We start from the raw sequence: 72,089 nt of genomic DNA, 5'->3' as shown, positions 1-72,089 counted from the left end.
CAGGCCCTGGCACACATAGTGCACTCTTCTAAAGACTTACAGATAAATGAAATATCCTAATGTTGGTTAAGTCAACCAAACCATGTTTAGGGGAGACACACATATATATTACCACTATATCGCAGTGGTTGCTCACTTTCCTGAGGCGAATTGGGTGTCTCTAATTTGACTGGATGTCTAAAGGCCAAATTACGAGATTTTGGCGGAGCAGTGGCGTGGCAGTGCTAGCCACAGTGCCACCGCTCTGCCAAAGCTTGCGCTGCCCGCCCGATTACAATTTATTCATAGTCTGGCGGGCGGGCAATATGGCGATTCCCCCTGCGGTGCCTATTAAAAGACAGAAAAGGGCACCACAATGGGAACGCCTCACAAGGTTTCTGCACGGCATACACTCATAAGTCCATGCCGTGCAGGAACCTACATGCATATGCTTGAGTCACAGGGGAGCCCTGTATGCTCCCCTTTGTTTCCTCTCCACCATGCTTTTCATAGTGGTGGAACTGCCATGAAAAGTCTGGCTGGGAGGAAACTCCTAATATGCTTGGTGGGACTGTGGCAGTGTCGACAAGCATATTGCGGCCTTTGGCTGCTGCTCCTACTCCAGGGATTGTCAGTTCCCTAGTGGAGCTGGTGGTCCTAGAGCGGCTCGAGTGGCCGAGTTGTAATCGGGACGTCAGACCGCGGGTGCAGCGGTGGCTGGATCCACCACCACCGTGCCACCACGTTTCTGGGGTTCTGAAGACCGCCAGACTCGTAATCTGGTCCTTAGTGACTGTATGAGTGTTAAAATGTGTATGTAAGTAACTGCATGGATCGGTAACTGACTATGGTAGTGGGTGTTTGGGTGTGTAACTGTGTGTGCAATTGGCTCTATTAGTAGTGGACACAGAAGTACTGTGTGAGTATGTACATGGATGTGTGAGTGATTTTGTCCCTTACTGGATGTGACAGTAGCTGTAAGGTTTTCTAAATAGGTATGTTTGTGGCTATATAGGTGGGTGACTGGTTGCAAAACTGGTGTATGGGTCTGTAAGTGCTTGTGTAAGTGACTGAAACTTACAAGTACTTTCTTGTAAACTAGGGAGCACCCTGACCATTGGGCTACTTAGGGCGTACCTTTTTGTATGACTTATGTATAAAAAAAGGAGAGCTTAAACATTGGTAAGGGGCATTAAATGCCAAGTCAAGTGGCAGCCACACATGCTCAGCAGTGGCAGGCCTCAGTCAGGTTTAAAGGACTACTTGTATAGATACCTCAATTAGTGCGGCAGGCCCACTACTAGCATTTAATTTATAGGCCTTGGGCATAGGTAGTTCACACTATTAGGGACTTACAGACCAATTAAATATAACAATTGTGGATAAGTCAATGAAACCATGTTTAGGTGCGAAGCACATGCACTTTACCACTATCTAGCAATGGTAAACTGCACAGATTTCTAAGGTGAACTCGGTGTTTGCCAAATGTGTTTCTTTTGTCAGCTTTTATGGTCATATATCTGACAGAATAAAGATCGATTTGATTTGATTTGATTTGACTGTGTGTGTTAGTGACTGTACGGGTGTCTAAATAGACATATAAGTGTCTGTATGGATTAGTAACTGGCTGTGTTAGTCAGCGTTTGGCATTGTTACTTTGTGTGCAGGTGGTTCTATTAGTAGTGGATAAGTAAGCACTATGTGAATGTGTGAGGTGAAGTGTAAGTGATTCTGTCATTTTCTGACTGGATGTGACAGTGGCGGAATGGTTTTCTAAATGGCTATGTTTGTGGCTGTGTGATTGAGTAACTGGCTATATAACTGTGTGTATGGGTCTGTAAGTGTGTGTTTAAGTGACTGAAACTTAAAAGAACGTCTTACCTTTTAACTACAGTGCACCCAGCCAATTCGGCTACCTAGGGCATACCTTGGGGTAACTTATGTGTAAAAAAAAGGAGAATTTAAACATTGCCAAGGGGTATTAAATGCCAAGTCGGCCTGGCAGTAAACCTGCACACACAGGCTCTGCAGTAGCAGTCTCAAGACATGTTTAAAGGGTTTCTTGTCTGGATGAGTGACTAGGAGTGTCAGTTCTTGAGCACACATCTGAATGACTGTATCAGATCCTCTGTGGTTGTGTCACTGGATGTGTAAGTAATTATGTCGCTATATGACTGACTCTCTGGGTCTGCAAATGTGTATAGATGTGGTTGTATCGATTGTTTGCTGGCTGTCTTAGTGAATATTGCGGTATGTAACTGTGTGTGACTGGCTCTGTTAATGCTGGATAAATAAGTGCTATGTACGTGTGAATGTGTAATTTCCTCTGTCACTGTCTGACTGGGTATTTTAGTGGCTCCATAGTTTTCTAAATAGGTATGTGAGTCAGGGTATGGGTGGAAGATTGGATTTATAACTAGGTATATGGGTCTCTAAGTGCTCATGTAACTCCATGAGATTTCAAAATATATATCTTACCTTTTAAGCGCACAGCACCCTGACATGCGGCCTTCCTATGGTTTAGCTTAGGGGTGACCAATATGTAGCAGAAAGGGAGCTTAAGGCTTGGCTGGGGGTTTTAAAAGCCAAACAAACTTGGCCGTAAACTGCACACACAGGCTCTGCCGTGGCAGACCTAAGACTTGTTTAAAGGGCTTCTTGTCTGGATGGGTGACTAGGTGAGCCAGTAACTGAGTATGTATCGAAATAAATGTATCAGTCTATCTGTGAGTGTGTCACTGGAAATGTAAATAACTATGTCAGCATATGACTGGCTCTCAGTAACTCTATGGGTCTGTAAATGTGTATGTAAGTGGCTGTGTGGTTTGCTTACTGGCTGTGTTAGTGGGTTTTGGGGTATGTAATTATGTGTGCAACTAGCTTAGTTACTTTTTGATGCATAAGTCCTGTGTGGGTGTGTGGGTGTGTGAATGTATGTGTAAATGCCTCTGTCACTTTCTCACTGGGTTTGTGAGTGGCTCTATGGTTTTGCAAATAGGTATCTGAGTAGCTGTATGGGTGGGTGAATTAGTGTATAACTGGGTGTATAAGTGCACGTGTAACTGACTGTCCGAGTGCTGGGTAGCTGAATGGCTGTACAGTGTGTGTGAGTGAGTGTGCCAGCGCCTTTATGAGTATGTAAATACTTGGGTATGAGTATGTAGGTGAGTAAATGACTTCTGTGAATGGTTTTATGGGTGTGTGACTGAGTGTGGCAGTAACTGTCTGGCTTTTTGAGTGGTAGGTATATTGGTGCTTTTATGAGAGTGTAACTGGGTGTGTAAGTGCCTGTTTGACTCTGTGAATGGGTAAAAATTACATACCATTAAATGACATACTATAAGCAAACACCCACATCTAATGTCAAACAAATTTATTCATACTGTCTTAATAAAATTATTAGATTTTCAGTATACCAATTCCTCTTTCTTCTGTCCTGCTCACTATATTTGTAGTTAATGTTCTCACCTAAGCTACCTTCTATTTTACCTTCTAGTATAATTTCTAGAAGCTACACATTTTCTTTCATCTTATATATGCTCACACTTTTATTTATCTAAATATAATTTTTGTACTACAACCTAATTAACATACCTGTAAAAGCTCTTTGGTGTTCTCCAACGTTAATGTCTATTTCTGTTAACATCTAATTTCATAGGAAATCTCAAGGCAGAACTATAGCAATCCTTCTCCAGTCTTAGTACAAAAGCGGCTAAAATTACTACCCTTCTCCATGTGCTCTTACTTGTACTCCTGTAGTGAACAAATCACAGACTTCCTTTCCTCTTTTTTTATTAGTTATACAACTTCTTAATGGTCAGTATTTTTTTTTAATCTTTTCCATATTTTATGGAAACAATCCCAATTAGGTTGTTTTTTTCCAAGAATCTGCTTATCTATCATGACGTTCAGCTCTGGCCCATGTAACTTTGCGGTTGATACGCTGATGCACACGGAAGCCCGTAGAAGCATTTAACAACCTGCTATTAATAGTTTTCATTTATGTTTTGATTTGTGAAAACTACTCAATTAAAAGCCAAACACTCCTTAATTACAATGTTTCCACACTATTCTTTTTCAGTTCCAAAGAGGAGTCAATTTTTTGTTCCCTCCCCCATATTATTTTAGCTCTGTGTCCATGATGACCATGTTAGCCGCACCCTCTACCTACCACAATGTCAAAAGTACACATTACTTTGTGTAAGCAGCATACTGGCTTCAAATTAAACAGTAGCAGGTGTGGTCAGTATCTTTTTTTTTTTCAAAAACCAATCACTGAAGTTGCACTTTTTTTCTCCAAATCACTACCTAACAAAACAAATATATTTTACATTCTACTTGCTGTCCTCCATTTTAGCTCCCTTTCATCTTTAAAACTGCCTCATTGTACTGCAGCCTTCTCTTCTGTACTACTCCTCCTTCCGCCAAAATTCTTATAGTGCGAATTGTGGGTCATAGTTTAGTGTTTTAAGCATTGTGGATCCCAAACCAATAGCACACATTCAAAAACATTATAGCAACAGGTTTTCCTCAACCAAAACCATTTATCTAAAATAACAACACATTTAATACAGTAGGCTTCTAACTGGCTATATGGTTATCTAAGAGAGTGTGGGAGTGCCTCTATAGGTCTGTGAGCAGGCATGTCAGTGGTTTTGATGTTGTATGAGTGGGTATATAAGAGGATGTATGGGTCTCTATTTAGGTGTGTGTGTGGTGGTATGGTCGCTGAATGAGTTTGTAAGTGTGTGCTTGGTCGAATGAATAGGTGTTTGACTGGCTGCATGGGTCTATGAGTAGGTGTGTCACAGACTAGATAGGTGTGTGAGTAGGTGTGTGACTGGGTGACTGGGTGTACCAATCACTGTAATAGTGGTAATATGGGTTGCTGTGTGAGTGGTTGTATGGGTGCGTGAGTGGGTGTGTAGTGGTTGTATGGGTGTGAGTGATTGTGCCAGTGGTTGTATGCATGTGTGTGTGAGTAGCTCTGTGGATATATGAGTGGAAGTGTGACTGGTTGTATTGGTGTGGTAGTAGCTGTGTGAGTAACTATGTAGGTGTTTGAGTAGCTCTGTGGATGTTTGAGTGCTCCTGTCAGTGTGTCATTGGCTATGTGAGTTCCTGTGTGGGCTTGCAAATAGTTGTACAGGTTTGTGAGTTGGTGTTTGAGTGTCTACATGCATCTGTGAGTGGGTGAGCGTGTCTCTTTGTGGATCTGTGAGTAGGTGTGTGAGTGAATGCATGGGTATCTAAGTGGGTATGTGAGTGGGTCTGTGTGTATGTGTGTGTGTCTCTATGGATCTGTGAGTGAGTGTGAATGTGCCTCTGTGGGACTTTGAGTGATTCTGTGAGAACCTGCATAGCTCTTTGAATGGGTATGTGAGTACCTGTGCGAGTCTTTGAGTGGGTGTGTGAATTGATACATGGGTCTGTGAGTGCCTGTGTGGGTCTCTGAATGGACGTGTGAGTGGATGTGTGGATCTGTGAGTGCATGCAATAATGCCTGTGTGGGACAGTGAGTGGGTGTGAAAGTGCCTCTGTGGGACTCTGAGTGGTTCTGTGAGTACCTGCCTAGGTCTGTGAGTGGGTGAGTGAGTACCTGCACAGGTCTGTGAGTGGGTGTAGGAGTGTGTGTGCCTGTGGGTATGTGAGTGGGTATGTGATTGGATGCATGGGTTCTCTGAGAGTGCCTGCATGGCTCTGTGAGTAGGTGTGTGAATACCTCCATAGTTATGTGAGTGGATGTGTGACTGCATGTATGGGTCTGTAAATAGGTATGAGAGTACACGTGTGGGTTTCTGAAAGTGTTTTCTTTTTTGCAAAGTGCTCCAAGTTTCACAAATTTGTTGTAGATTTACATGGGGGCCGTGCTAAGCCTTGCGAGGTTCTGCAAATTCACAAAGTGGGAAAAACCCTGCTATAGCTCAGTTTTGTACCCAACATAGGTCCCTCTGACACTCCTCCAACACACCCTATTAATCATTTTTAAGATACATTTTAAGGCCCCTGGACCATTCCCTGATACATAAAATAGCATCCGCAACCATTTAATTAGGTTGTGGTCAGCCAATCATGGCGTTGCTGGTGGCACACTATTTTGCGTCTCTACCGCAGGGAATCCGCAGAGTGTCTGCATCCCTAGATATACAATCTTGTTTTCACGTTAATGACTTTGCAACTACTCAACGGATTTACATCAAATTACAAAAAGGCCTTTTTCTGGACAAAGAGCTACCTCTCTGTCAAATTTGGTGTAATTCCATCATCAGTTTGCGCTCTAGTCATGTTCAAAATCTCTATGAGCAATTGCATGAGGAGAAAACATTTTTTGATCCCCTTTTTTCTGAGCCTTTGACTTATGGATCACTCCAAAACTTTCCATGCAGAACAAGACAAACAGTGCCACATATTTGGGGGGAAATTGATTTATTTTAACATTTGTGGAAAAAACATTTTTTTAAAGAAAGTATTTATACTTTTAACATTTTTTAAATAATGTCTTCATTCACTTCAATGTAAAAAGGTATCTTTTTATACCAGTTGCACCGCCATTTTTTGTTATAGCTAATTGTATTTTGTTACCTTTTTTTCCATAGCCAAGAAATTGGCTACAAGAGCAACCCTTAAACCTGTGGAAGCCTTGGTATACAACAGTATCATGCTAAAATGGTTCACAGAGGTATCATAATTATAATAATGTTAAGATGGACAAAGAAGTCTTCAGGATATTAATAATACCTGCCAGGCCTAAGTAGTTCTTGCACTTTCATAGAACCAAATAACAGATTATTATTTTATTAGGATTATTATATTATTATTGTAGTTCACTACAGTGCGGTAACATAAAGCATAGGTTTGTATTATATATGTGGTATCTTAGAACTTTCATTGTGATTTAACTTTAATAAATGCAAAAATGTATTGTTTTATTTTAATTTGTTCCATGGGTATAGTTATGAATTATGGAAAATAATACTTTTATAATGAATAAAAGTTTGGTTTGTGGAATTATATTTTTTAAGTGTTTCAGAACGATATAAAAAATGTACAATCTTACTTACTTGGGCAAAACATTGATTAGTTATAGAGATATGTGGTATGGATTGGTTAATTGTTTTAGTGTTGTTTTCTTATAAGTTTATGGTGAAGTAGGTTATAGTAATATTTGAGCTGTGAGTTGTATGTTGTGTAGTCCTTTGTGATTCGAAAAGAGTATGACTTTGGCTAACATTACATACATTTGGAGAGCTTGAGTTATGGGTGTAATTATTGTGCTATGGTTTTTCTTCTTGAAGTAAGTAGGTTCTACAACTATGTTCTTCTTTAAAATTTCTATTAATGTATAAAGGGTAAGGCTGCTTTTTCCTTCTGCCTATCTTTCTCTGTATCTTTAGTTTTGGCTTCCTGTGTTAGGATACCATTGTATACATTCCACCAGGGTATGTGAAACTTGGGTTGGGTTCGGAATGGTGCATGTGTTCAACCTAAGTGTCTTCAAGTTGTCTAAAGGTCATACTTCTGAGTCAGGTGGAGGGGAATTACTGCATTGAATTCCACTCCACCAAATCATGACTAGACTGAGTGCAGCAGCATCGGACCTAAATTTGCTGGTGAGTAATACTAGCAGATAAAACCACATGAGGCTTTGAATGGAACAGCAGTCAAGCCTTATTACCCAGTCCCTAACAAATAATATTTTTGCCATGGGGAAGAATGCAACGCTCCCCATTAAAATGATCGTCCTTATCCTTTACTACCTTCCTTACCCTCCTCCTCATCTCCTGCCCTGTGGGGAAGTAACAGCTTCCAATTACCTGTTACTCAAAGTAGGTTGTAAATGGGAGCATTACATCTCTTAGAATAAGGCATACTGTGCAGATTACTGCATGGTAGTACTGGGTCCATTGTTATTCCCATTCTTAGGGTCTAACTTGCAATAGGTGAAATTGCATGCAGAGATACTGGCTGGTAATGTTAATTCTTGCTGCTGAGAATCTCCGCATGGAACTCAGATTAAGTCATAATCAAGGCCTAGCACAGGGTAGTTTGTCTTAATTTTTTCAGTAAATGGAGATTCAAGAAGTAAGTCGTAATGCTTTGCAACTTCAGTTGGTATGATGAACGCAGGGTCTAACATTTTTGTGGTTAAAAGATCCAAGTTAGTATTGGTAGAGTAGTGCTTACTTGAGATGTTTGTATAAAATTTGATTATAATTGAATAGCATTGTTGTGTTTCTGCAAGGCTATATTTTGAGAACTGTTTGAACCATTGCATATTCGAAATACATAACAATTTATTAGGGGTAGTAACTGTTAGTTTGTTCTTTAACAATTGACAGTAATTTGTGATATTTGATGCTTTGTTTATTTGACAACAGTGTATAAATTAATGAAATGTTAGCGTTTGGTGCTGGGTGTTGATAGTGTATATTTGGGTAAAGGGTGGTAGGCAGGATTATAAAAAGCAAACACAAGGAAAGGATGGATCAGCTGTCCATGAGACAGCAAGCTGTAAAAGTGGCAGTCACCTTCTTCACTATATTAAAGTGGTTAAAAAAGTGGTTTGGATGCTTCCTTGTTCCACCCAGAAAACGGTGGTCCAAGTACTTGTGACCTCAAGAATGGACTATGGCTACGTCCTCTATCTAGGGGCCAATAAAAACATAGTGCGGAAGCTACAAGTAGTGCAAAAGGCGGCAGCGAGACTATTATGCCGGATTCCCAAATTCCCTTCCATCACTTGCCACTTACACGACCTCCACTGGCTGAAGGTGGAAAGCCGTATTAAGTTTAAAGCACTGAGTTTTTTATTCAAGATCAAGTCTGGCACTGCTCCCCAGTATCTGCAGTCCTTGGCCCAACCCTACTATCCTTCACGACAACTGCGGTCCACTACTCCGGAAAAATTTGTGGTGCCCAGGATTAGACTCTCACGGATGGGAGGTTGTTCTTTTTCCTTTCTCGGTCCTACTATGTGGAACACTTTACCTGCATCTCTTCGGCTTGAAACAAATTTCGCAAGAACCTAAAAACATGGCTATTTAACCAATAATTTTAACGCTTACCCCTGCCTGGCTGGTGCCGGGAAACCCTTGTTGGGTAGCTGCGGGCCTTACAAAAGCAATTTAACATAACATAACATGGATGGAGCGTTGACATTTTCAGAGACTCACCCCCAGTCACAGTTCTGGGTCGAATCCATCATTATTCTTTAGCTCATTTCCCCACCCCAGTTCAGACCCAGCTCTATGCAAATCAGTCTTGACCCTGTGCCTCATGGGAACAGTCCAGCCCAAACTGCCAAGCTAGGTCTTCCCAGGACCGGAAACAAACATCCTAGGACTGGTTTCGGAATATCACCCCTCATCAGCCAGGCTAGCTTGAAACTAGTGACAAAGTGAGCAAGGGACCCACGTCTAAGCATACCCATATGTGGATGATTATATTATTTCACATTTCACATTTATTTATTTTTTCTTATGCTTAGCACATTGTTTATTGTATTTTTTGTAGTATAAAAACGTTCTATCTGGAAGCATGTAAAATGTGATTCCATGGTGCTGGATGACTTGCAGTCTGGTTTCTTTTGCTAATGGTTAGCTGTGCAGTGGTATGTGTGTTTGGTGTGTTCTGTAGTTCTGCTGGTTAAAGTTTTAATTAGGAAGTATTTTTATGAAGATAACCTTATATGGAAGACACTAATTAAATTGTTGCTTGTGTTTAATGCTGCATTTAATATATATGTTTATATATTTACTTTTTATTTTGTGTTTAAATGTATTATGTTTTACATTTTTTGTTGAACTTGGCCCCCCACCCTGGGTGGATTTTGGCCCCAGAGACCCCTAACCGTGGGTCCCTAAAACTTTAAAGGTGTGTGCTGTGGTGCTCACCCAGGGCACTCTCCATACTGTTGGGGTCGTACAGGGAGCCTAAAGGCCCTGTGACCCCAGCGAGCTCCCCATATGCAGCAGGAGCCAGCATTGCTACTGCTAACAGAGAGCAGCTCCTAATGTTGCGCCTGTCTGGTGGGAGCCATATGTTCATCTGTTTCCCTACCCCTTCCAGTGCAGGTAGAGAAACAGATGAAAAGTACGATTTTTGAAGCTTCCATCTTTAGGGAACAGACTTGGTGTTTGCCTACCCATGCTGCTGTGAGCAGGGAAACCGCTATGTCACTGTGAGTCGGCCCCGGGAGATGGGGTCCTTGGAGCTTTTAGAGGCTCAGCGAGGGGACCTGTGTGTCTCTACTCCCTATAAATATTGGTTTTGCCCCTTTGGGTGGGCTCCACGGCATCTGGGGACTCAGGGAGGAGGGCCACGCAGCTCCTACTCCGTTATGAACACACCTCCATGGGAAGGCTCCCCGGGACTTATAATTCCAAAATGCAGCCCAGCACCAAATATGTTTTAAAACTTTGATCCCACTAGAGTCTTGCCGGATCACAGCACAGTCACCAATAGGTAGTTATAGTTAGGTCTGCTTTTCTATAGAAAGCACATTTTTTGGTTTGCTAATAACTTTGGCCCCGTTTGATGAATCTTCACAAAATGTTCCCCAAAAAATGTCATCCACCTCCTTCCTGGAAAGTTTTGGGGTGATCCATCAAGTCGGAGGCTGAGAAAAGGGGAGTCTCAAAACTCAAAATCCCCATGCATTTTATTGACTTCTTTAAGAAGGGCTACAGAAAAAAAGTGCTGAACAGAATTGCACCAAATGTGGTAGAAAGCTAGATCTTGGTTGGCAGATTGTGCTTGTTGTGATTTTGAGTAAATCCTTTCAGTAGTGTAAAAAAAATTAAGGTTCAAAGATAATTGCATATCTCGATGGTTGGATCTGCAAGAGGCTAGAGACTCTTGCGGAGTACCAATTCAAAAATATAGTGTTCTGATTGGCCCAGGGAGTTTTATGTCCCTTGGGCTATCTGGCTGCTGTGGAGGTCAGACTCCCGTGGGAGCCTGTGCTCGATTTGGCTGTCTGCAATATCAGAAAAGTTTGCTGGCAGGCATTACTGGACTCAGGGACTTAGTCCCCAGTCCTGAAGTAAAACATGAAAAGTAATATAAGGTAAATGAATTGGCACCAATTATTGAGATCTCATGAGATTTAAAAAGAAAATGGTGGCTGGACCACAGCTGTTAATTATGGGCCGTGGGGCGGAAATCATAAAAAAGAAAAGGGTGGGCACTTACCCAAGCCAATGAAGGCCACAGGGCCTGAAATTTAAAGTTAAGGAGATGAGGGACACATGGCCACCCTCCCTGAGCCTCCAGAGACCCCGGAGACCCTATTCCCAGGGTACGATTTCAATAAGAAAGGGGAGTGGGGCCCCCCTATCCAAGCCATGACATGCCCAGGGAGCCTACCCTCGGGCAGAGATTTTTCAAAATAGGGAGGGGGGCTGCATGGCACACCGGAGAGCCCATCCTTGAGACCACAATTATTCAAAATAGAGTGGGGGATGCACAGCTTGTTTCCGGTCCAGGGAAGACATGGCTTGGCAGTCCAGGCTGGACTGTTCCCATGAGGGACAGGATCAGGCTGATTTGCATATGGCCATGTCTAAACTGGGGTGATGGAGTGAGCTAAAGCATGATGATGAATTATACCCAGATCAGTTGACTGGGGGTGAGTCTTTGATTTGCTCAAACGCTCCGTCCATCAACCCCCTTTGGTATCGCTTTGTTCGCCCTGACTTGGCAGGGTATGCCCAGACGTGGGTCCCTTGCTCACTCTGCTACTGGATTCAAGATAGCCTGGCTGATGAGGGTTATAAACCCGAAACCGGTCCCAGGATGCTTGTTTCCGGTCCAGGGAAGACATGGCTTGGCAGTTCGGGCTGGACTGTTCCCATGAGGGACAGGGTCAGACTGATTTGCATATGGCCATGTCTGAACTGGGGTGATGGAGTGAGCTAAAGCATGATGATGAATTATACCCAGATTAGTTGACTGGGGGTGAGTCTTTGATTTGCTCAAACGCTCCGTCCATCATCCCCCTTTGGTATCGCTTTGTTTGCCCTGACTTCGCAGGGTATGCCCAGACGTGGGTCCCTTGCTCACTCTGCCACTGGATTCAAGATAGCCTGGCTGATGAGGGTTATGAACCCAAAACCGGTCCCAGGATGCTTGTTTCTGGTCCAGGGAAGACATGGCTTGGCAGTTCGGACTGGACTGTTCCCTTGAGGCACAGAGTCAGACTGATTTGCATATGGCAATGTCTGAACAGGGGTGGTGGAGTGATCTAAAGAATGATGATGGATTAAACCCAGATCAGTTGACTGGGGGTGAGTGTTTGATTTGCTCAAACGTTCCGTCCATCAACCCCCTATGGTACCGTCCTGCTTGTTGGGAGCATTTATTTATCTCCCGCCAAGTGGGAGCAAATAAATAGCATGCTCCCAGTGGGCAGGAGCTTTGAAAATGCCCCCACAGGTTGGGGCAGACTTGTGATTTGTTTCTCTACCCGCACTGATGGGGGCATATTGCTTTCACCTGGAAGAAGCAGGATTAGTAGTTGCTCCCTCAGGGTGGAACCAATGCAGTCTCTTGCTGCATGCAGGGAGCTCGCTGGGGCTTCAGGGGCTGTGGAGCTCCCCCAGAGGCCCCCAATGAGTATACGGTGAGTGCCTTGGGGTCGCACAGGCCCCCTCCCCTTTAATTGTTGTACTGGACCTGAGGTATGGGGTCACAGATATAATTAAAATAAAACGGCCACTGGGATGGGGTTCCCAGGGGCTAATTAGGCTCAGGGAGGGGGCCACGCAACCCATCCCCCTTTCATTAAAAAGGCATTGGCAGATGGGATCCCCAGGGTCAGAAAAAGCTTGGGGAGGGGAGGCACATGTCCCCCTCCCCCTTAATTAGAAACAAACCGCTGTGGGGGATAGGGTCCCCAGTACCTAATGAGGTTCGAAGATGGGAGCCATGCGGCTCTACCCCCTTTAATGCTCGAGAAGGGAAGCTACACGGCTCCACTCCCCTTTAATAAAAAAAAGGCCCTAGTGATGGGGCCCCAGTGCATAAAAAGGCTCAGGGAGGGGAGACACCGGGATGTCCCCCCTTTAATTAAACAAAAAGGCCCTGGGGAATGATGTCCCCAGGCCCTAATAAGCCTGGGTAGGTGGGCCAGGCAACCCCCCCTTTCATTAAAAAAAGCCCTGGTGGATGGGGTCTCTAGATCCTAATAAGGCTCAGTGGGGGCCCATGTAGCCCCCCTTAATTATTATAATTATAAATATGGCCTACGAGATGAAGTCCCCAGGGCCTAACAAAGTTCTGAGAGGGGGCCACATAGCCCCCTCCCCTTTAATTAAAAAGCAACAGGCCTGGGATATGGGTCCCCTAGAGGAGCTTAATAAGGCTCGGGAAGGGAGGCCATGTGGCCTCCTTCCCTTTCATAAAAAATGCCATGGGGACCAACACTCCACCACGCACTGCTGAAGGTTTTGTGTGAGGGGTTGGCTTTAAGCATGGTAGTAAAATATTACTTTACGTTAAAAAAATGAGAAATCCACTGAAAAAAACTAAAGTTGAAGTGTCATTATAGTTAGGTGAATATGTCACTGACAAAATTAATGTTTTGTACTAAATAAACCACAGAAAGTCACCAGTTATAGTTATTGTGCCTCGCCATGCACCGCTTAGGACCTCACATATTACATCACTCATGACATCTCTGACATCATTTATTACATTACAAATGACATCTCGAATGACATAATTGATAACATCACTGTTGGCATCACTCAAGCTTCTTTTGTGCATATTGCTCTATACATTGGTATAGCATTAGAGCTATGAAAGTAAGTGCAATTTAGATAAGAATAATATGAAGCATCATTACTGCTATCATACATACAGCCCTTATAGGTAAAGCAAGCTTGTGGTATGTGCAACATTGACCCTATACCATACACTTCATGGGTAGCCGAGTTATGTTGCCTATGAACCACAGATGAAAGGGTAGCCTATCCTTCATACAGTGTTCAATCTGTATACAACATTTCAGGGAAAACCAAGTTCCTCCAGATACTGACGCCCTGTTACATAACTAATGAACTACTACAGACAGTCTTTCCCTGTATCAAACCCCTGACAGTCACTGAAAATACATTGAGAAAAATAGTGGATATAAGTAGAAAACTGGGTACTGTTAACACTGTTCCCTCTATGGAGAGAGTGTAGTCTGTACCACGCTGTTTGCAGACAGTGAAACTCTCATGCAAAAAAACACCACAAAGCATTTTAAAGTATCTACTGAGAACAGTGTACGCTCTATGTAAAACTTGTCCAAAGCGAGATTATTCACTTAAAATAATCAATGTCTGAAGGTGCTGCAGCCTTCTTAATGTGGTGAAAAATTACAGATAGCCCATCCTCTGAAGAAAAATAAACACATGTATTTAGGTTAATACTTGGTGCACACCATCTTCATTGTTAAGTAGAAATTGCCTTGCTGAGACAATTCTGTCTAATAACGCAAGGCTGCTTTAAAAACTTAGTATGTCGTACATATAATCTTTACCCAGCTAAAAAAGGGTTCTGCAGTACAAACAAATTGGTATAGAACATAATGAACACAAGTCAACTGTCACCTGCACACAGTTAGTCTTCAATACAAAGATGTATAATGTGTTCAATTCCTCTACACACTTATGATGCATTAGGAGCACATACATTTTGTAAAGACACATGCTGATCATAGGCTGTACAAAATTAGGCTGAAAAGTAATATGCTAGTCGCCCGCCACTTTGTAAACTATAAACCAAGCTAACACACTCATTGATTGAGGTCTTCAATTATATTATTTGAAATGTCTTAAGTAATGTCATAGAACATGTCATGAGTGATGTAATATGTAAGGTCATAAACAGTGTATGGCTGGGCGCACGTAGTTAGCTCTTCTAATATGCATATATATACACAAACACACACACACACTCACTCACTCACACACTCACTCACTCACTCACACACTCACTCACTCACTCTACTGGCAGTCGCCAGTAGGTAATTATAGTTAGGACCTAGTTTCCATAGGTGAAGCGTTTTTTTGTTTTACCAATAAGTTTGGTGCCTTTTGACAAATCTTCACAAAATATGACGCTCACTTCAGCTGCTATCTTGAAAGTTTTGGGGTGATCCGTCAAGCGGGGGCTGAGAACCAGGGGGTGCTTAAAAGCGCATTTTCCTTATGTTAATTCCCATAGGACCTTTCGACTCAGCTGCAGCCTAAACGGAATTACACTAAATTTGTCAGGAAAGTAGATGCTGGTTCAAGAAAGTGCCTTTTTGTGATTTGGTTTAAATCAGTTCAGTAGTTGCTAAGAATTTGAAAGAAATTCCCAGTTGTATACATAGAGTTGCAGTTGATCTGTGACCCCTCCCAGATCTGATTGGCTGCCAACATTTCAAACCAGGAAGTGTTGGCAGCCATCTTGTGACTCAGTAGATAGTCACTAGAAAAAACTTTAAAAAGGGGGGGGCAGGGTAGAAACACCCGGATCCCCTAGGCCCCTTGGGCAAAAAAATCATTTTCTTAAAAACTATTTCAGTGGGAGTCACCCTGGATCCTTCACTCCCACTGAAAAAAACAAAACAAAGTACTTTGTGAAATATAGGCCTCTGGGTGGGCTAGGTCCCAGGGACATTTGGTGATAATAATAATATGGGGGCTTGTATATATATATATATATATGACAAGGTATATGGAAGAATGAGTGGGTGTATAAGTGTCTGAATGGATGATTTAGTAGGTGCTTGACTGACTGTATAAGTGAGTGATTAATTGTATCTTACTGAATGCATGGGTTAGTGATTAAACTGTGTGAATGTCTGTATTAGTCTGTCAGTTGGTGTGTAAGTGGCTGCATGGTTTGGTGAGTAGCTACATGAGTGTCTATATAGGTTATTGATTGGTTGTCTGAGTATCTGTATGGGTGCCTGAGTTTTTGTGTGGTTGGGTGGGGGGGTGCGATTCTGTGCATAGATGTGTGAGTAGGTGATTCACTGGGTGTATGGGTTCAAGAGTGCATCTGTGAAGGCTGTATGGGTGGGTGAATGTGTGTATGGGTGTGTTGGTGAGTGAATGGTTGTCTCAGTAGTACATGTGTTAGTAACTCCCTATGTGAAAGGCAGTATATGTGAGTGTTGGAGTATATAAATGACTATAGGTGAGAGTGAGTGATTGTGAGAGTGCCTGTATGGATGAGTGTGTGCTTGTATCAGTGATTATATAAGAAAGTAAGTATGTGTTACTATCTGTATGAATAAGTGAGGTTGTGAGTGTATAACTGTATAGATGAGTAAATGGGAGTGTGATTGATTTTTATATTGTGCCTGCTATTTCTTTTAACTATTTTACTCACTGAGTGTGTTCAATCTCAACTAACTTGCCTTTTTGCACTTTTTACGGGGCTTGTTCGTCCCCGGGTGACCATCTTGCTTGTATCACGCACTCCTTCCGGTTAGCGCTCCAGTGGCTTCACACGTTCTGCCTCCAATCCTACTTAATGGCCCCAGAACGGACGCACAGTGGGCGCGCCAAAGGCAAGCCTCTCTGTGCCCGTCCGCGCTCGACCGGGACCAGGGGCCGAGACCTCTGATCCGATTAGGATGAATATTGTGAGCTATTCTTCGAAGCAGCTTCTGGAGCACCGTAGCACAAAGTTCCCTGAGTGCACCTTACTTAATCCGGAGGAAGTTTGCAGTAGTTGCTTAAGCTGCAAATTTACTTTTAAAATGGTTTCCCACATTGAACGAGCTGGTAGAGTTGGTTCTAACCAAAGTTCTTTAACTACTTCTACTAATTCACGAGTAAACTCTGTACAAAAAAATTAGCCATTTACTCAATAAAGAATTTACCTTTTTTAATATTAATGGTCGTTCACTTCCCAAGCACAAGGCTAACATCTTTAATCTTTTGATCAGTGAGCAACCTGATGCTATTTTTCATACTGAAACAGTGTTGCACAAGTGCTCTGGCCCTGATGTAGCCACAGCTCTGCCAGCTAATTATGCCGTTGTTAGGAAAGACAGGGAATTCAAGACAAGGGAAGGGAATTGCTATAATTTACAATAAGTGCTATCAGTGCAAATTTGAAGATCGCCCCTCTAGGGGCTGTGAGGCCTCCTTACTTAAACTTGCTTTGACCACCCAGTTCACCTTTTTGGGCATACTGGCCTATCACCCCCCTGTGCCTTCTGGCCCATGGGCTCTGTCATTCCCTAACCTAGTCACCCCCCACCTTCTCAATGCTGCCAACTTTACTATTCTGGGTGACCTAAATCTTCACCTTGATGAACCGGCTTGTGCAAAAAGTGTTGCACTTATTTCCGAATCGGCAGCAATGAATATCCTGCTTTGTAACTCGGGGTCCACTCATGTGGCTGGCCACTTACTGGATCCTATTTTCTCTAACTTATCCAATATCCACTGCCCCCAGCTTTGCCATTGTGCTGGTCTGATCACTTTGCGGTTGATTTTCGGATCAAAGCTGCCTCTAGTTCACCTGTAGCCGCACTGCGCACTAAGTCCAAAACTAGAAACTGGGGTAGACTAGATATCTGATAATGCTCCTGTTATTAAACAAATGGCTATTACAGACCGAGAGGCCATACAAAACTGGTTTAAAAAATCTATTGATGTCTGTCTCCCGCTTTCCAACAAGAGGGTGAACAACTGCCCCCCTGCCCCTTGGTTTACTGAGAGTTTAAAAATTAAAAAATCAAAATGCAAAGTTTTAGAAAGACATTGGAAGAAGAACTGCGTGTCTGACACTAAGCTCGCACATTAAAAGGCTAAAAGTGATTACCATTCCCTTTGTAAACCCACTCGAGCTGAGTATGTCTCTTCTACCATCTCCAAAGCTCAGAATTGCTCTAAGACTTTGTTTAAGGTGATCAAAGAATTATCTGGGCCAGAAAGTCAGTCCACTCCCCTCATCCTTAATGGATCGCAATGCAAGGACCTTGCCAATTTGTTCCTTAGTAAAACTGAAAAAATATATTCTGCACTGAATGGTGATAAGTCAGTTAACACCACACAGCAAGGCTATACCCTCCCTTTGCAGCCAGAATCACTGGCCATGAGAACTGCAAGACTATTGAATCCATCAATAAATTAGAAACGTGGTCTCTTCTGGATATAAATTATTTTAAACCGCTCTTAGATAGTCTTAAATCCAGCTCACCTTGCGATCCCCTCCCCATCTCCGTATTGCAGCAGCTTGAGCTGCCTTCACTTATGTTAATTATGGAGCTCCTGAATGCCTCTCTTCAGGAAGCAGTAGTCCTGTCAGAGTGGAAGCATGCTATGTTCCTTCCACTTTTAAAGAAGGCTAATGCTGATCCCGCTCAGCCCTCCAATTTTCAGCCAATTGCATTACTTCTGGCCTTTTCCAGAATTTTGAAAAAACATTATTAACTTACAGCTGTCCTACTTTGTTGAAACGCAAAACGTCTTGCACTCCTCACAATCTGGCTTTAGAGACGGTTTCTCCACCGAAACCAATCTTCTTGGAGTTACTGAAATGCTGCAGCACCGTTTGGATATTAGGGACACGGTTGCCCTTATATTACTCAACCTCTGGGCCGCTTTCGACACGGTGTCTCACACTGTGTTATTGAATGCTTTGCAATCTTTGGGCATTGATGGCCAGGCACTCAAGTGGCTCGTCTCCTTCCTGGCTGAACACACGTTCCAGGTTTTTTCTTCCACGGCCAGTTCCAAACCCACTCATCTCCGTATGGAGTGCCCCAGGGCTCTGTCCTTAGCCCTTTACTGTTTAATATCTATGTTGGACCTCTGGCACCCAAGAGGCAGGGCTGTCTATTTTCCTACGTGGATGATACCCAAATAATTTTTTCTCTCTCTGCTGAGAGGGTGTCTGAGTCTTCGGCCCTCCAGTCTGGGTTGAGGAATATTGGATGCAAGTTAATTTACTAAAACTGAACGGAGAGAAAACTGGAGTTTTGATTTTGGGAAAAAATAAAGGTCCCCAACACTGGCCCTCTGAAATGGGTGTCTTACCACAGCCCACCCACCAAGTCTGCAATGTTGGTTTCATCATTGATGATCAGTTGTCAATGAAACATCAAGTAGTGAAGGTGGCCTCCACTTGCTTCACCATTCTTAAATGGCTAAAACAAATTATTTGGATGCTGCCTTGTTCTACCCAGAAAACCGTAGTCCAGGCTCTTATTACGTCTAGGCTGGACTACGGCAATATCTTGTATTTGGGTGTAAATAAAGATGTGACACACAAATTACAGGTGGTGCAGAATGCAGCCGTTAGATTGCTCTGCCAGGTCCCCAGGACTGCCCCCATCTTAGGCTTTCTTCGGGATCTTCATTGGCTCAGGGTAGAGAACCGCATCAAATTCAAAGCCTTGAGCTATATGTTTAAGATCAAAACTGGCAGTGCCCCCCAATACCCGCATTCCCTAGTTTTCCCTTACTCACCATCATTTCCTCTTCATTCCACCACTCAGGCAAAATTTGTTGTTCCTAGAATCAGATTGTCGCAGATGGGTGGCCGAACTTTTGCTTACCTTGGCCCCTCCCCATGGAATTCTCTCCCTATGTCTCTTCGTAACAAGATAGTCTATGGGAATTTTCGCAAATGTCTGAAAACCTGGTTGTTCAACCAAACATTCTCTGCTTCGTCTTTTGTTCCTCTCAGGTTGGTGCCTGGAAACCCTTTGGGGTAGCCGTGTACCTTATAAAATTAAATAAGATAACACATGACTGACTAGGTGTGTAAGTAACTCTGTGGGAGAATGGCAGTGTGTGAGTGTCTGTATAGGTGTATGAGTGCATAAGATAGTGCTGTATTGATGAATGCCTGGATGTATGAGTGACTGTATGGGTGAATGAGTGGATGTGTGTGTAGTCCTAGGAACCAGTGAGTGGGTATGTAGTAACTGGTATTATTGTGTCTGTGTTTTTTTTAAATGGTAGACTGTATTTTACAGCGGATGCATCAAAGGTTATATTAGCGTATGAGGAGGTGTATCAGATTATGACGTGGATGATGTCATCAGTGATACCATTTGAGATGTTATCAGTGATGTCATCAGTGATGTCACTGACCATGTCATGAATGATGTAATATGTGATGTCATCAGCATTGCATTACGGAGGTGCGAGTTACAGTTAGCTTAACTAACTATAACGGCCACATTTTTCTGGTTTTGTACGAGTAAAATGTCCAACTAACTATAACGTCCCTGAAACCTGTGGTTTTTTCAGTGAATTTCTAAGGTTTTTTAAATGCTAATTTCTAACTAGAACATCCCTGAAACCTGTGTTTTTTCAGTGAATTTCAAAGGTTTTTTTAAATGTTAATTTCTAACTAAGCCTACAGAGGTAGGACATGTGCAGAAAGAAGAAGAAAGGCGCAGAAAGAAGCAAGAGAAATGCAGAAAGTGGCAACAGACGTCCAGAAAGACGAAGAAAGGTGCAGAAAGAAGCAAGAGATGTGCACAAAGAACCAACAGAGGAGCAGAAAGAGGCCTTGTTGCAAAGTCATCCTGTGCCCCCAACTTTTTGCTGATGGGTACTGGTGGTAACTGACTCTGACTAACCAGGCCTACTCCCAGTGCTATGCTAAAAGACACTTTGAATACAGTGAAAACATCTACATACACTAGGGAACACTATTTGTTGGGGTACCCCTGTGATTAGCATGACCGCCTCTGTAAGGCCCTAGTACATAATAGGGCTGGGGGATTAAAACTACCTGTAATTAGAGGTGCAGAAAGATGCTTCTTTAAGTAGTAGTCACGTTTGCAGAGTGGTGGAGAAAGGGTGCTGCCAGCGCTCAGGAAATCCGCTGCATAGGACTTAGAGGAGGTACCAAGAGGGCTTCTTGGCCCCCAAAGTCCCTCAGGAGTAAATTGGACTTCATCCCCCATCCCATAGTCTGCTAGGAGGCACATTTGCAGAGTGGTTGAGAAGGGGGGCATGTCATCCTCCGATGTCTTAGCAATCGCATTGTGTGGGACTTACTGCAGGTAACAGGAGGGGTAGTTGGCCCCCAAAGACAACCTTGGGGGCCAACTACCCCTCCTATTACCACCAGTAAGTCCAGACAGCAGGATTGGTAAGTTCTCATAGCAGGCCACACCCCCTTTGCCCACCTCACTGCAAACACACTCCCTGGATGGGGATTGAAGTCCCCTTCGCTGCTGGGGGTCCTTTAGGGACCAACTAGCCTACCTCTTGCCTCCAGTAAGCCCCACACAGTGGGATTGCTGAGAGGTGGACAAAGGCCACGCCCCCTTTCCCCACCACTTTCCCCACCACTCTGCAAACGCGTTCAAAGTTGGGGTTTTAAGTCCCCTTCATTCCTGAGGGTCCCCGGGTGCCAACTAGCCCACCAGGTACCTCCAGTAAGTGCCACATAGCTGGTTTGCAGATAAGTGGTCTGAGGCCACTCCCCCTTTTTACACCACTCTACAAACGCTGTTCATTTAAAAAAAATGTCTCAGCAGGATTCGCGCACCCAGCACTAATTCTGGCAATATTTGTAATTTGTTTTTAATTTATTTGGCCCTGAGCAGGCCTAAGGAGTCAGGGTGTTTCTACCCAGCCCTCTTTTCTTGTTTTTCAACCTTTTGTGCTCTCTTTTCTTGTGACTCAGTTATCGAGTCACAAGATGGCTACCAACATTTCCTGGTTTTGAGTGTTCGCAGCCAATCAGAAGTCAGCTCCTGCTCGGGAGGAGTCGCAACTCCACCTCGCTGCTCGGATATCAAAAATTTTCTTGTTTTAATATCTCAGGAACCACCAAACGGATTTACACCATTTTAAAAAAAGGTTGCTTTCTGAAGCAAGAGCTACCTTTTTGCCAAATTTGGTGTAATTCCGTTCAGCAGTTCCGGCTGTAGCCTGTTCCAATTTTTTTCTATTGAAATGGGAGATGACCTTTACAACACCGTTGTTACACCGCTGTATGTTTACAACGCAGGTTATACAATGCAAGTCGTTTCAATGACTTGCGCTGAAGGGCGCTGCAAGCTAAGGAATAGTACGATTTACTATCCAACACATTCCCTACTGTATGTAGACTGGTGTTGGAATAGTAAATCGTACTGTCCCAAAGTTCAGCGCCCTCAGCGCAAGTCGTTGAAACAACTTGCGTTGTAAAACCCGCGTTGATACCGCAATCAACATGATTACGTAGTATCATCATACATTAATTGAAATGATCATGGGAAAAACACATTTTAGGACCCCCCTTTTCCCCGGCCCCAGCTTGATGAATCACCCCGAAAGTTTCAAGACAGGAGCTGCCCATAGCGGGCCATTACTTTTAAAACTTTCACAAAGATTCGTCAAACAGCGCCAAAGATATTGGCTAATTAAAAAACGCTTTTCCTATGGAAAATAGGTTCTAACTATAACTACCTACTGGCGACCACCAGTAGGTAATATATAGTCCCTCCCAGCCACAACATTATCAGACTAGACCACGTAAAAAAAATTGAAGTTGGGGGCATAGCTTGCATCTTATGCAACTCTCTCACAGCCAAACAATCCTCCTCAGATAATCTCTCCTCCTGTGAATACTTAGGCATAGACATCACTAGTGCACACAGACCCTTATGATCCCTTCACATCTTCTACCACCCCCCTATTGATAACCGCCCTCTAATTGAACAATCTATGGAAACCATCTCCTCCGGCATGGGCCGCCACTGCCCACAGATCTTCCTTGGTGACTTCAACCTTCTCTGGAATGACCCGCATGAGCAGGAGGTTAACATTCTGAAGAACTTCCTAACAGACCTCTCCCTATCTGCATTCTGCGACAACCCCACTCACAACTTAGGCTCGACATTGGACCTAATCATTTCCAACCGCAACCATTCATCTTGAATCTATTCTTCTCTGTGACGGGTTGGACCATCATTATATCAACTTCCGTATCCTTGAATGCTGGTACCTAATAAATCACAACCACTAAAATTAAAACACTGGAAAAGATTGCTTCTCAACACTAGCGCAAATTAGCTCATAGTACACTGCAATGACTCCCTACCACCACCTGCAAACATGACCGACGTGCACGACCTCATTGTGCACTACAACAATGCCATGCTCAAGGCGCTGAATGCTGCAACCCCACTACAACTAAAAACAATACCCGCCAAGGATTCCAAACCTTGGTTCAACAATACCCTAAACGTGGACAGACGTAGCCTCAGACTAGCTGAACGCTCTTGGAGATCCACTCCCTCCACTGATCTGCTAAAAATCCTTAGACTCAAAAGAAATAGATACAACAAACTAATTAGAACCACAAAACTTTCCTTCTTCAAAACCCAACTTGACAAAGCAAGAAATCGTCCGAAACAACTATTTGAACTGATTAAAACACAATCCACCAACGCACCCACCCAATCTCAACAATTTGCTCGCTCACAGCCAAATTGCGAAGCAGTTGCTGATTACTTCCTGGAAAAGTTGAACAAGATCGAATCTGACCTAAGGTTGGCTGCACTCTTACTCTCACCCCTTCCTGCCTCCTCCCTCTCCATGCCATTGCCCAGTCTGTTATCTCTCTCAAAAACAATGCCTCGTGGAGCCTATTCACACCCCTCGATGACATTACCATCCTCAAAACTCTCTCGACCATTAAACCCTCAAACCACTTCAATGACCCCCTCCCCCCGAACTGCTATAAAGAAATGATAGGCTCATTAGCACCGCTCTCGTCCAAGATTATCAACGCCTCTCTCCAGCAAGGCGAGATCCTGGACTGCCTGAAGGAGGGTCTAGTGCTCCCCATCCTAAAAAAACCCTTGGCTGACCCTGAAGACCTGAATAATTACAGGCCAATCACAAACATTCCTATCCTGGCTAAACTACTGGAGTACATCAATCAATCAATCAATCAAGCAAATTTATATAGCGCGCTACTCACCCGGGAGGGTCTCAAGGCGCTGGGGGGGAGGGGTCCGTTACTGCTCGAAAAGCCCGATCTTGAGTTGCTTCCTGAAGGAGAGATGGTCCTGGGTCAGCCGTAGGTGGATGGGGAGGGAGTTCCATGTCTTGGCTGCCAGGTAGGAGAAGGATCTTCCTCCGGCGGTGGCTCTGCGAATGCGTGGTACGGTGGCGAGGGCGAGGCTGGTCGATCGCAGCTGGCGGGTGGGCGTGTAGAAGGTGAGGCGGTTGTTGAGGTACTTGGGGCCCAGGTCGTGGAGAGCCTTGTGTGCATGGGTGAGGAGTCTGAACGTGATCCTCTTGCTGACGGGGAGCCAGTGCAGGTCTCTCAGGTGGACGGAGATGTGGTTGTGGCGGGGGATGTCCAGGATGAGTCGTGCGGAGGTGTTCTGTATGCGCTGGAGGCTTTTCTGTAGTTTGGCAGTGGTTCCCGCGTAGAGGGTGTTCCCGTAGTCCAGTCGGCTGGTGACGAGTGCCATGTGTTTATGAGCAACTGCGTAGACACATTGAACAATTCCAGCTCCTCGACCAATTCCAATTAGGTTTCTGCACTGTCCACAGCCCCAAAACAGCCATCACTCACATAGTGGATGACTTTCTCACTTTACTGGACCAGAATGAAGCCTGCCTACTAATTCTTCTCGATCTCTCATCTGCATTCGACACTGTCAAGCATGACAATCTTCTCCACCTCCTTGAATGCAGAATGGGACTATCTGGCACGGTCCTTAAATGGTTTGCCTCTTTCCTCAATAATAGAACTCAAAGAATCAAATCCAATCAGTTTCTATCCAACCCCAGTCCCTGCATGCTGGGTGTTCCCCAAGAGCCCTCACTCTCCCCACGCTCTTTAACCTCTTCTTGGAACCACTGACAGTAATTAATAAAGCCTCCAACATTCAATATCACATGTACACCGATGACACCCAACTATACATGAAAATATCCTCCCCCGAAGACATCAATGCTCTCAACGGAACCCTGCTCAAAACTAGTCAAAACTCTAAACTGGCTTACCTCCAACCACCTCAAACTAAATGCCCTCAAGATGGAATTCCTCCTCATTGCACCGGCTAGGTAAACCCCCACTGTTGTGAAATATCTCTCTAATCTCACTGCGCTCAACTGCACACCTCACCTCATTGACTCCACAAAAGCACTTGGAATTCTGCTTGATAAAAACCTAAACATGCAAGAGCACATCAGAGCATCTACCAAAGGAGCGAATTTCCAGCTTTGCATCCTAAGAAAACTCAAACCCTACCTGCCCCATGAGGACTTCAAATCGGCAGTGCAAGCACTGGTCATCTCCAGACTAGAATATGGCAGTTAGGCCCTATCAGAGCATCGCTAAATGCGGCTACGACACTCATCACGGGATCTAAGAAAACCAACCACATCTCGCCGGACCTAAAATCTCTCAACTGGCTTCCTTTTGAGGCAAGGATCCAAATAAAGATTGCTTGTATGACCCATAGATCTCTTCACTTCAATACCCCACTCTACCTGGCAAGCTGTAACTTTCTGGGGGCTCCCGGCCCACAAGGAGCACCGGGACCTTACTGCTCAAGCAAAGAAATTCAATAAGCGTAAAACCTACAACTGTACATTCTCAGGCATTGTCCCGAGAATCTGGAACGCCCTGCCAGAGGAGACGAGGCTTATTCCATCCACCTTTGCTTTCGGAAGGGAAGTGAAAGCACTACTAATGAACAATGCTCTGATCTAGAAACTTTGCTCCTCTTACCTCAAGACTTTTTGGTTATCCTAACTTTTACATGTTATCGGTTGCGACCTATTGTTGCCTGCCATATTGTCCCTTTTGTTCTTGAAGTATATTGTCCTAAATTTCCTGCTGCAATAGCCTTCTACCCATTTCCCCCACTATTTAATTTTTACTCTTGTGACACATTGACCTACTTGTACCCTGTTGTGTCTCTTTGAACTATGTTCCTTTTTCTTCGTCATCCTTATGTAAAGCGCTCTGATACCCACTTGGGTCATGTTTGGCTATACAAAACTCACAAATAAATAAATATATATATAGGTAGGTAAGTATACTTGTAAAGCGAACTGTTACTCCATCTCGGAGTGTCCTGGCGCTGTATACCGCTGGGGAACCCGTCCTGGCTTTCCCTGTGCGATGGTCCTTCCTGGACACCTCCTAAGGTGAAGCCAGACATCCCCGGCGTTGATGGGGCCGTTGTGGAGATTAAGCAAGCTATTGCCCAGAGTTGCAGAGTGGGACCCATGGTTAGCGTAGGCACCTCGGCGAGAATTATCGAGTCCGCAGACATTGACCCAAGACCCTGCCGCGTCTGGAATTGAACCCTGGTCCCGGGCCGATCTCTGCTTCAGGGTCTGCCGCTTCTAACCAGTGAGCCACACTCCCCAATATATATATATATATATATATATTATTCACTGAAAAATCCATAGGTTTCACACCAGTTATAGTTAGGAATTAGCATTTAAAAAACCTATTAAATTCACTGAAAAAAACATAGGTTTCACACCATTAATAGTTAGGAATTAGCATTTAAAAAAACCTATTCAATTCACTGAAAAAAACATAGGTTTGACACCAGTTATAGTTAGCTGGAAATTTTACTGACATAAAACCATTGAAATTCCCACTTTATAGTTAGTTGGACTCACTATAACTTGCGCACCTGCAATGCACTGCTGATGACGTTACATATTACATCACTCATGACATGGTCAGTGACATCACTCATGACATCACTGATGACACCATCCTTGTGACAGAGTGACAGACCTCCTTTCAGTGTAATGTAACCCTTGAAACACATATTCAAAAATAGAAACTAAAATTTTCAAAAAAATAGAGATACCCATACCAGTTACAACAACCAATTCAGTAATACCACCATCTATATACACATCCACTCATTCACCAACAGTTCTATATAGTCACTCATACATATATTCACTCATCATATGTAGTGAAACACCTATACATCCTGTTACACACCGACAGTCATCCAAAAGTTACTGACACACATAATCACACATGCAAATAAACTATTGAACATCCATTTATTTGCATATACAGCTATACACACACTACCACCTTACTTCTAAGGAAACTTACACATACTCTCTTAAACAATCACTTATAGAAACACATACTTATTTAAACAAGAACTCTTTCAATCTCTCACTCTCACATATACTCACTTATATACATCAATACTCACATATACTAGATTAAAACATATGTAGTTACTGATAAAGACACTAGTGAGACAGTCATTCACTCACTAACACACACATATACACACTCATCCACCCATACAGTCCTGCACATATGCTGTCTTCAAAACACATACAAACAGTGAGTCAGTCATTGATGCATCTATGTGCTAAGTAACACCCCCACCAAACCATACAGACACATGTTATGTTATGTTATGTATTTATTTATATAGCGCACGGCTACTCCAGGGGAGTGTCCCGGCGCTTTATCAAGGCAGCTCAGAATAAAACAACATAACACCGATGCAGACAACAGTCAAAATAAAGAAAAGAAAAAAAGGGACTCCTAAAGATTAAAAAGCCAAGTCTTCAAGCCTTTCCTGAACAAGAGCAAATTCGAGGAGGAACGTAACGCCAAAGGCAAGGTGTTCCACAACTGAGGGGCCCTCAGACTAAAGGAGCGACCCCCAGTGCGTGCCTTCCTCACTCGTGGCACCATGGCCAGAAACAAAGACTCTGATCGCAGTGATCTAATCGGACGATAGAAGGTCAACCTGCGTTGTAGATACTTTGCTCCTGCGCCAAATAGCGCTTTATGCGCCAAGGTCAAAGCCTTGAACATGACCCACTTTCGGATGGGCAGCCAGTGAAGCGTCTGCACCAATGCGGAAGCTCTCGCTCGCCTATGAAGGCCAAAGATCGCACGGGCCGTGGAGTTCTGCACAACCTGCAGCCGCTGAACAAGATAGTCCGGGAGTCCTAGATAAAGGACGTTGGCATAGTCCAATCTAGACCCCACCAAGGCCTGTACGGTGATCTTCCTATGCTCTTCTGTGAGCAAAGGTAGGAACTTCCGGAGCATCTTGAGCAGCCCATAGCAAGTCCCCGTCAGAGCCCGAATATGTGGAACCAACGACAGGCCATTGTCCAACTTCACTCCCAGGTTTTTGGCCACCAACGATACCTGTGCAGGAGGTCATACTGATACAAAAAAAACATCTAAAAACCCATATACACACACATGTAGCTACTCACCAACCCATGCAGCCACTTATACACAAAGTGAAACACTGATACAAACATTTAAATATTTAAACAATACTCGCTAATATATGTATTCACTAAGATACACTTAATAAGCCAGTTAACCAATCAATTTAAAAAAAAAAAACATCCATTAAGACACTTATTTAAACATTTATTCTTTCATCGACCTTTACATATACATATATAAAACATATTTATTTTTCAGAAAGACACACATTCACTGGATGGTGTCATCAGTGATGTCATGAGTGATGTCACTGACCATGTCATGAGTGATGTAATATGTGACGTCATCAGCAGTGCATTGCAGGCACGCAAGTTATAGTGAGTCCAACTAACTATAACGTGGGAATTTCAATGGTTTTATGTCAGTAAAATTTCCAGCTAACTATAACTGGTGTCAAACCTATGGTTTTTTCAGTGAATATATATCTATATGTAGTTATAGTTAGGATCGTTTTCCATAGGAAATCCGCAACATTCTATTGGGAATAACTTTGGTGCCGAATGAGGGATCTGCCTGTAAATTTCCTTAACTTTGCCTCGCTGCGCTCCGCTCCTTCCCTGAAAGTTTCGGGGGGATCCGTCAAGCGGGGGCAGAGATAAAAAGGGGGGTCCCAAACGTGTTTCCCCATGTTAATTTCCATAGGGCGGTTGGACTCACTTTTAGCCCGAACGGCTGAATGGATTTCCACCAAACTTGGCAAAATTGTAGGGACTGGTACCCCGATGTGCCTTTGCTATGTCTCAAGATATATGCTCCAGTGGTTTTTACGAAAATTAACTTTGAAAAAATATATATTGGGCTACATTGGGCTATATATATGTTAGAGCCCAAATGTAGCCCAATGTAGCCCAATGTAGCCCAAAGATGGCCACCAGAGACAAAAAAAAACAAATGTAGCCCAAATATCAGCCAGATGTAGCCCAACTATAGCCCAATGACAGAATGTCCCAGAGTGTTCTAAAGAACAACTAGAGCGCTAACAGTCTTACTTATGACAAAAGTATGGCACACCTGAAGTCATCTTGATTGGAATAAAGTGTTAACACTTAAAACATTTAATTTGCAAAGGAACAAAATGAGGGGGTTCATTTTGCCATAGAAATTATGATTAGTGCTGAAGAAAGAAAAATTAGGGCACATTTTGAGTGACTTCTCAAATCTCTTATATTTCATTAAAACAATTCTGATATGCAGTCTCCCAAGATGGCCACCAGAGACAAAAGAGCCCAAATGTAGCCCAAATATCAGATGTAGCCGAACTATAGCCCAATAACAGAATGTCCCAGAGTGTTCTAAAGAACAACTAGAACGCTAACAGTCTTACTTATGACAAAAGTATGGCACACCTGAAGTCATCTTGTTTGGAATAAAGTGGTAACACTTAATACATTTAATTTGAAAAGGAACAAAATGAGGGGTTTCATTTTGCCATAGAAATTTTATATATATATATATATATATATATATATATATATATATTCACTGAAAAAACTATAGGTTACACACCAGTTTTAGTTAGGAATTAGCATTTAAAAAACATTTGAAATTCACTGAAAAAACCGTAGGTTTCACACCAGTTATAGTTAGCTGGAAATTTTACTCGCATAAAACCATTGAAATTCCCACGTTATAGTTAGTTGGACTCACTATAACTTGCACGTCTGCAATGCACTGCTGATGACGTCACATATTACATCACTCATGCATATATTTAAATATTTAAACATTACTCGCTAATATATGTATTCACTAAGATAAAACTTAATAAGCCAGTTAACCAATCAATTTTTTAAAAAAAACCACTGTCATGATTGATGTAATATGTGACGTCATCAGCAGTGCATTGCAGACGTGCAAGTTATAGTGAGTCCAACTAACTATAACGTGGGAATATATATATATATATATATATATATATATATATATATATATATATATATATATATATATATATATTCACTGAAAAAACCATAGGTTATAGACCATATATAGTTAGGAATTAGCATTTACAAAACCTTATTTTACTCACACAAAACCATTGAAATTCCATATATAGTTAGTTGTACTAACTATATATCGCGCACCCGCAATCCACTGCTGATCATGTCACATATTACATCATTCATGACATGGTCAGTGACATCACTGATGACATCACTGATGACATCTCAAATGACATCACTGATGACATCTCAAATGACATCACTGATGACATCACTGATGACAACATCCAGTGACTGTATGTTTCTGTAAAGTTAAAATATGTCTTACATTTTGAAGAATGAGTGGATTTATAAGTGTCTGGATGAAGGATTTATTAGGTGCATGACTGACTGTATGAGTGACTGATTAAATGTGTCTCACTGAGTGCATGGGTTAGTGACTAAACTGTCTTAATTTGTGCATCATTAAGTCTGTTGTTCTGTAAACTGCTGCATGTGTTGATCAGTAGCTATATGAGTAACTATATGGGTTATTGATTGGTTGCCTAAGTATTTGTATGGGAGACTGAGTGTGTGTGTGGGTGGCTGGGAGGTGTATAACTCTGTGCATAGATGTGTGAGCAGTTGATTCACTAGATGTATGGGTTCAAAAGTGCATGTGGAAACAGCTGTATGGGCGGTTGACTGTGTGCATGAGTGTATTGGTGAGTGAATGGATATCTAAGTGGTACATGTCAAAGTAAGTACATATGTAAAACACAGTACATGTGAGAGTTGACATATATAAATAACTATGCATAAGAGCCAGTGAATGTGTGAGTGGCTGTATGGATCATTGTGAATTTGTATCAGGGATTGTATAAGAGAGTAAATATGTGTTAGTATATGTTTCAATAAGTAAGGTGTGTATAACTGTATAGTTGAGGAAATGGAGGTGTGATTGATTCTTTGCATGACTGACTAGGTGTGTGAGTAACTCCATGGATGAGTGACAGTCTGTGAGTGTCTGTTTACACTGAGTGTATCTAAGTTTTTATTAGAGTCTGAAGAGATTCATCGTATTATCACATGAATAATGTCATCAGTGATGTCATCAGTGATTTCTTTTGAGATGTGATCAGTGATGTCATCAGTGATGTCATCGGTGATGTCATTTGAGATGTCATCAATGATGTCATCAGTGATGTCATCAGTGATATCATCAATGATGTCATTTGAGATGTCATCAGTGATGTCATTTGAGATGTCATCAGTGATGTCATCAGTGATGTCATTTGAGATGTCATCAGTGATGTCATCAGTGATGTCACTGACCATGTCATGAATGATGTAATATGTGACATGATCAGCAGTGGATTGCGGGTGCGCGATATATAGTTAGTACAACTAACTATATATGGAATTTCAATGGTTTTGTGTGAGTAAAATAAGGTTTTGCAAATGCTAATTCCTAACTATATATGGTCTATAACCTATGGTTTTTTCAGTGAATATATATATATATATATTACCTACTGGCGGTCGCTAGTAGGTAGTTATAGTTAGGACCTATTATCCATAGGAAATCTGCAACATTCTATTCCCAATAACTTTAGTGCCGATTATTGATTCTTCGTGAAATTTTTAAAACGTTTGGCTGGCTCTGGTCTGCTCCTATCCTGAAAGTCTCGGAATGATTCGTCAAGCGGGGGTTGAGAAAAAAGGGGGGGTCCCAAAACATGTTTTCCCCATGCAATTTCCCATAGGACCTTTAGCTGCAGCTACAGCCCGAACTGCTGAACGGAATTACACCAAATTTGGCAAAGAGGTAGTCCTCAGTTCAGACTCGTGCCTTTTGCTTCAAAGGTGTCAATCTGTTAAGTAGTTACTGCGAAAATGACAGTTAAAAGTATATATATCTATGACTGCGGTGGATCCGCGTATCCTGCGCTCACCCTGAGTGCACCTTCCCGATCTGAATGGTAATTGGCTGTCAAGTGTTGTCAACATTCGAAAGTAGGAACTGTTGGCAGCCATTTTGTACCTTGGTAGAAGCGAGGCTGAAAAAGTCTGTGGAAAATGTGTGCAAAATGTGTAAAGGGGGCAGGGTAGAAATACTCTGACCCTCTAGACCTGTTTAGGGGGTCCCAGAAGGATTCCGTGGCCCTCCCAATTTTATTTTTTTTAAACCCGCTAAGTGCACGCAGGGTTCGCAGATCCTGCCATAAAAAACAAATAAATAGAACGGAGCTTCTTTTATAATGAGCCCCCAGGGGGGCCAAATCCCGGGGGGCAAAATGAATAAATTTAAAGGGGCCCCCCAGCCCTGGGGACCGCTATAAAATAAATTGTTGGGAAAGGCTCAAAAGCCCCTCCCAGTAAAAAAATGTGGGTGGGCTCAATGGCCCCCCCAAGCCCCGGGGACCACCACCCCCGGTGCTTTATGGATTGTGGGAGGGGGGCTGTGTGGCCCCCCTCCTGGAGCTCCACAGTCCCCAACATTTTTTATAAGCCCCGGGGGATGGGTCCCCGGGTTCATAAAAATTAGTGATAGAGGCAATTTTTTTTTATGGGAAAATTAGGAGTTGAGCACCCAGCGCTACGCTCAGTGCGGCCCTCTGGTGTGCACGCGTTGGATGCACGGCTTCTAACCCTTAGGGTGTGGGACTTTAGCAAGTGTGGTGCACGACTTGTACGCGTTGGGTGCACGGCTCTAACACGATGGGTGCTCCAAGCAAAAAAAAATATATATTTTTCAGATATACATCAAGCTTATGTGTTTAGTTCTTAGGTGGCTCTAAAAAGAGCCCTTGTGTTTATTGAGAGATTTTAGTACCTATAAGTAAGTACTGATGTAGAATCTAAAGTTTATAAGCAAGTCTCTGTTTCCTTCATCTGTAAAATATACACCAGCTCTCCTATAGTTGCCAACTGCCATATTGAAATGCAGATTGTTGTGGTAAATGGACCCCATTCTATAGTCTCTGAGAAAAGCAGAAACAGATTTATTCACATGTTTCCTAGCTTTCTCAATCTGTGGACAAAATTGATTGGACCAGTTCCATTTCTGCCTTTAGCATATGTTAGAATAGACAAAGGTAGTCTGGGGGAAAAGTGACATCAATTCTCTAAAGGTGTCCTTCATAAGCTATTCAAGACTTACCCCAGTGAAAGTGCCTAGGTCATTGCAACCACAGTGCACAATTATGAGGTATGGGTGTTGGAGATGCAAAAAGGATTTAACCAATGGCGTCAATTGGTGCCACTTTAACCCTCTTTGTCCAATCCATTTAAAGTCTCCATTCGTTAAACTTCAGTCTTTGTGAATTCCTATGTTTTCTGGATACCTTTGGCTCCAGAAAATACAGCTGTGTCCCACAATCCACACTCTAAGCATCTTGAAGGGAGTTCTGGATGCACTCAGATGGTGTCTGTAAATGAAATGGCAGTTTAAAAAGTAAGAGTTTTCTAAAATGGTGGATAAGATGCAGTTTTGCAAAAAGAAAAGAAATGATTAGTTGTTTGAGAACATTCTACACTGAAAACTAGGGTGCATGTTTCTTTTTTTTTAGAAGCATGATTCCTATTGGTTAACAAAATCTGATTGAAAAGAACATTACAAAGGATAAGCTGATATGTTGTAAAGTCAAGCACACTTGCTGTTTTGATTAGCAACATTGTGTGATGAACTTTTGACCTGTGTCCTCAGTTAAGTGTTCCATGAACTGTTTCTATGGTAACAGGTAGAAGGTAGATTGGGGGTAGGGCTGATATTTATGTCATTTGGAAAGGGATGAAATGTGTAACCAATAGAAATGTGTGTTTGCTTTTGAATTGATGTGAGAAGCAATGTGATTTGATGTTTAGGTGTATATGTATGTAAAATGAGAGGGAAACTTTGCCATTCTTTGGTTTTGCTGACAGGTGTACAGAACAGTGATTCAGTGTAAGAAAATCTGGTGTGTGACTGACATACTTCTCAATCTACAAAACAATTTGAACGGTGAGTTATTAATTTGTGAGGGGATGTATGTGGTGCACACACACAGTTGAAAAAAATGGATGATTGTTGTACAAGATTTGTGCCAGAGTATTCTATTGCAGACAGGTATCAAATAGGACACAGCTTCAGAACACCTGTCTGCAAGATACATGGTGTAGTACACAATAGAGACATATGGTGGTCTTGTAGGCCCTGGTAATTTTAGAGTTATAAGATATAAAACTATTTAACTTAAAGCACATCACTAAGGGGCCAATCCCGATTTCGGCCGGAAGTGCTCCAAACCATGTTCAAAGCCCTTCCGACCGAATCGGTCAGTCCCGGTCCCATTCCTTCCCGACCGAGCCATTCCGATGGGATCGGTCGGGAAGGAATCCGACTCTGATTTCCAGATTACGGACGACAGGCTCAGAGAGCATGTCCGCAGTCCAGAAATCCTCCAGTACTCCTCCGGTCGCCTCTGTGCGACAGAGGGAGTACGATGGCAACTTTTCACTGCTTTTTCATGCCGACACAAAAAGGTAGTCGGAAGCTGTCTCTGGGGGCCCCGCAGCAGGGCCCCCATGGGTGTGCGGCCGCCGGATGGCAGCCTGGGGGTACCGATGGTGCCCCTCCATTGATCCCTGTACCCATTGGCAGGCACCTTGGGGTGCCGGCCACAGAGTGCAGGGATGAACTGCACCCCTGCTTTCAGCAATGCAAGCATGCTTTCCGGTCGGAAAGCATGCTTGCATTGTAAGGTATACGAATGCGACCGAACCCTGTTTGGTCGCATCGTACTACCAGGGCGGTAACCGACGACAGCAGGTCGGTCGGTTACAGCTCCGGCCCAATGTCAGACAGACTTAGGGCCATCCGACATCGGAATAGGACCCTAAGTGCTTTTCTGCATGTGACAGTAGGCCCCATCCCTTCTCTTCAGTCATATATAAATATGTGCTATAAGTTTCGTAAAACATAAGTAGTTAAAAATGTGTCTTGTTCTCTGTTAGCAGTACAGAAATGTACTTCTATAATAAGAATTGGCCTAGCCATTAACTCTCTTTCTTATTTACAAGATGAGAAAAAGGCATTCTTTATACCTTTCGTTTTCCATGTAAATATAATCACATCATACACAGCACTTTCCGTTGAAAAGGCATTCTATAGGTTTTGCTGTGCGTGTTTGCACAGAACAGTCATAGAACAAGACATATGTCCAGTTTTATCAAAAATTATTAATCTGGACATGTTTGTGAATGCTGCACCATCCTCCAATTGGTGTACCAAAGCACAACAAGGAGAATTGTTTTCACTTCTCCTCATTTTTTTACTTTCAATATATGCTACAAAGCACAGCATATATTGAAGGTGAAAAATGCCTTTTCTGATTGTTTTTGTGCAGGAAGGTGTCCCTTGCTGTACAAAAACAATCTCCGCATGACACGGACATCCTTGCACCATGGTGCAAGGGTGCACGTGTCACCACATGGCTGCAGTTTAATCAGCTGTGAAGAGGGTAGCACAGATTTGCAATATATTTATGTGCAAAATTTTGCATTCCTGTGCTTCGGAAGTACTACAGCATGCTATGGCTAAATAGTTTACAGTGTCATGCTGCAGCATTTCCTTATAGTTCTGCACTTATGCATTCACCACACATCACAAATGCATTCTTACAAGTATTTTTTGTTGGGATCTCCTCTAGAGAGGGCCGCTTTGCAGATTTTACAAGTCACCTTTGTTGCATTCACCTTTTTTAGTCCAGGTGGGAATGTGAAAAACATCCACAAAATAGATGAATACCTCTCTGGAGGGGGAGGTTCTGGAACAAAATCCTGAGTGGTACACTCTTGAGAATCTGAAGAAGAAGGTGGATTTGTAGCCATTTTGATAATTATGAGGTCAATCAGGTCTGCAATGAGCAAAAAACAGCAGTTCTTCTCAGCAGGTCTTTCCCTAAGAAAAGTTCTAAGAAGAGTGATCAAAATGCGTAGGGTCCTTCAATAATTTGAATAGGAAGTCTAATGAACCAATCGAATCTCTTTATTTGTGGTCACATGGGTTACGCGTAGGGTGCGCGCACCTAGCACGCACCCAGCTCGCACCCAGCGCGACTTCGTGAAATTGCATTTTTTTAAGTAATGTAACTTTATAGAAAGTTAAAGAATATTATTTTTATAATTACCTCAGATAATGTCTTTTCTTAATATTTATATCAAATATATATATATGTTTTTGAACATTAAGAAATGTTGCGGGAGTCACGCACCCACCGCGTCCGATATGCAAATGACGTCCCGCGCTAAAAAAAAGGGAAAATAATGTAAGTATATTTTAAACAATATAAAAAATTGAAATATATATATATTTTTTAAATATGTGTTATGTCATTTAAAAAATAACATATCTAAAAATAAAAAGATTTAAAAAAATGTGATAAAAAATATTTGAAAAATACACAAATAAATATATTTAAAAATTAACATTTAAAAAACGTTTGAAATTCGCTAAAAACGATAAGTTTTAGACATGTTATAGTTAGGAATTAGCATTTAAAAAACCTTAGAAATTCACTGAAAAAAAATAGATTTTAGGGGTGTTATAGTTAGCTAGACATTTTATTGTGTTTTTATCTAGGACCCTAATCTGATATTCCTAATTTATGCCCTTATATGGCTATAATACATAATATCCTTATAAAGGCATAAGAATCATATCCATATTTAGTCGTAGCTCGTGCAGTCACATTAAGCAAGGCTACTTCCCCGGACTCCTAGAAAGCACAACGAGTTCTCTAAACAAATCAAACCTCCAGCAACCTGGCAAATCCCCATTGCTTTTGTTTTGATTTCGTCCTTGAACTCCTGTGAGCACTGTAAGAACGGCCAGTTCTTAGTGACATCTTTATTGACGTCTTATGTCCAACCTTACGTCAAACCCGGCACCTTTCAGGTATAAATATACCAACGTTGCCTTAAGCAGAGTTGTATTGGAGCAGAGCGGCTATCTACTTGCCCGAGAGCCCAGCTGATGCGAGAGCCCACGGATGCCGCCCCTCCTCTTTGATGCACTGAGAGAGACGCTGTCTTTTCTCCTGCCGAGAAATCCAGCTCCGGTGTTTCCAGATACCCTCGCGGGTTACTGGGATATCGAGTCCTGAAAGAGAGATACAAGACCTCCTGCTTTCTATTACCCAGGTACGGAGCTGACTAAACCCTTGAAGAGAATTCTTGAGTCAGATTCTTGGCAAAACAAACTTAACTTAAACTGCTACTTACTTACTCCTTCCCACGTATAAGGCTTAGGTCAGGTACACCGGGGTAGGCGTATTTAGAAGCACCAGTTGAGTACGTTAGTCAATGTATATATGTATGTATATATTTTATCTATTTTAATGTATCATATGGCTAAGAAACCATATCAATGCTTTTACAGTATTATTTTATAATCCTCCTTTTACTGTACGCACTTTACTTTACTATGAGTATTGCAATTGTGGCAATTCATTTCTCTTGCATGAGAAAGAAGACTGCTCAATAAATTACACCTTTTATTGAAAAACGCCCATCTCTCTTTTCTCTGCACTCTGGTGAAACTAAGTATGCACAATTGACTGAGCGAAATAACTGTCTATTGTTTTCACACGACTCTAGAGATACACTCTTATTCTGAGGGAGCAAAGTTGTCATGTTTTATGGTTGTCAGAAGCTAATCCCTTCTTGTCTATCCAGGGAGGTTAAACTCCTCCTCGTTTATTCGAGAAAGTTTCTAGTGACCTCTGAGCTAGCTGGCAAACCTTAAGTCTAATATAGTCAGTAGAGACCTGGTCGACCTCAGTCCTATGTCTACACTGCTGTTTATATTATTCCAATGCGCAGAGCCCATTGGGAATATAGGAACTACACTACATGGCGCCCAACGTTTGGTAAGGCAATAAATCTAACGCAAGACGTTAGAGTAACTCAGTCGTGCTTTTTCACACAGACCCTTTTTCCCGTAAATGCTCCAAAAGGCGTCTGGAGTGGGTAAAAGGTTAAAATCCGCCGGAACTTAGTAGGAAGAGATTCCTATGTATAGTTTTTGGTTTAGTCAACGTTGAAGGAGACAGTGTTCCAAAATATTGTGGACCTAATCTTTGTTTCCTTGAAACTTGATCTGTAACAAAAAACCTTTCTGTCAGTAAAATGGTGGAAAGTGACTATGAAACAGAGAGAGCTCGAATAGCAGCTCAGCTCTTAGCGGATGACACAAGTCTTCAAGAAAATGACCCGAATGCTATACTCATTCCGGTCAACATAAGAAGAACTATAACTCTTAAACTTATAGAAAATGGACTGACATCACGAGGTGGTATAGTCATATTCGTGGTAGAGGCCCATGAATATCGGCAGACAGAGGTATTCTATTCATGGATAAACTTTCCAGCAGCAAACGCTGTAACACACGACTTCCACTATTACAAAATAGAGGAACCTCCGGATGTATACACTCCTTTCGAGGAGGTTGAAATCCCATTAAATTACCAAGAGCACCTGCTCTGGTTTAAAGGCGCCCTAAAACATAATAATCACATCACCAGGCTCGGTCCACTAGGCAGACCAGGAGCTACGTGGCCGGTTCTAGCCAGCTACACACCACATCCAGACATCGAAAAAATGTCAGACCGGGAACTTTTAGCCCAGCTAAAATTACTAATTAAAATACATAGACAATTAGTCCAATATGTAATGCGGACTTCAACAGTCCAACCAGCGATTAACATTCCACAGCTGACCCCTCATCAGGGGAACACAAACAAAATTACACCACAGAACATACAATCATGTCTTGGTAAAGTACCCTCAAAACTGGAACAAATTCCATTCTGGTTAGCACAAAAAATTATTCAAATAGAGGCAGTATTTCCGAATACTACCCCTACTGAGAAACACAGAATTCTGACTATCTGTCTTCCAATGGGGATCGCACCACATGTGGAGGACTGTGACACTTGGGGCACAGTCTTTGCTTCAATCTACACGAAAACACATGTTGTTCCGTCTATGGCGGTAATACCAGATGTGCTAAGACAGATTCAAAATGAATAAGGTCCAGAACCTGCTTTAACTCGGGGTATGAAATTACTGAAAGACTTCAAGCAGGTCTCGGCTATATTATTAGCCAACATAAAAGGAGAAGCAGCATCTGTGGCGATCCGCCAGAAATGGAAAGAAACAGATATAGCAGAACAGCCATTTGAACTTGCCAGAAACATAGAAAAATCATATGAAGAACTAGGAAGAGATAGTTTGGGTGGGAAACCAGTAAAACCCCAAATAACTGAAAATCCGGAAAAGATATTTATTAAAAATAATCTAAGCACTCCAAAAAATAGCTGGGATGGAAATAAACAATCCACTCCCAAAGAAAAAAGATTCCAGTCCAGAGGAAGGTCTCCTCGGTGGAGAGAAAGGTCTCCTGACCAAGGACACAAGTCTCCCCAGAGGGAGCCTTCTGAGAAAAGATACAACCTTAGAAATAGGGATAATCTGAAAAAACCTGATAGATATCAAGATATTGATACACGTCCCTCTCGATCTTTTCAGACTTCCTCGCAGAAATCGGAAAGAAGAGGACGGTCAGAACACAGGGAAGAGCACGTAAAGTCCAAAGACAAGGAACCTGCAAAGTAAAAAATTACAATTTCCAAGAAAGAAGGTGGACAGTATTAAAATATTTAAACATGCCGAGGATACTGAGGACACAACTGAAAAACGGAGAGTGGGCCCAGACAATGCTAGACAGCGCAGCAGAAGTGACCATAGCTCGCAAGATCCTGATGAATCTTCTGGAGACAGTGGACACGAATGAATACATTCAGGTGGAAACTGCAGATACCAGAATTAGCAAACCTCATAAAATATACGAAATAACATTACGTATAGAGGGAGATAAGACCAGGAAAGTAAGAGTTTTTTTTGGGATAATCTTTCGAAAGGCTATGACATCCTTTCAGCTGAGAAAGACTGGCCATCAGAGTTTGTCAGGGAGTGCCCTCATGGCGAAGAAATGATTATGCCTGCCTTCTCAGATCATATTTCAATTCATAAAAAATATACATATGCAAGAAAATGGGCAGTAGCCCAAGCTCCTGCATTATACAAAAATCATGTAGGATGGGATGAGGACTCTCCTCCTCACAAAATCCAGTTAAAATGTCATCCAACTGCACAAAGGCAGTACCCAATTAAGCAAGAAGCTAAAAAGCAAGGCAGGGAGATCTTAGATCAACTTGAATACCAGGGGGTGATTGAAACATGTACCTCACAAATGAACAATCCTTTGTTTCTTGTCTCCAAACCAGACGATTCATGTCGTCTAGTTTTGGACTACAGACACCTTAACTCATGTTGCAAAACATTTGCAGTACAAAACTCACACAGTGCAGCACTAATGAATAACATCGTGCACCAAAAATACAAAACAACATTAGACACCTCTAATGGATTCTTTTGTCAAAACATTGCACCTGAAAGCAGGTATTTGACCGCTTTCTCAATAATGGGGTCACAGAAAAATTTCTGTTGACTCCCACAGTGATTCAAGAATAGCCCAGGAATATTCTCAGCAAGGGTAACAGAGTTACTACAAATGTATGATGATGAGGCATTATCTTATGTCGATGACATCTATCTAACAGATGATGACTTGGATACTCACTTGAAAAGGGTAAACACCATAATACTTGGGTTTGCGGCTGAGGGTTACAAATTCAACTTTAAAAAGTCACGAATTGCCCATCTAACTGTCCTGTTTTTAGGATATGAATTATCAAGTGAAGGCAAAAGTCTAGCAGATAATTTCTTAGAGAAATGCGCTGTACACCAAGCACCTAAAACACTGAAGAACTTACAATCAATACTAGGTTTCCTGAATTTCGGAAGAACATATATTCTAAATTATGCAGAGAGGGTTAAACCTCTCTATGAATTAATAAAACCTGATTTTAAACCAATCAATTGGACTAAAAAACACACAGAAATTTGGAGATCATTGCAAACAGACATGTTAGCTAAAACAAAATTGCAAACACGCGAAACACTCCCAACCTTGTAATCCAAGTCATCCCAGGAAGATCTCTAATGAGTGAGAAACGGTACCAATAGCTTACAAATCACATTTGTACACAAAAGCTGAAAAAACATTTAGTCTTACGGAAAACATGGTAAATGCGGTTCAAACAGCTATAGCAAGAGAAAGAGCCCAAGCCCAAGGCGGACAGATAACTGTTCTAACAGCAGAATCAGCCTTTGAGGCATTAACAAGCCCACGCAATTTGACTACCGTGGCACTAGATCCAAAATGGATACAATGGGAAAATTCTCTTGCTACAGAAAAGGTAAAATACTATTTTGACCAGAACATGAAAAAACTGAAAGATCTAACAAATGAAGAAGAATATCCTCTGCCAATCGAAATTCTGCCTCTCCAACAGTACACATGTGTAATCTACATGGACAGATTTGCACAACATTACGACGTAGAGAAAAAATCCTACAACGCAGCGTGCGCGGTTGTTAAAGGTCGCTGGCGCTCTGGTAAATTCAGACCAATAGTCACCAAAACTGATTCACTAAGGAAGTGTTCAGCTCAGCGAGCTGAAATAAGATCTTTAAAGATGGCGCTTTAAAATGCCGATCGCGAATTCCCCACACTAATCGTGTGCGATTCGCATTACTGCGTCAAATCTTACAATAATGACTTGCAGAACTGGGTTCAAAACGATTACAAAGATGACACAGGTGCTACAATAAAGCATAAAAGGCTTTGGGAGCAGGTAGTTCTTGTACAGAAAGAACTACAAAAGACTCACGTGATACATACACTGAGTCATCAGCGTGATGGCGTTCACGTTGCAGGGAATTAATTGGCTGACACAGCCACAGCGGAAGCAACTAATCCGGCTTCCGTAGCCACAAAAAAGGGTGCAGAAAAATACATAGACGGTTAAACCATGCTGGCGGTAAAAACGTCTTCAAAAGGCGACTGTGCAGCACTACCCGTGAACTATCCACTCAATTATACATACATAATTGATGCAAACTCCGTTCCTTTTGCTCGAATCCCTGGAGTGGGGGGTAGAGTAATTCCAAACACGAACAGGAGAATCTTCTTGATTCAAGAAGCACATATGGGATTAGGTCTAAGGCACCAGGAGATCATGAAATCTCTGAAAGAATTACAATCAGAATACTGGGGGCCGGGGATGAGCCTGCAACATCACAAATTTGCAATAAGCTGTCCAAACTGCAACAGAGATCGCAGTGGCGAACCGGCCGGAGTGTTGCCATGGCTCTTCATTTAGATAGCATAAGGCTATCTATACGCAAAATCCAACAGGAAAAATGTGTCCCATCTATTTTTAAGACTAGATTCACTTAAAATGTAGACACCAGCGCTCGGCTGACGCCAGAACTGTTACAAAAGATTGCGAGTCCATATCGGCATATACGCAATTGGCATGCTACATTCTGACCAGGGTCCTGCTTTTAGCTCTCGATCTTATAAGGAGGCAATGACCAGCATGGGCATTGCATTGCAGTACTCTTGTCCCTTCCATCCTGCGGGAAATGGAATTGTTGAAAGAAAAAAACGGGACATAAAGCAATCTATAACAGCGGGGGTATTAGGTTCGGGTGATGGGTGGGTCCAACATTTAACAAGTGTCCAACGTAGTCTTAATAATCTGCCAAGAAATTCTCTAAAAGTCCGTACAAACTATTGTTCGGGACTGGAATGCATTTTCAGGACCTTGATAGTCAGACTTCAGTGTTAAAAGAAAAATGCTTTGATATCAAAGATCATTTGGCTATTTTACAGGACTTAAATGAAACAAGAAAAGGCCTGAGCAACGTAAAGTTAAAACAGCAGCCAACAGCCACTGAAGATAAACCACCTGTCCCAGCAAGGCCTGTCTGGATTCCAAAGATTGGGGATCTGGTCAGAGAGAAGATCGCAGTAAAGAAGGAATTTGGGCCTTCTTACAGAAAAGCAGTACCTGTCTTAGCTGTCAGCGGAACAAGATCAGTTGTACTTCCGCCCCTTGCTGGTAAAAAGGAGAACCGAGTTGTATCCATCGACCTGGTAAAACCATAATCATGTGGCCAATAATAAGTAGTAGGCCAAGTGGACTCCCAAGAAATAGCAGAATACCAAAATTTGCTACAATACAAGAGGTTCAAACTGAGAGACTAATCACATTTGATAATCCTACAGTAAATAAAAAAGGACTATGCAACAATGCCATGGAACGTGTGCCTCTTGAAACCCAAATTGCAACAGTTCGTCAAGAAACACCAGTCTACAACGATGTAGCCTCAGCATATGCTAATGAAACAAAAAATGCAAAAGCAACTGAAAACCCGGAAGCAATTCCAACAATTGACAGAACTGCATCTGGCTACTTCATCAATTTCGATAACTTTTCTGAAGATCCAAGCGAACAGTAAGAAACGCCAGCAACAAAAACTTTAAAAGACAAAGCAACAGAACTCTTTCATCAAGTCAAAGAAACCTACCTGATTTCTCCATGGATTGAATTTTGGATTGTGTTAGGTGTACTTTTCCTCCTGCTTTGGCTCATCATGGTTCTTTGTTTGGGAAAATTAATTGAGGGAAAATACAGTACAATGGACACAGCAAGTCAGAACATCAACTTGGTCCTAAAGCCACACAAGTCATCTCACATCGAGAAAAGAGAACTATCATCAGTGAATGTCACAGCCAATCCAATACCCGGTGGGGTAGCATGGGGCAAAACGGATTATGAAATGTATGGCCCGGTTGAGCTCTTGAAATATCCACATCAGTTCAAGGTTTCATTAAGTGACTTTGTAACACCGAGTACATTCTCTGATGATTGGGACTTTGAAAGTATTAATGATATGATGTCAGATTTAGTAATGTCAGCAAAATTTACAGAACATGATTATTTACAGGGTTCATCAAATTATGAGGAAATGTACTGCTACAACCACTTTGCACATCACTATTTGCATAAAACTGCTCAACCTAGAAATGTTTTAGTTATAATCAATGGGAACATTGTGCAATTCAACCTAAAAGCAGTTCGAAAACATTTCACGATAAATTCCCATACTTCCCAGGGTTTAACACAAGTGATGCAGAAACGTTTTATTTCAAAATGTTAAATATGACAGGCATGAAAACAATGCTGACAAACACTAAATTGATCTATTCAGAAACATTTTATGAAAAAATGATTACATTTGGTTTTGATTTCTGGAAAAATGACACTGAAACAAAAACCATCTGGGGTACCAAAGAGTGGCAGGTCCAAGGTCTAGAAGCATTATTTAGAGCCTGCATGATCCCAGAACAAATAATATTCTTGAATGACACTATTCAACAGACATCCTGTCTTGGCATAGCTAAGATAAAAGACTTAAACAAACCGTCTATTCCAAAGCCAACACCTGACAGTAATAGCACTACAGATGTTGAGATAGACATATCCCACATTTTTAACCAAAACAGAACACATCCAGATTGGAAAAAATTGTTGATCTGGCCCACAGACACAAATAAGTGTCAAGATAGATTCCTGAACAAAAAACAGGGGTTCAAAATTACCAGGCCAGACCCAAGATACTCCCAGAGACAACATCCAGGGATAGTTACAACATACAGTGTAGGGAAACTCTGCCTCGAATGGCTACAGAAATACATACTGGCAGAAATTAAGCAACACTTGACTTTTTTTAAAGACGTGCTGACTTGCGTGATTTCATAATGGGACCACGCAAACAGCGTCAAAAACGTTTCATAGCGGCCGGTATATACGCTGCGTACAATGAAGCTTGGAAAGTAATGCAAATTGAAACAGCAGAGAAAATACGAGCAATTGATCGTATTAATTTGGAAAAATCACTTTCTGTTGTGGACAATGGGTTAACGACTCTGTCCTCCAGAATATATTCACTGGACAGTATTGTATCATCTGCTATTGATATAATAGAGCAGGACTTAATAATGTTACAACATGGTCAGTCCCAATTACGTTCTATTGTACAGCTTGGCTGGACATTGCAAAATCTGCGTTCAGGCTACGTGTCATGGGGTTTAATCAACGTAACGTCATTATTTTCTATCTTTAACCTTACTGATAAAAAAATCAGTTTGGCACAAAAAGGAGCAGACTATACGATTCTGAGCATTGAAAAACGTGAGAGATTACCATTGACAATGTCAGAAAGACCTATCATTGAATGGATAATACACGGAATAATCACAATTCCGATAACAACTTTCCAATTTAAATACTGCCAAGAGTATATACCAGCGGGCCAGTATGAAAGGTTGGGTAAAGGGTACATTAAGTCAACATGGAAACTACCTTATACACACACATGTTATAGTGAAAAGAAACAGAATGTATTTCTTAGTGGTAAAAATTGTAAAAAATCACTAAGCGGTATACTTCTGAATCAAGGTATTAACTTGCATGGGGCCTGTGAAGGGACTTCAAATAACCTTTCATGTCACCAGCACGGCACACCTGCAACACAAATAGAGCCATTTTTTAGACAGCTATCTAATGGGAGCTATATTCTAATAGTGGATCACAGCTGTTGTGGCTTGGTGCCAGGGAAAGCCTATCTCGTAAGCGTTAGTTCCATGGTCACTTGCTGTATGCAAGTATTGTATCCAAACAGCACTCCAGATACGGAGGCAACAATTTGGCCTTCTTTGAATATCTCTTCTATTCGAATTGATACTTTAAGCAGAATGAAGTCTGTTCTTTTACAGACAACTGTGCCCTTAACGTCATCAAAAGAAACGTATGATCTGAAGGTTGCAAGGACGATGGCAGAGATACATACCCTTTTATCAACAAATTGCCCCGTGCATTTCGCAGAAATGCTAAGCCAAATCCTAAATATGTCAGATACCAGTGGTATCCCACATGTATTTAAGACAATTTTTTGGGGACTGTTAACACCCTTCAAAACAGTTCTGGGCATTTTTCCTAATTTTATCCATTCTGTCTTTGGCGGCCTACCACTTCTTTTGGGACTCGTAGCAGGAATTTTATTTTTGATCCTTCTGCTGGCAAGCCAAGTTGCAGACAAGACTCCAGCAACGATGGAAGAAACGATCCAAGCTATACGCTATCGGGACCGCATAACTAAAGTCCTTGGATTAGCACAGCTAAGAGATCTGAATATGACCTGGTTTCTTTCATTCAGACCCAGAATTGCATCTTACCTGTGCGTCGATGTATGCTATGCGGAGAAGAATGCGTGTTGGACGTCTGTCTTACACTACCATCAGCAGTACCATTGGATACAGATACTTTGCTAAGTCCTGTAACGGCTCATGCATCCTGTTGTCCCCAGCGGCTACCGATTCTGATGACGGCATTCGTTGAGACTTCATCACTACGATTATGTGGCAATGAAGTACGAGATGAAAGCAGCATCACCCAGGTACGACCTTCTGTGAGCATTGCTGATCCTGACATCGATGATAGCAATCATTCTCACGACTGTACTGTTGCGGCATTTTCAAACTTGGTCGAACTTTCACCTGAAGCCGTAGACCACTTTTTTTGCGAGTCTGTCTGAAATGATGTTTTCCCCTGAACAGAAAGAATAACTTTTTAGGCAACAAGCACACAGTGTTCCCTGAACTCAGCTTTGATAAACAAAAGCTACTGAAAACACTTGGAACTGTTTTTCCCCTGAAAGCGAAATTATTTTTTCCCCCTTCCAAAATATTTACCTTTTTCTGGCACAAAGTACTCTGCTTGAAGTAGAACTATTCTTAGAGAACAGAGCTTCTATTATTAAGAACTCTAGAGACAATATATTACCTCAGCCTCTAGCACATTTACAGCATCTGTATTATTATGTGATGGAATGGTCTCGACCTTCTTTTCTGTATTAAGAGCCATTTCATGTGTAAATTTTGCAAATCATTCATGCTGATATATATATGCATCCTTTTTACTGAATGATAACACTGCTTGAATAGAGTACAGTACCATTAATCATATTCGTGTATTTCGCATATACCGTTTCAAATGCAAATATGTATTTTGGGGTGGGTTGGATTACACATGCACCTTTATATGTTTTCTATTGCTTAGTTTTAGTAATGATGGACATTAGATCGTGGAGTGGGTATTGTGTTTTTATCTAGGACCCTAATCTGATATTCCTAATTTATGCCCTTATATGGCTATAATACATAATATCCTTATAAAGGCATAAGAATCATATCCATATTTAGTCGTAGCTCGTGCAATCACATTAAGCAAGGCTACTTCTGCGGACTCCTAGAAAGCACAACAAGTTCTCTAAACAAACCAAACCTCCAGCAACCTGGGAAATCCCCATTGCTTTTGTTTTGATTTCGTCCTAGAACTCCTGTGAGCACTGTAAGAACGGCCATTTCTTAGTGACATCGTTATTTACGTCTTATGTCCAACCTTACGTCAAACCCGGCACCTTTCAGGTATAAATATACCAACGTTGCCTTAAGCAAACACACGGTGGTGGTTTTGGAGCAGAGTGGCTATCTACTTGCCCGAGAGCCCATCTGATGCGAGAGCCCACGGACGCCGCCCCTCCTCTTTGACGCACTGAGAGAGACACTGTCTTTTCTCCTGCCGAGAAATCCAGCTCCGGTGTTTCCAGATACCCTCGCGGGTTACTGGGATATCGAGTCCTGAAAGAGAGATACAAGACCTCCTGCTTTCTATTACCCAGGTACGGAGCTGACTAAACCCTTAAAGAGAATTCTTGAGTCAGATTCTTGGCAAAACAAACTTAATTTAAACTGGTACTTACTTACTCCTTCCCACGTATTAGGCTTAGGTCAGGTACACCGGGGTAGGCGTATTTAGAAGCACCAGTTGAGTACGTTAGTCAATGTATATATGTATGTATATATTTTATCTATTTTAAAGTATCATATGGCTAAGAAACCATATCAATGCTTTTACAGTATTATTTTATAATCCTCCTTTAACTGTACGCACTTTCCTTTACTATGAGTATTGCAATTGTGGCAATTCATTTCTCTTGCATGAGAAAGAAGACTGCTCAAATAAATTACACCTTTTATTGAAAAGCGCCTGTCTCTCTTTTCTCTGCACTCTGGTGAAACTAAGTATGCACAATTGACTGAGCGAAATAACTGTCTATTGTTTTCACACGACTCTAGAGATACACTCTTATTCTGAGGGAGCAAAGTTGTCATGTTTTATGGTTGTCAGAAGCTAATCCCTTCTTGTCTATCCAGGGAGGTTAAACTCCTCCTCGTTTATTCGAGAAAGTTTCTAGTGACCTCTGAGCTAGCTGGCAAACCTTAAGTCTAATATAGTCAGTAGAGACCTAGTCGACCTCACTCCTACATCTACACTGCTGTTTATATTATTCCAATGTGCAGAGCCTTTTGGGAATATAGGAACTACACTACAATTTCACTCGTACAAAACCATTGAAATTCCTCCGTTATATTTAGTTGTACTAACTATAACTCGCTCACCCACAATCCACTGCTGATGATGTCACAAATCACATCATTAATGACATGGTAGTTGACATCACTGATGACATCACTGATGACATCTCAAATGACATCACTGTTGATATCACTGATGACATAATCCACGTGACTATCTGATACACCTCATCATACACTAGCATAAACTTTCAACACTCATTATATAATATGGAGTACCCTGTTTGAAATCATTGACACACCAATATAAGTTTCTAAAAACCCACTCAGTCATTCCTACATCTACACACACCTCTAAACACTTATCTATAGATTCACGCATACATGCTAACAAATATCCATAGAACATTATTAAATATACCTATACACCTACATCGACATTACACACCAGCACACATCCTATTCACTTATGCATTCATCCTAAACACTTAAGCAAACAATTGATCATACTTACATTTTGTAAGCTATACACTTATACAAACACCACTTAATTTATTCATATAGATAGTAACTTATACTTAGTGTTTTATAAAATAACTATTACAGATATACAGTTTTTAATACAGTCACTCATACAATCACTGAGTCTTATGTATACTCATTTATGAACAACAAGAGTCACATAAACTGCCTTTTATATTTCTACTTTGTTGGACATGTATCATTGAGAAATATATTTACTCACCACCACACCCATAAAGAGATTCACTCACCCAAACAAGTGTTTCCACTTGCAGTATTACACTCATATACCTAATAAATTAACTATTTACACATTTTTTAACAGTCACACACCTCCCACCCGACCACAAATACATTCACTATCCCATACAGATAGTCACTTAACTAATTAATAGTAATATAAACTTTCAGCTAGAAACCAACTCATGTATTAGTTTACACAACAAGAGATACAGTGAAACAGATATTCACACAGTTTAATCACTATCCCATATATTTAGTAAGACACTTTAAATTTGTCACTTAGACAGTCAATCACAGTGCTACTAAATGCTCCATCTAGACACTTATACATTCACTCATTCTTCAATGCAGATTGCTATATATATAATACATATTTAAATATCGAACCAAACCACATTCACTGGATGATGTCATCAGTGATGTCATTTGAGATGTCATCAGTAATGTCACTGACCATGTCATGAATTATGTAATATGTGTCATCATCAGCAGTGGATTGCCGGCGCGCGAGTTATAGTTAGTACAACTAACTATAACAGAGGAATTTCAATGGTTTTGTACAAGTGAAATGTCTAGCTAACTATAACACCCCTGAAACCTATGTTTTTTTCAGTGAAAATATATACATATATATGTATATATATATATATATTCACTGAAAAAACCATAGGTTAGAGACCATATATAGTTAGCTGGACATTTTATTGACATAAAACCAATGAAATTCCATATATAGTTAGTTGCACTAACTATATATCGCGCACCCGCAATCCACTGCTGATGATGTCACATATTACATCATTCATGACATGGTCAGTGACATCACTGATGACATCACTGATGACATCTCAAATGACATCACTGATGACATCACTGATGACATCTCAAATGACATCACTGATGACATCATCTAGTGTCTGTGTGTTTTTGTAAAGTTTAAATATGTTTTACATATTGAAGAATGAGTGGATGTATGGAAGACTGAGTGTGTGTGTGGCTGGCTGGGAGGTGTGTGACTCTGTGCATATCAATGTGTACTTGTATCAGTGATTGTATAAGAGAGTAAGTATGTGTTAGTATATGTGTGAAAAGTATGGTGTTCTGTGTTTAACTGTATAGATGAGGAAATCGAAGTGTGATTGATTCTTCACAGGACTGACTAGGTGTATGAGTGCATATGATAGTGTTGTAATAATGAGTGACTGTATGTATGAGTGATTGTATGGGTGAATGAGTGAATGTGTGTGTAGACATAGGAATCAGTGAGTGCGTATGTAGTAACTGGTATTGGTGTGTCATGATGTCATCAGTGATGTCATTTGAGATGTCATCAGTGATGTCATTTGAGATGTCATCAGTGATGTCATCAGTGATGTCACTGAAGTATGGTGTTCTGTGTTTAACTGTATAGATGAGGAAATGGAAGTGTGATTGATTCTTTACAGGACTGACTAGGTGTGTGAGTAACTCCATGAATGAGTGGCAGTGTGTGAGTGTCTGCATAGGTGTATGAGTGCATATGATAGTGTTGTAATAATGAGTGACTGTATGTATGAGTGATTGTATGGGTGAATGAGTGAATGTGTGTGTAGACGTAGGAATCAGTGAGTGCGTATGTAGTAACTGGTATTGGTGTGTCATGATGTCATCAGTGATGTCATTTGAGATGTCATCAGTGATGTCATCAGTGATGTCATTTGAGATGTCATCAGTGATGTCATCAGTGATGTCACTGACCATGTCATGAATGATGTAATATGTGACATCATCAGCAGTGGATTGCGGGTGCGCGATATATAGTTAGTGCAACTAACTATATATGGAATTTCATTGGTTTTATGTCAATAAAATGTCCAGCTAACTATATATGGTCTCTAACCTATGGTTTTTTCAGTGAATTTTCAAGGTTTTGTAAATGCAAATTCCTAACTATATATGGTCTATAACCTATGGTTTTTTCAGTGAATTTCATTGGTTTTTTAAAAGCTAATATCTATAGCTGTAAAATATATTCTTTATTACGTGACGTATCACGTAGCCACGTGAGACGCCTCATGACGCGTCGCATAACCGTGACGTATCGGCTCTGCAGCGCAAACAAAACCCGTAACGTAAGCGTGCCGGAGCACGCTTACAGATATATATATATTTTTTTAACCTTAATTAGACAAAATCCACACATGCACATATCTTGAGGCCCTGCAAAGGCACATCAAACAAACAGTCCCTACAATTTTGCCAAGTTTGCTGGAAATCTATTCCCTTAATTTTTTTTTTACTGTTTCTCTTGGTTTTCCCCTTGTTACGCTTACCGGGACGCTACCCGGTACGCGAACCGGACGCTCCAAAAACACAAGATGGCGGACTCCCGTTACGCTGCCGGTTAGCTGCCCGGTTCGCGTACCGGGAAGCGCCTCTACCGCGAAAAATCGCGGGGGACTTTAATATCCCCCTCATCAATCCTAGGGGGTCAGGAGGGGTTTACCTTGCCCCTTTCCTTCATTTCCCCCTTCTTTTTTCACCACATCTTGTCTCTCGAACCTACCGAGAGACAAGATGGCGGCCGCTCCGGACTGTTTACAATGTTGACAGCTACGCTGCCGGTTAGCTGCCCGGTTAGCTGCCCGGTGAGCTGCCCGGTGAGCTGCCCGGTTCACGTACCGGGACGCGCCTCTACAGCGTAAAATCGCAAAAATTTTTTTTTTTAATTTTTTGCCCCGCGGGGCACTTTAATATCCCCCTCATCAATCCTAGGGGGTCAGGAGTGGTCTACCTTGCCCCTTTCCTTCATTTCCCCCTTCGTTTTTCACCACATCTTGTCTCTCGATCGTACCGAGAGACAAGATGGCGGCCGCTCCGGACTGTTTAGAATGTTGACAGACACCGGAGAGCCAATCAGCTTCGCTTCGCGAAGTTCCGTTACGCGTCAGGTACGCGAACCGGGGCGCTAACCGGAGCGCTGTCACAGATATATATATTTTTTTAAACGTTAATTTCTCAAAATCCACTGGAGCACATATATTGAGACATAGCAAAGGCACGTCGGGCAAACCATATCTACAATTTTGCCAAGTTTCATGTAAATCTATTCAGCCGTTCGAGCTAAAAGTAAGTCCAACCGCCCTATGGAAAAATGAATGGGAAAAACGCGTTTTGGGACCCCCCTTTTTTCTCACCCCCCCTTGACGAAACCCCCCCAAATTTTCAGGGGCTGCTCAAAAACAAAATGTGCCATTTTCCGGAAAATTTCAGCCAATTCCGTCCACAAACGCCAAAGTTATTAGACATAGCATTTTCAGAAATCCCATAGAGAAAAAATCCTAACTATATATACCCACTGGCTATCGCCAGTAGGTAATATACATATATAAACATATATAATCTGCATATCTATATAAATATAAATGCATGCATACATATACATATATGCATACATATGCATGTTATTTACATGAAAGTTTTAACAACACTAATAAAAGCAAAGCTAAAAAGCCACCTCATTACAAACAGAATGGCTTTAACTTAAACGAGGGCGAGATCTATTGCATTTTCAATGCTTGTTTACTTTGGTTCTATCAAGAAGGCATTCAGATGTGTCACACATTTGCCATAAATTCTGAATGTTAGCACTCTAGTTGCTCATTAGATCACTGTAGTAAAGCTAGTGCTCACCAGGGAAGTCTGCTGCTAATCATGGTTTGCAGCCATTTTCCCGCATTTTTTATCCCGCAGACTTTCAGTCCGCATACCATTATCCCGCAAGGTCATTGACCTCGCATACCATTATCCCGCATTTTTTCAAAACGCATGTGCATTTATCGCGCATGCCTTTACAAAGAATTACGTTTTAAAGGCATGTATGGTAAATGCATTTGCGTTGTGAAAACCACGATGACGAGAGAGGTAAGTGGGTTTGTGTTAATTTTTTCGTGGGTTAGTGATTGTGTAGTGTAGTGTAGTGTTGTGTAGTGTAGTGTTGTGTTAGTGTAGTGTAGAGTTGTGGTGGTTGTTTAGTGTAGGGTCATGCTGGGGGTAGTGTTTTAGGGTTTAGGGTTGTGTTGTAGTGTTTGCGTAGTGTAGGGTCATGCTGGGGGTAGTGTTTTAGGGTTTAGGGTAGTGTTGTAGTGTTTGCGTAGTGTAGGGTCATGCTGGGGGTAGTGTTTTAGGGTTTAGGGTTGTGTTGTAGTGTTTGCGTAGTGTAGGGTCATGCTGGGGCTAGTGTTTTAGGGTTTAGGGTAGTGTTGTAGTGTTTGCGTAGTATAGGGTCATGCTGGGCGTAGTGTTTTAGGGTTTAGGATAGTGTTGTAGTGTTTGCGTAGTGTAGGGTCATGCTGGGGGTAGTGTTTTAGGGTTTTGGGTAGTGTTGTAGGGTTTGCGTAGTGTAGGGTCATGCTGGGGTGTAGTATTTTAGGGTTTAGGGTAGTGTTGTAGTGTTTGCGTAGTGTAGGGTCATGCTGGGGGTAGTGTTTTGGGGTTTTGGGTAGTGTTTTAGTGTTTGCGTAGTGTAGGGTCATGCTGGGGGTAGTGTTTTAGGGTTTTGGGTAGTGTTGTAGTGTTTGCGTAGTGTAGGGTCATGCTGGGGTGCAGTGTTTTAGGGTTTTGGGTAGTGTTGTAGTGTTTGCGTAGTGTAGGGTCATGCTGGGGTGCAGTGTTTTAGGGTTTTGGGTAGTGTTGTAGTGTTTGCGTAGTGTAGGGTCATGCTGGGGGTAGTGTTTTAGGGTTTTGGGTAGTGTTGTAGTGTTTGCGTAGTGTAGGGTCATGCTGGGGGTAGTGTTTTAGGGTTTTGGGTAGTGTTGTAGTGTTTGCGTAGTGTAGGGTCATGCTGGGGGGTAGTGTTTTAGGGTTTTGGGTAGTGTTGTAGTGTTTGCGTAGTGTAGGGTCATGCTGGGGGTAGTGTTTTAGGGTTTTGGGTAGTGTTGTAGTGTTTGCGTAGTGTAGGGTCATGCTGGGGGTAGTGTTTTAGGGTTTTGGGTAGTGTTGTAGTGTTTGCGTAGTGTAGGGTCATGCTGGGGGTAGTGTTTTAGGGTTTAGGGTAGTGTTGTAGTGTTTGCGTAGTGTAGGGTCATGCTGGGGGTAGTGTTTTAGGGTTTAGGGTAGTGTTGTAGTGTTTGCGTAGTGTAGGGTCATGCTGGGGGTAGTGTTTTAGGGTTTAGGGTAGTGTTGTAGTGTTTGCGTAGTGTAGGGTCATGCTGGGGGTAGTGTTTTAGGGTTTAGGGTAGTGTTGTAGTGTTTGCGTAGTGTAGGGTCATGCTGGGGGTAGTGTTGTAGGGTTTAGGGTAGTGTTGTAGTGTTTGCGTAGTGTAGGGTCATGCTGGGGTGTAGTGTTTTAGGGTTTTGGGTAGTGTTGTAGTGTTCGCGTAGTGTAGGGTCATGCTGGGGGTAGTGTTTTAGGGTTTAGGGTAGTGTTGTAGTGTTTGCGTAGTGTAGGGTCATGCTGGGGTGTAGTGTTTTAGGGTTTTGGGTAGTGTTGTAGTGTTTGCGTAGTGTAGGGTCATGCTGGGGGTAGTGTTTTAGGGTTTAGGGTAGTGTTGTAGTGTTTGTGTAGTGTAGGGTCATGCTGGGGGTAGTGTTTTAGGGTTTAGGGTTGTGTTGTAGTGTTTGCGTAGTGTAGGGTCATGCTGGGGGTAGTGTTTTAGGGTTTAGGGTTGTGTTGTAGTGTTTGTGTAGTGTAGGGTCATGCTGGGGGTAGTGTTTTAGGGTTTAGGGTAGTATTGTAGTGTTTGCGTAGTGTAGGGTCATGCTTGGGTGTAGTGTTTTAGGGTTTTGGGTAGTGTTGTAGTGTTTGCGTAGTGTAGGGTCATGCTGGGGGTAGTGTTTTAGGGTTTAGGGTAGTGTTGTAGTGTCTGTGTAGTGTAGGGTCATGCTGGGGGTAGTGTTTTAGTGTTTAGGGTAGTGTTGTACTGTTTGTGTAGTGTAGGGTCATGCTGGGGGTAGTGTTTTAGGGTTTAGGGTAGTTTAGTTGTTTAGTGTATGCTAAAGGCATATTCATTCTAAAAGTTTTCGTTATTTTAATTTGCGGCCTAATAGTACATGCGGGATTTTTTTTGCGGACTGATGGTATGCGGGATTTCGTCATATATTCGCTAATCATACTTTCTATGGCAAAATGAACCCCCTCATTTTGTTCCTTTTTAAATTAAATGTTTTAAGAGTTACCACTTTATTCCAATCAAGATGGCTTCAGGTGTGCCATACCTTTGTAATAAGTAGGACTGTTAGCACTCTAGTTGTTCTTTAGAACACTCTGGGACATTCTGTCATTGGGCTATAGTTGGGCTACATCTGGCTGATATTTGGGCTACATTTGTTTTTTTTTGTCTCTGGTGGCCATCTTTGGGCTACATTGGGCTACATTGGGCTACATTGGGCTACATTGGGCTACATTTGGGCTCCAACATATATATAGCCCAATGTAGCCCAATATATATTTTTCAAAGTTAATTTTCGTAAAAACCACTGGAGCCTATATCTTGAGATATAGCAAAGGCACATCGGGCTACCAGTCCCTACAATTTTGCCAAGTTTGGTGTAAATCCATTCAGCCGTTCAGGCTAAAAGTGAGGCCAACCGCCCTATGGAAAATTGCATGGGAAAAACACGTTTTGGGACCCCCCTTTTTTCTCGGCCCCCCCTTGACGAAACCCCCCCAAATTTTCAGGGGCTGCTCAGAAACAAAATGTTCCATTTTCCTGAAAATGTCAGCCAATTCTGTCCTCAAACGCCAAAGTTATTCGACATAGAATTTTCAAAAATCCCATAGGAAAAAAATCCTAACTATATATACCTACTGGCTATCGCCAGTAGGTAATATATATATTTCTTTTTTTGTTTCTTTTTCTTTTTTTTGGTACAAAGGACGCCGCACACAGCAACTTCAGTTCACAGATTTATTGAGCAAGGCCGTCAGGCTGAAACGCGTTGGTGTTAGACTGGGCACTGAAATAAATCTGTGAACTGAAGTTGCTGTGTGCGGCGTCCTTTGTACCAAAAATTGTTTTTTGGCCATTGGTCTGGCCCAACGCCGGTACCCGCTGGTGAGCGATCCTGTTACAAGACCACATTGCACCAAAAAAAAAAAGAAAAAAGAAAGAAATATATATATATATATATATATATATATATATATATATATATATATATATATATATATATATATATATATATATATATATATATATATATATATATATATATATATATATATATATATATATATATATATTACCTACTGGTGGTTGCCAGTAGGTAGTTATAGTTAGGACCTACTTTCAATAGGAAATCGGCAACATTCTATTGGGAATAACTTTGGCGTTGATTGACGGAATTGGCTGAATTTCTCCAAGAAAATGGCCAGCTCCGCTCCGCTCCTTCCCTGAAAGTTTGGGGGGGGATTCGTCAAGCGGGGGCCGAGATAAAAGGGGGCTCCCAAAACGTGTTTTCCCCATGTTAATTTCCATAGGGCGGTTGGACTCACTTTTAGCCCGAACGGCTGAATGGATTCCCACGAAACTTGGCAAAATTGTAGGGACTGGTAGCCCGATGTGCCTTTGCTATGTCTCAAGATATGTGCTCCAGAGGATTTTGAGTAATTTAGGTTCAAAAAAATATATATATCTATAAGCACGCCCCGGTACGCGCACCGGGGCGCGTTCCAGCGCGCTACGCGAGTTCGCGCGCGGAAAGCTGATTGGCTCTCGGGTGTCTGTCAACATTCCAAACAGTCCGGAGCGGCCGCCATGTTGTGTCTCGGTAGGATCGAGACACAAGAGGTGGCAAAAACAAAGGGGGAAATGACCAAAAGGGGGCAGGGTAGACCCCCCGTGACCCCATAGGTTTGATGTGGGGGCCATAAAAGGGCTCCGCGGGGCAAAAAAAATGTATATTTTTTTCGATTTTCGCGGGGGGATAGCCCGGTACGCGCACCGGGGAGCGTACCGGGGAGCGTACCATGGGGAAAAAAGAATGACAGATTTTTTTTTAAAATGTAACCTTTTTTTTATAAATTGGAGGTAGTTCTAAAAAGAACTGTTTTTTTTCTTCTTTTTGTTGTTATATATTTTTTTAATGTTTTTTTGAACATTTTGTACTTTTTTTTGGCTTTTATGAACTATTTTATATTTTTTTGGTTATTTTTATGGGGAGAAACAAAAAACAGGGAATTGTAAACGGCTCAACTGGAGCAAAGAAAAATAAGGAAAAAATTATGTTTTTTTGGGGCAATTGTGTTTGTCACCAGCACGGTTGATGAGCTTTATGCTCTGCTCACCATAGGTGATGGTCTTACCACAAAAAATACAAGTGATCTTGAATTCACCAAACTGTTGTTGTATGTTTGGGACCCTCTCCCTTGTCTCTGGTCCCGATGGAGTGGGTTGCTTTCTTTTGGAGGTGTTGGGTGAAGATTGGGGAGGGTTACTGGCCAGTTCTCTCACCTCTGCCGCAGCATAGTTGTTGGGATGCTTGCGCTGCATGTGCCGAATCATGGTGTTATTGCCAAATGAATATTTCTTATTAGGGTTCCCCCTTGAAAGTTCAGAGCCACAGATTTGGCAAGTCACCTTTGGCGCATTCACTTTTTTTCTTGCCCTCTGGGATGGAAAAAAACTCCCATACAATGTGCTGCTTTGGCCTATATGGGGTATTGTCTTCTGGCAGGAATGTCCTACTCCCTTCCTCCTCCTCCTCCTCCTCCTCTTCTTCTTCTTGACCACCAATGTGATGTTGTGGTGGTCCTCTTGGTGGTGGTGGTGGTGGTGGTGCAGATGCTCCAGCTGCTGCTGCTACTGTAGCCATTTTAAAGTACAAAATATTAGTCATAGATCTCCAAACAGGTCTTCCTCAGTCAAAGGACAAAGTCTGAATAAGGAAAAAAGGTGGGGGCTTTCATCATTTGGAAAAAAAAAATGTCCTGGACCAATGAAAAGTGTTATTTTCAGGTCACATGACCCGGGCTTTCATCATTTGGAAACCATAACTGTTCTGCACCAATAAAAAGTGTTATTTTCAGGTAACATTACCCGACGCGCTTACGCTACGCGCCCCCGGGGTGCGTCGCGTAAGCGCGTCGGATGCTTACGTTGCGCGATCATATGCGCTGGAGTGCTTCCGGGTGCGCTTACGCCGTGCGTATCACGCGGATGCGGCTACGCGATACGTCACGATGATGTTTGGGCACGCCCTAGGGCGCGTCCTGGGGCGCTTACGTAGCGCGTTCGTATGCGCGTGGGTGCTTCCGGGCGCGCTTACGCCGTATGTATCACGCGGACGCGGCTACGTGATACGTCACGAGGATGTTTTCGTTCGCGGCAATAGCGGTAACGGGGCGCTCCCCGGTACGCGCCCCGGGGCATGCCGCAAAATTGCGCTGACCGGGGCACTCCCCGGTACGCGCCCCGGAAGCGCTCCACGGCAAAAAAAAAATTTAAAAATTTTTTCATACAAAAAATAGTATTATATAAATATACAATATAGGATTCATTATAAAAAATATTACATTTCATAGGTTTGAGGCCCTATATATAATTAGGACTTAGCATTTACAAAACCTTTAAAATTCACTGAAAAAACCATAGGTTTCACACCAGTTATAGTTAGGAATTAGCATTTAAAAAACCTATGAAATTCACTGAAAAAACCATAGGTTTCACACCAGTTATAGTTAGGAATTAGCATTTAAAAAACCTATGAAATTCACTGAAAAAACCATAGGTTTCACACCAGTTATAGTTAGGAATTAGCATTTTAAAAACCTATTAAATTCACTGCAAAAACTATAGGTTTCACACCAGTTATAGTCAGCTGGAAATTTTACTCGCGTAAAACCATTGGAATTCCCACGTTATAGTTAGTTGGACTCACTATAACTTGCGCGTGCAATGCACTGCTGATGACGTCACATATTACATCACTCATGACATGGTCAGTGACATCACTCATGACATCACTGATGACACCATCCTTGTGACAGAGTGACAGACCTCCTTTCACTGAAATGTAACCCTTGAAACACATATTCAAAAATAAAAACTAACATTTTCAAAAAAATGGAGATAGCCATACCAGTTACAACAACCAATTCAATTATTCCACCATCTATATACTCATGCACTCATTCACTAACAGTTCTATATAGTCACTCATACATATACTCACTCTTCATATGAAGTGATACACCTATACATCCTCTTACACACCGACAGTCATCCTAAAGATACTCTCACACATACTCACACATGCAAATAAACTATTGAACATCCATTTATTTGCATATACAGCTATACACACACGACCACTTTACTTCTAAGGAAACTTACACATACTTACTCTCTTAAACAATCACTTATAGAAACACATACTAATTTAAACAGGAACTCTTACAATTCCTCACTCTCACATATACTCACTTATATACATCAATCTTCACATATACTAGATTAACCGCATGCGTGCGGGCGGAATTCCGCCCGTACGCTGGGTTTTGCGAAAGCGCACTTTACGTGACGAGCTGGGCTCGTCATGAGCGTGCGAGGAGGCTACGCCATGACGAGCCCAGCTCGTCATGAGCGTCGAAGGGGTTAAAACATATGTAGTTACTGATAAACACACTAGTGAGACAGTCATTCACTCACTAACACACACATATACACATTCATCCACCCATACAGTCCTGCACATATGCTGTCTTCAAAACACATACAAACAGAGAGTCAGTCATTCATGCATCTATGTGCTAAGTAATACCCCCACCAAACCATACAAACACTCATACTGATACTAGGAAAAACATCTAATAACCCATATACATACACATGTAGCAACTCACCAACCCATGCAGGCACTTATACACAAAGTGAAACACTAATACATATATTTGAATATTTAAACATTACTCTCTAATATATGTATTCACTAAGATACACTTAATAAACCAGTTAACCAATCAATTTTGTTTTTTAAAAACATCCTTGTAAACACTTATTTAAACATTTATTCTTCCATCAACTTTTACATATACGCATATAGCACATATTTATTTTTTAAAAAGACACACATTCACTGGATGGTGTCATCAGTGATGTCATGAGTGATGTCACTGACCATGTCATGAGTGATGTAATATGTGACGTCATCAGCAGTGCATTGCACGCGCAAGTTATAGTGAGTCCGACTAACTATAACGTGGGAATTTCAATGGTTTTATGCGAGTAAAATTTCCAGCTGACTATAACTGGTGTGAAACCTATAGTTTTTTCAGTGAATATATGTCTATATATATCTATATATATCTATAGGGGAGGCAGTATGATGGCGCTATCCCGGTGCCGTCAGCATGTTCGTATTTCTGCAGCTACAAAGCGGGACAGATCTTTCAGCAGTAACTGTCACCAACCCACTGGGGTTTCAACATTGCTTTTAATTTTGGTGCACACAGGGCAACCCACTTGGTGAACACTTCGACGCACTACGAAAACCAGAAGGCCTTGCGGCCACGCCCACTGGGGCTGATACTTTTAAACACAGGTGCGTTCGATGTCCTGCTCTGGCGTTCACAGCATTTCAGCCACTGAAGAAAGGAATTCTGTTTCCTGAAACGCGTTTGGCTATTGACATGAGGCGCTGCCAGTTATGCTGTTTCTCTGTTTGCAAGCTGCAGAAAAGGAATAAAAACGAACAATATTTACCTGCCTGTGGCATCTCTCCTTGGGGCTACCCTTGTGTTTATATGTTTAGCGGCTTTGCCAGCCGCGGAGAGACGCTCACTGCTGTTCCTGGCGGACCTGTGCTAATTACCACGGAGGAGTTGGCACTTGGGGAGGCAGTATGATGGCGCTATCCCGGTGCCGTCAGCATGTTCGTATTTCTGCAGCTACAAAGCGGGACAGATCTTTCAGCAGTAACTGTCACCAACCCACTGGGGTTTCAACATTGCTTTTAATTTTGGTGCACACAGGGCAACCCACTTGGTGAACACTTCGACGCACTACGAAAACCAGAAGGCCTTGCGGCCACGCCCACTGGGGCTGATACTTTTAAACACAGGTGCGTTCGATGTCCTGCTCTGGCGTTCACAGCATTTCAGCCACTGAAGAAAGGAATTCTGTTTCCTGAAACGCGTTTGGCTATTGACATGAGGCGCTGCCAGTTATGCTGTTTCTCTGTTTGCAAGCTGCAGAAAAGGAATAAAAACGAACGATATTTACCTGCCTGTGGGGTCTCTCCTTGGGGCTACCCTTGTGTTTATATGTTTAGCGGCTTTGCCAGCCGCGGAGAGACGCTCACTGCTGTTCCTGGCGGACCTGTGCTAATTACCACGGAGGAGTTGGCACTTGGGGAGGCAGTATGATGGCGCTATCCCGGTGCCGTCAGCATGTTCGTATTTCTGCAGCTACAAAGCGGGACAGATCTTTCAGCAGTAACTGTCACCAACCCACTGGGGTTTCAACATTGCTTTTAATTTTGGTGCACACAGGGCAACCCACTTGGTGAACACTTCGACGCACTACGAAAACCAGAAGGCCTTGCGGCCACGCCCACTGGGGCTGATACTTTTAAACACAGGTGCGTTCGATGTCCTGCTCTGGCGTTCACAGCATTTCAGCCACTGAAGAAAGGAATTCTATTTCCTGAAACGCGTTTGGCTATTGACATGAGGCGCTGCCAGTTATGCTGTTTCTCTGTTTGCAAGCTGCAGAAAAGGAATAAAAACGAACGATATTTACCTGCCTGTGGCATCTCTCCTTGGGGCTACCCTTGTGTTTATATGTTTAGCGGCTTTGCCAGCCGCGGAGAGACGCTCACTGCTGTTCCTGGCGGACCTGTGCTAATTACCACGGAGGAGTTGGCACTTCGGGAGGCAGTATGATGGCGCTATCCCGGTGCCGTCAGCATGTTCGTATTTCTGCAGCTACAAAGCGGGACAGATCTTTCAGCAGTAACTGTCACCAACCCACTGGGGTTTCAACATTGCTTTTAATTTTGGTGCACACAGGGCAACCCACTTGGTGAACACTTCGACGCACTACGAAAACCAGAAGGCCTTGCGGCCACGCCCACTGGGGCTGATACTTTTAAACACAGGTGCGTTCGATGTCCTGCTCTGGCGTTCACAGCATTTCAGCCACTGAAGAAAGGAATTCTGTTTCCTGAAACGCGTTTGGCTATTGACATGAGGCGCTGCCAGTTATGCTGTTTCTCTGTTTGCAAGCGGCAGAAAAGGAATAAAAACGAACGATATTTACCTGCCTGTGGCATCTCTCCTTGGGGCTACCCTTGTGTTTATATGTTTAGCGGCTTTGCCAGCCGCGGAGAGACGCTCACTGCTGTTCCTGGCGGACCTGTGCTAATTACCACGGAGGAGTTGGCACTTGGGGAGGCAGTATGATGGCGCTATCCCGGTGCCATCAGCATGTTCGTATTTCTGCAGCTACAAAGCGGGACAGATCTTTCAGCAGTAACTGTCACCAACCCACTGGGGTTTCAACATTGCTTTTAATTTTGGTGCACACAGGGCAACCCACTTGGTGAACACTTCGACGCACTACGAAAACCAGAAGGCCTTGCGGCCACGCCCACTGGGGCTGATACTTTTAAACACAGGTGCGTTCGATGTCCTGCTCTGGCGTTCACAGCATTTCAGCCACTGAAGAAAGGAATTCTGTTTCCTGAAACGCGTTTGGCTATTGACATGAGGCGCTGCCAGTTATGCTGTTTCTCTGTTTGCAAGCTGCAGAAAAGGAATAAAAACAAACGATATTTACCTGCCTGTGGCGTCTCTCCTTGGGGCTACCCTTGTGTTTATATATATATCTATCTATATATATATATATATATATATATATATATATATATATATATATATATATATATATATATATATATATATATATATATATATATATATATATATATATCTTGTTTGAGCATTTGTGTCAGGGCTGCTTTTGGTTCCCCAGTCCATCATTGCTTAATTTGAGCCAGTATTTTGCGGTGCTCAGCATCGGCACTTAATCTACAACACTGGCACTTTTTATGAGCACCAGTTAAGATATTCATTTATGGTAGGTACAGGGATATTGAGTGATTTGCCCAGAATCACCAGATGGTGAGTCAATGTTGAAATTAGAACCTGGCTCCCCAGCTCCAAAGTTGCCAGCTCTGGCCATTATGCCACATCCTCCCCCAACTTTCATTGTTAGTAGTTGGTTCTGTTTTAGGCGGCACTTACAGGAGAAATGGGCTGGTGCATGCTACCTCCTGATTAGAGCCCCTGCCCTTATTTTATTTTTTTTAAATTAACCACTGCTTGCCATGTTTTTATAAACTGCATTGGTATGATTCTACCCCAGTTAATTTAGATACTGGAGCCCTTTCCCCCCCCACAGTATAGAGCCCATGCCTTTGATCTGCCCTTAGAGCAGGGCAGCCTTCTCCCTCAAAAGGCCTCTTATTTTCATCTCTTTGTGCGCGCAGACTCTCAGAGAGATTCCACTGGACTGCATGCATACTGTAAAGCACTAGTCATATAGGAATTATAATGAATTATTGATTGTCTGCAATCCCATCCCTAGAGAAGAATTTAAAATTAAAACAATATTGAGATGAGACTGGTGAAAACGTCATTAATCAGAATCTGGACAGTAAAATGTTTCTTTTATAAAACCTTAACACCACCATCGATTTGTTGTTTAATTGAGCTTTTGCTCTTGAGATGCAACATCGTGCTTCCATTGGGAGTCTTGGGAGACAAAGAAAGCAGTTATACTTTATACACAAATTGGAGAGTGTTAATATTATTCCTTCAGCATATAGTCGGGTTTTATTTAAGCAGTAGGAATTTTTATCTGTTTGATAGGATACTCATAGATTTTTTTTTTTACAGATATTAAGAGACATTTATTGTTGATTTAATTAAATGTTGAACACGTATTTCGGACACCAAATTGGATGGAATTACAAGAACCTGGAAAATCCAAAAGCCTCACTGTCCTTTGTCGACTTCTGGATTCATTGTGCAGCTAGGTGTTGAGAACCGCGTACATCCTTCTCAGGTGTTGTACTATAGCACAGCTTCATTTCCTTGTCTATGGTAGGGTTGTGTCTCTTTACTTTCTATTTTGTAATGTGAAGGCAGGTGACTTTCTACTATGGGGGCTATATCAGGTGAGTTGACTTACTTGTCCTTTAAGAACAGAAATTGTAATTACATGGAATTCAGTCTGAAGTGCTCAGCTGCAAAGTGTAGAACACTATGCACTCTTGATACTCATCTACATAGTGTTCATTTCAATACTAAAAGATTAAATGAAGGCACCCACAACATCTAGCATACTGTTGAAAAACAATGGTTTGCAGGCGTTTTGAACTATGTCTCATAACTATATAGGAACAGTTTCTATGTATTAGCTTCATGTATTTGAGCTTTTCCAAAGCAGTTTATTCTATCATATGGTAGTCACAGAGTGCTTTGAGGCGGGAGTGAATAAAGGAGGGAAAATGATTAGCAAACCTTTTGGTTGCAGTAACTAGTAATTTAAGCAGTGTGAGGGCCATTGTCATACCTGACGAGTAAAGTCGGAGGGTCCTTTGTGTTGCTGGCCTGGGTATGGTGCATAACATCGTTAGAGACTATTTTTTAACAAATGCACCTTGACTGATTTTTATGGAACATGAACAGCATCAGATGCACCCTGAGGGGGTAGATGAATTGTATCAATTTTAGTGTGACATTCCTAGACCCAAGCTACATGTAGGGCGTGTCATGGTTCAGACCTCATAGAAGCCGTCAACACACATCAATCAAAGACAGTCATCTTTATGTTATGTTCTAATATATATATATATATATATATATATATATATATATATATATATATATATATATATATATATATATATATATATATATATATATATATATATCTCAAAACAAAACCCTTTCAGGCATAGGGTGACACATAAATTATGCAAAAAAGAAGGAGAGAACTCTGGGTAGTTCTCAAGTTTAGGTGGAAAGCAGCTCCTGTTAGAGTACTCTCAACACCAGCGACTCTCTAGATCTGCTCACCTCAAATGTCTGTTTTTCTATCAAAGTCTTTAAGCATAGGATTAGCACAGTGCTATCCAGGCTGAGATAGAAAAGGACAAAGTCTTTTGCCATTTCTACAGCAAAGTCTTTAAGCATAGGACTAGCACAGTGCTGTCCTTGCCTTGCTGTAAAATGACAAAAGCCATTTATCACTCTGGGCACAGTATTACAGCTTTGATTTGGTAAAATACCAACTCAAGCCAACCTGAAATGTTAAAATCAACCCCTGACACAGCGTTTCGCTCTAATTAGAGCTCTTCAGAGAGGTATAGCTTTGTCCATACACAAGGGAGCACCCAGTATAAGTCAAAACAAAACCTTTTCAGACTGTAGAAAAACAGACATTTGAGGTGAGCAGATCTAGAGTGTCGCTGGTGTTCAGAGTGCTCTAACAGGAGCTGCTTTTCCCCTAAACTTGAGAACTACCCAGAGTTCTCTCCTTTTTTTGGCATAATTTATGTGTCACTCTATGCCTGAAAGGGTTTTGTTTTGACTTATAATGGGTGCTCCCTTGTGTCTGGACAAAGCTATACCTCTCTGAAGAGCTCTAATTATATAGGTTAAGGCCTGCATAGGCCGAAACGCGTAATGGTGGAACATTGAGCATTAAATATATTGCACCAGCAAAAGTGGAGTATAACATATAGATACATATGTATATATACATGCAAAAAAGAAGGAGTGAACTCTGAGTAGTTCTCAAGTTGAGGTGGATATATATCAAGCAGACATACACCAAGGTTTCTTGGAACTGTAGAGGAACATAACACAAAGACATCAATATAAACTTTGAACATTTAATTAGATTAGTAGTAAAGCAAAGTCTTCATTGTTTCACGAAGGATAAGCAATGAGTTGGTAGAGGGAAGGGGAACTGGCACTTTGTTGCGGTTACTTCCAGCTACTACTGGGATGGCTTTGTCACCAAACTTTACCGGTCTAATTTTAGGGATATTCAGCAGAAACTGAGCAGTGGATGGTAGACTGCACTGAGGCCAATGAGCTTGGAATTTAGAGACTATTGAGTGAGGTGCCCTTCCATTTTTAGCTAGATGGATTATTACTAAAGCATTAAACAGAACTCTTCACTGATAAGTAGTGAATGATGTTGTTCCAAAATGGGTGAAAAATCTCCAAAGCAATGAGTGCCCGTAATAATCCATGATAGCATATTTCGCAGCAGTTGAGGCAGTCTCATGAACTTATCTGAGGGGTTCAGGAAACAAGAGATGCCTTAATCGAGACAGGAAGGACTTAGGAAGACAACTGGAATATAGTTTTCAGGGGAAACAACCTTTACAACGCAACATTTACAATTCACTACCATTACAATGAAACTTTTACAACGCAACATCCATTACAACGCATGCATTTACAATGCAACCATTACAACGCATGACACTACAACGCACACCACTACAACGCATGTCATTAAAACTCAGTCATTACAACGCATACCATTACAACGCATAACATTACCATCCAACACTTACACTACTGTTGCACCCCCTGGAGTTAGAATAGTAATTTTACCCCTACACTATCCAACACTTACCCTACTGTTGCACCCCCTGGAGTTAGAATAGTAATTTTTACCCATACACTATCCAACACTTACCCTACTGTTGCACTCCCTGGAGTTAGAATAGTAATTTTACCCCTACACTATCCAACATTTACCCTACTGTTGCACCCCCTGGAGTTAGAGTAGTAATTTTTACCCCTACACTATCCAACACTTACCCTACTGTTGCACCACCTGGAGTTAGAATAGTAATTTTACCCCTACACTATACAATACTTACCAAAACATGCAATGTAATGTTATGCATTGTAATGGTATGCGTTGTAAAGGTATTATGCGTTGTAATGGAATGCGTTGTTAATGTAGTTTTTTACATTTCGTTGTAATGGCATGCGTTGTAATGGAATGCGTTGTAAAGGTATGCGTTGTAAAAGTGTGCGTTGTAATGTCATAAATCCGGTTTTTGGTGTTTTGGTAGGGCAGAATTGTCATCAATAATTTTAGTTACCAGAAAGAGGCACTGGCTACTTTAGAGATGTGTTGTTCAAGGGAAAGCTCAGAATCAAGCTAAATTTCTAGATTGTGTGCTGCTTTGGAAAAAAGTTGAAGATGTTTCCATCATTTTTAGCCAAAGAATTAAGTTCCATATGTGGGTAGTATTTTTGGTGATGAAGATAAAGCTTTAGAACATTTGCAGACATTCAGTGACCTGACCTACTGTGATTAGAGCTCTGAAGAGGGAAGTCTGAACCGAGGCAGAGCTTAACTCAGTGTTTTGTATAGTGAAAAGCGTATATGTAAGTATTGTGTTGTAGTGTAGTTCCTATATTCCTAATAGGCTCTGTGCATTGGAATAACATACACTATAGATTTGACATAGGACTGAGGTCAGTATGTCTCTATCGAGTATATTAAACTTAACTGTGTGTGTGCCAGCTAACTCAGAGGTCACTAGAAACTTTCACGCATAAGCAAGAAGGGATTAGTTTCTGACAACTGCATAAACATGACAATTTTGTTTCCCCTAAAACCGAAACATATCTTAAAGTCGTGGAAACAATAGATAAGTATTTCACTCAATCAATCGTGCATTCTTTGTTTCTACAGAGTTGCATAGAAATAGAGAGACGGGCGTTTCAATAAAAGGGGTTTATTGAACAGTCTTATTTCTCATGCAAGAGATATGAACTGCTACAATCGTTAGACAGAATGGAAAGTATAATGCGTACAGCCTAAACAGTAATATAAAAGAATACTGTAATAACATTGTCTGTTGCTATGACATATATAAAAATACATACATAAATAACGCAGGCTAAAATACTCAACTGGTGCTTCTAAAATACGCCTACCCCAATGTACCTAACCCAGGTCTTGTACCAGGGAAGTAGTAGGTGTTGTCTTTAGCATAGGTTTAGTATGCCAAGAATTGTCAAAGGTTTCTCTAGGTTCTAATCAGCTCCATACCTTTAGAATGAGAGAGGTTGGTATCTCTTTCACAGGACTCGATTTCTCAACACCCCACAAGGGGAGTCAGAAACACTGGTGCTTGGTTCTTGGCAGGAGGATGACAGCTTCTAGTCGGTGCATCAGCTGGAGAGTTGGCTTCCTTTGGCACTTGCTGTAATGAGCTGCGTCGTGCAAGTAGGTAGTCGAACTGCACCGAACCACACCTTGCTTTGCTATAGCAAGTGAGGGCATATTTATACCTTGAAGGTGTTTAGGAATGCCAGTATTGACGTAAAAGTCGGGCATATGAACGTCATGGACGAACCACTAAGGAATAGATGTTCATGCATAATAATGAGTTTCTTGGAGAAATCAATATCCAGGCTAGGGGAAGTCCCTTCTGCTTAAGAGTCTGGTTTTCCAAGAAATCGTTGTGAAGTAGATGAACGGATGGAAGTAGCCATGCCTGTATTTGGGTAGCATGGGGGGCTATTCCTAAATAAGAACTGGTTTTCTATGCCTATATAAGGGCAATGTGAATTGTACCTATATAAGGGCATAAATCGGGAAAATTCATTCGGAATCTAAATCGACATACAACAGTGTCATCTGATTACATGCAGCATACAATCCTGTTGAGTTGCACAGTCGGGCCAATGATGTCATGTAGATTTTAAACAAATGGTATGAAAAAATGTAGCCCTACTGAACACCACAGCAGATAGGTTTAGTGTCAGACTTGAATGGAGAAGGAAAAATGCTCTGAGTCAAAATGGTGAGAAATGACCTAATCCACTTGACTGATCTGTGTTAACACCCTAGGTCTCTGATCTTATTAAGAAGTGTGGAGTGGTTTAATTATATATAGGTTTAAACTTTAGTGATTGTTTAGTGTGGGAACAAATTAGCAGCACACTTGCACTTTATTTATAGCCTTAAGAGCGGCTGCATCCCGTTTCCTGCAGTATCAATTTGAACTGCCTATTGATGTTCCGACTAATCTTCCATACTCTCAGATTTGGTTGGTGGAATACCGATCTTTCCCAAAAGTTGAATCCTTGGCACTCCCTCAATTACATCTTTTTCGGTTTTCGAGCCATTTTCAAAGAGACTGTTAACCCACAATGCTTGCCCACATATGACACCAAGCGTTGTTACAAGCATTAGAAGTTTGTCTGTTTGATCACCAATACCACTGGGGGCAGACACAAGTCACAGCATTGTTTCACCATCTGTAAATTACCAGTACTAGCAGGGGTAACTTGTGGATCAGCTGACTCTCCTCAGGTGTTACTTATAATGCACACATCTGCACAGCATGCTGGAGATCTGGTGACCTGTACTGGAGCTCCGAAGCAAGGAGACCTTAATCCATCTTTCCCTAGGGTTGTTTCATTTTAACTAGGATTACTACATTCCTACTATTATCCCTAAATAATCTATTGTCATTTTAGCCTGTTCTTAGAAAAGGATATTAAAGACCTCTGGAATACACTGAGGGCCTACACATACTTTAAAAGACAGCCATGTATTTAATCCTCGCCCCGTTGTCAGACAATGCATTGTTATCCAGATCTCCACATAGTTCTACAAGGTGCCAGCTATGGTCCATTGCATGTTCTCCAGAGCTGAATATTTGAATTCCCTTCTAATATTTGCATGAGTCCCTGATGCACTGAGCAGTTTAGCTGAGCGTTTGTCTATTTTTCAGCTCTCCAGTCGTCACCGCCCAAGGAAGTTTCTTATTATATAGTAAAATATCATCTGCATAGAGGACTGCTTTTCCTGGACAAACAAACTAATAGATTAATTGTCTAAACATGCAAAATTGAAGACAAAGAGCAGCGCTGGCTGGTGTCCCCTCTATATCCCCTGCTCACTCCATTTTGCTCTTTCTAAAGTAGTTATGGCCAGAGGGCCTCCATTTAACAAGTGCAACAATCCTATCAAGTCAGATTCAAAATGTATTCACTTCAACATTTTAAAGATGCATAGCTGTCCCAGCTAGTTGCGGATGTGTTGCCACTCATCCAATCAGGGCCAGTGTGAGTTCCAAGTGCATTTGCTATTTTTGGGTATCCAGCCCATAAAATGTAGAATTACAAGAAGGTATTTGAGCTTACAGGTGGGGCTAACATGGGCAAGTCCTTTTTTGTTTGACATCAGGTTGTGCTAAACTAGATTTTCTTTTTATATCATAGATGATGATGGATTGAGGACACTGGGTCCATCTAGTCTGCCTATTTCCCTACCCGATAAAACATCCAAAAGAAGGCACAGTGTGATGAGGTTTAACAATACAAAGTACATATGCAAATATTATCTTGTTTTGGGTCTGGCGTATATACAGCTTTAGCTGTCTGACAACGCATGTGATAAAGAAAATAGTAATACATATAGAAGGGCTTTGCGACTGCCAACTTCAGGTACTGGTTGCAGGAAGTTTTACTCACATTTTGGATTAGCCCATAGGAAAACATGCATAGAGAATTACAAGAGGTCACTCCCTTCAGATGTTGCTTGGCCACCATGAGTGATGGTGTTTTGCCTCTTTACTTGCCCTAGTCTACATAGAGAGGGATGAAGACTGACAAAGAAGTCTCTTGCATCCACCACCACTGTGCACCTCTCACCAGACCACCAAGAAAGCTTTGGTGTGTGGTGCATGCGGTAAGGTGAGAAGCACAGAGTAGCAGCAGCAATGACACTCAAGTGGTGTTTCAGCTGTCCCAACATTCAAGACGAAATAATGGGATATTGGGTGTTTATTATTAATCAGGAGTGGATGAAACAGCAATGTTCAATTTGAAGTGCTTTTAAAAAGGACTGTTTGCTTTCCGGTTCTGATCGCTGGTTGAAATATTGCAATGTAGGACAATGCATCTTGAAAGTAGTTATAAATGAGGTAAAAAAATACACCTCCAATGGAGTTTTTTTTAAGGAAGGATGGCTGGCCAGGCCAATCAAGGTATCCTCAAATCTTTCTATCACTTCAAACTTGTGTGCAAAACCCAACAACATTTGTTGCAAAAACGTCCATCAGCCTTTGCCATAGTGTTTATCTGCTCCAAAATTGATTTCGACAATTCGCTTATAGCAGAAACCCCACAAGCAAAAGTCAATATTTTAATAATCTTACACAACTGTAGAGAAAGAACAATTTGAAAATATGTCTTGAATTAGATCATAACTCTGAGGTTTGCCGAAATCTCTGTTGGCTTCCAGTGGGCTCAAGTTGAAACCGTCCACGAGAATTGGTTCTTCTGATTATATGAAGAAATGTCTCATCGCAGTCCTGAGATCTGATGGGAATTTTTTTGTTAGCACCATTTAAAAGTTGCATAAGTGTAAACCGTTTCTGACTATTGTGACCACGGCTGGACTAGGAACCGAAACCAGCCCTGGCAAACAACTCTGCCGGCCCCGGGGGTTGGGATCGGGTGGGTGTTATTTGGAAGCATCAAGCCTCTCTCACCACTGCCGCTTTTGTTACCGGTCCCGATATTCCAGCTATGTTGTAAAACAGTCCCCGGTAACAAAAATGCCCCCCCCCGCCGTCCAAAACCAGCCCCCATCCGGATGTACCACCTGAGAAACGCCGGTGCCCGCTACGGCCAGTCCGGCCTTGATTGTGACCTCGCTACAGAATTCTCTGCCAGAGAGTTTTAGACACTTTTCAATTGG

Source organism: Lissotriton helveticus, chromosome 12 (assembly GCF_964261635.1).
Source record: "Lissotriton helveticus chromosome 12, aLisHel1.1, whole genome shotgun sequence".
Taxonomy (NCBI): Eukaryota; Metazoa; Chordata; class Amphibia; order Caudata; family Salamandridae; genus Lissotriton; species Lissotriton helveticus.
Note: the sequence above shows the minus strand (reverse complement) of the source record.